The sequence below is a fragment of the Ranitomeya imitator genome, chromosome 1 (assembly GCF_032444005.1).
Source record: "Ranitomeya imitator isolate aRanImi1 chromosome 1, aRanImi1.pri, whole genome shotgun sequence".
NCBI classification, from domain to species: Eukaryota; Metazoa; Chordata; class Amphibia; order Anura; family Dendrobatidae; genus Ranitomeya; species Ranitomeya imitator.
In genome coordinates this window covers 1210045165-1210117253 of record NC_091282.1, presented here as the reverse complement: position 1 = coordinate 1210117253, position 72089 = coordinate 1210045165, and positions in this window count along the sequence as shown.

Genomic DNA, 72089 nt, shown 5'->3' with positions numbered 1-72089 from the left:
AACCTCCCGATATACAGGAGTCCCAGACCAGTTCTCTGGATCTGGATCTGGAACTGCTTTCACTCTTACAATCCGAGGAGCGACAGAGGACGATGCAGCAGATTATTACTGTCAGCAGTATCAGAGCTATCCTCTCACACAGTGATACAGAGCCGTACAAAAACCTCCTCCCCATCCCCCATTATGTCGCTGTATTACAATGTTGTGTAGATGAAGGTGCAGAGAATTAGCAGAGCGCTCAGTGATTATTTCTGTCTCCTCTTCCTCCTCTGGGAATAGATTATTTCTGTACAGATCATTGTATAAACCAGCGCTGACATAATGATTACTCTGAATGTGGCCGTACAGCGGAGCGAGCTGACGGATACACAGCTTCCCCTTCGATCCTCCTCCCACAGAGTAGTCATTGTATAAAAGTTATAAAATATGTATAAATGATATACTACTCCTTAGCTAATTCCCTTCTCTAAGTGACTGACATCTAGTGCTTGAACCACTGCACTTACACAAGCCGTCCTGCTGGAGTCGCTGTTCAGGATAACGACCTTTCATGCTCCATATTGCCATCTGGTGGGTGAGATAAGTAGTGCGTCACATGATATTGTGGATGGAAAATGCAGCCTGATATGTAACAGCAGATAATAACCATCATGGGGCGACAACGCTCTGCGCTTCACCTGCTCATCCACACAAATCATTTATATACTGTACATGTGGTATTTTACACAAATGAGAAATCGCTGGCCAGCTTTTAACTCTTTTAGCTTCCTAAGAAAAAATATGCTGTTTCTAAAAATTGTGCTGATGTAAAGCAGACATGTGGGAAATGTTATTTATTATCTATTTTGTGTGATATAACTCTCTGATTTAAAGGGAACCTGTCAGGAGGATTGTGCATAGTAACCTACACACAGTGTCAGGTCGGCGCCGTTATACTGAACAAAAGGATACCTTGTTAATGAAATCCGTCTTGTGGTTGTTCTTTAATCTTTATTTTTAGTTTTGAGTTAATGATCTGCTCGTGCCCTAAGGCGGGGCTGGGTATGATGTGCTCTGATAAATAAAATAATACTCTCAGTGTGAAACCGAGATAACCTTGTAGTTATGATACCTTTTAATGGCTAAGAAAAATAAATGATGTTAAAAACAAGGTTTCGGGACTTCTTAGGTCCTTTCCTCAGGCGTGGTATAGCAAAGTTTCTGAAGAAACACAAATCTACTATATAATTGTCTAAGGGTCACTACCGTCTTTCTGTCTGTCTTTCTGTCTCTCATGGAAATCCCAAGTCGCTGATTGGTCATGCCAAAACGGCCACGACCAATCAGCGACGGGCACAGTCCGGCAGAAAAATGGCCGCTCCTTACTCCCCGCAGTCAGTGCTCACAAAGGGTTAATGGCAGCGTTAACGGACCCCGTTATGCCGCGGTGTAATGCAATCCATTAACGCTGCTTTTAACCCTGTGTGACCAACTTTTTACTATTGATGCTGCCTATGCAGCATCAATAGTAAAAAGATCTAATGTTAAAAATAATGTAAAAAATAAAAAATCATTATATAGTCACCCTGCTTTGGCCCCCCCGGATCCAGCCCAGGCCTTTCCCACTCCTCGCGATGCTCCGGTGACATGCATTGCAGTCTCACAAGATGATGACGTACTAACCGGCAGACTTCCTTCCTTAGAATCAGCACGTGAAGGGCCTTAGATGACGTCGCGGCTTGTGAGTATATTCCTATTAGGTATATACTCACCCTCGGACGCGCCCTGCTTCTTTCCGGCAGCCTTCCTTCCTAAGATTCAGCGCTTGAAGGACCTTCGGTGACGTCGCGGCTTGTGATTGGTCGCATGAGCGGTCACATGGGCGGTCGTGCGACCAATCACAAGCCGCGACGTCAACTAAGGTCTTTCACGAGCTGATTCTAAGGAAGGAAGGCTGCCGGTTTGTACCAGGGCGCGTCAGAGGGTGAGTATAGCAATATTTTTTATTTTAATTCTTTATTTTACACTTAAATATGGATCCCAGGGCCTGAAGGAGAGTTTCCTCTCCTTCAGACCCTGGGAACCATTAGAAACCCAATGCACTGCATTGGGTTTCGTGTTTCGGCCGACCCCGACTTTTCTATAGGATCGGCCGATTTCACTCGACCCGACTTTTGAGAAAGTCGGGTTTCGTGAAACCCGACCCGATCCTATAAAAGTAAAAGTCGCTCAACCCTAGTGCCCACATTGCTATATACTACATGGGCTGTGTTAGATATTGCATGGGCTGTGGTATATACTACATCTCTGTGCTATATATTATGTTGGCTGTGCTATATACTACGTGGCCTGTGTTATATACTGCATGGGCTGTGTTATATACTACGTCTCTGCTATATACTGCGTGGCTGTGCTATATACTACATGGCTGTGCAATATACAGTATTACATGGCTGTGCAATATATTATGTGGCTGGGCAATCTACTACTTGTCTGTGCTATGTACTACGTGTCTGTGCTATGCACTACTTGGCTGGGCAATATACTACGTGGCCGGGCAATATACTATGTGGCAATTTGAAGCATGCTTCGCTAATTTGTTGCGGCCGGCCGGCCGAATCCTGTGTGTAAATTGCATTATTCTGAAAAATTCATAAATAAACTACATACATATTCTAGAATATCTGATGCATTAAAATCGGGCCACCATCTAGTCTACTATATAATTGTCTAAGTGTCACTTCCGTCTTTCTGTCTATCTGTCTGTTTGTCTGTCATGGAAATCCCAAGCCGCTGATTGGTCGCGGCAAAACGGCCACCACCAATCAGCGACGGGCACAGTCCGGCAGTGAAATGCCCCTACTGCCTAGGGCCACCAGGAATTTCGGGGCCCATACTGGAAACATATTTGGACCCCCTTGAAACTCTGCCCAGGCTCCACCCCAGCTCCGCCTCCAACCCTTGTCAGGTGACATCAAGCCCTGAGGTTAGTAATGGAGAAGCGTCAATAAGATGCCCCAATTACTAACCCCATAGTCACATTGTATGAAAACACAAACACCCAGAAAAAAGTCCTTTAATTGAATGAAAGACACAGATTCATTTAATAATCTTAATTAAACCAGCTAATGGGAGTGCATTATAATATACAGGCTACCTAATGGGGGTGCCCATTCCCCTTATGCCCTCATCATCTGCAAAACAGATAAAAAAACAAACAATATTCCTCACCTTTCTGCAGAGATGCTTTAAATCCATTAGTCCCACGACGGGTCTAGCTCTGCTACATCTAGATGACAGGCTGCATGGTTGGATGATGTGACCATGCAGCCTGTCATCCAGCAGACACTGAGCACCGTGTGCTCAGTATCTGCCTGTGAACTGCTATAGCCTATCTGAGGGCACCGCGAGCATGAGACGTTTTCCTGCTGGTGGTGCCGTCTGACAGGTCCTGCGAGTTCATGGCCAATTAACTCATTTCACATATGTTTGGTGATAATTTTCCAAACATACAGTTAGGGCCAGAAATATTTGGACAGTGACACAATTTTCGCGAGTTGGGCTATGCATGCCACCACATTGGATTTGAAATGAAACCTCTACAACAGAATTCAAGTGCAGATTGTAACGTTTAATTTGAAGGGTTGAACAAAAATATCTGATAGAAAATGTAGGAATTGTACACATTTCTTTACAAACACTCCACATTTTAGGAGGTCAAAAGTAATTGGACAAATAAACATAACCCATACAAAACATTTTTATTTTCAATATTTTGTTGCAAATCCTTTGGAGGCAATCACTGCCTTAAGTCTGGAACCCATGGACATCACCAAACGCTGGGTTTCCTCCTTCTTAATGCTTTGCCAGGCCTTTACAGCCGCAGCCTTCAGGTCTTGCTTGTTTGTGGGTCTTTCCGTCTTAAGTCTGGATTAGAGCAAGTGAAATGCATGCTCAATTGGGTTTAGATCTGGAGATTGACTTGGCCATTGCAGAATGTTCCACTTTTTGGCACTCATGAACTCCTGGGTAGCTTTGGCTGTATGCTTGGGGTCATTGTCCATCTGTACTATGAAGCGCCGTCCAATCAACTTTGCAGCATTTGGCTGAATCTGGGCTGAAAGTATATCCCGGTACACTTCAGAATTCATCCGGCTACTCTTGTCTGCTCTTATGTCATCAATAAACACAAGTGACCCAGTGCCATTGAAAGCCATGCATGCCCATGCCATCACGTTGCCTCCACCATGTTTTACAGATAATGTGGTGTGCCTTGGATCATGTGCCATTCCCTTTCTTCTCCAAACTTTTTTCTTCCCATCATTCTGGTACAGGTTGATCTTTGTCTCATCTGTCCATAGAATACTTTTCCAGAACTGAGCTGGCTTCTTGAGGTGTTTTTCTGCAAATTTAACTCTGGCCTGTCTATTTTTGGTATTGATGAATGGTTTGCATCTAGATGTGAACCCTTTGTATTTACTGTCATGGAGTCTTCTCTTTACTGTTGACTTAGAGACAGATACACCTACTTCACTGAGAGTGTTCTGGACTTCAGTTGATGTTGTGAATGGGTTCTTCTTCACCAAATTAAGAATGCGGCGATCATCCACCACTGTTGTCATCCGTGGACGCCCAGGCCTTTTTGAGTTCCCAAGCTCACCAGTCAATTCCTTTTTTCTCAGAATGTACCCAACTGTTGATTTTGCTACTCCAAGCATGTCTGCTATCTCTCTGATGGATTTTTTCTTTTTTTTCAGCCTCAGGATGTTCTGCTTCACCTCAATTGAGAGTTCCTTTGACCGCATGTTGTCTGCTCACAGCATCAGCTTCCAAATGCAAAACCACACACCTGGAATCCACCCCTGACCTTTTAACTACTTCATTGATTACAGGTTAACGAGGGAGACGCCTTCAGAGTTAATTGCAGCCCTTAGAGTCCATTGTCCAATTACTTTTGGTCCCTTGAAAAAGAGGACGCTATGCATTACAGAGCTATGATTCCTAAACCCTTTCTCCGATGTGGAAACTATCATATTGCAGCTGGGAGTGTGCACTTTCAGCCCATATTATATATATAATTGTATTTCTGAACATGTTTTTGTAAACAGCTAAAATAACAAAACTTGTGTCACTGTCCAAATATTTCTGGCCCTAACTGTATTCACTCATCTCTAGTCTTAATCACAGGCTTCATAAACAATACAGCCGCTTCTTACAGGCACATTGACTAACAGTCTCTGGTTCAGCACAGAACAAGACTCTTTACTAAGGCAGAGTAGTACACAGCATTCCTTTTAGCACAGTGAGATGGAGGAGGGGGGATTGCTGAGGGAGATGATCCATGTGACAAAATTCCTTCCAGCCCTTTTCTTTCTGCTCCTGATAGACTTTCTCAATTAGCAGTAAAGTCCTGATTCACCCTTTAATGGAAACCTGTGACAAGATGGTTCACTTGCCTGAACTTTTGTGCGAGATCACACACCATTCTGCTGCCAGAATAGTAAACAAGTTCCCCACAATCTCCTTGTGGTTCTGCTAACCTAACCACACCCTGTCTCCTGTCACTGTGTTAACCCCTTTAGTTGCTGGATGCTTTTGAAGCAACAGCACTCAGCACTACTTCTGCATGTCATAAAATTTTTTATATTTTCACAAATAAACGCAAGTCATATCAAAGAAATTTTACCACTATCATGAAGTACAATATGTTACGAAAAATAAAACTTTCAGAATCAGTCAGATTTGTTGAAGCTTTCCAGATTTATTAAATCATAAAATGACAATGGTCAGAATTGTAAAATTTGGCCTGGTCATGAAGGTGAAAACAGGCTTTGGGGTAAAGGGGTTAAAAATGTTTTTTACAGCAAACTGATTGTCTAACAAAACCTTTTAGGGATGAGAAAACATACTAATAGATTATCCAGAGGGTAATGGACCCAACTTAAGGGATATTGTGATTAAAACTTGACTTTTATTATATTTATTTATTATGGTCTAATAGATTAACAGGTGGTCTGGCTGTGCAGCATTTCTTTCGGACTCCTCTATGGAATCTCACTTTTCGTAAGCTAATATATCCCCTACATAGATTAATGGCTGCAGTCCACTATCCAGGATAGCTTTTCTGAGAAGTTTTCTCAGGACAGTTATAGTTGTCTGTTGCAAAACCATTGAACCTGATTAAAACTCACTCATAGCCTCCCCGGCATATTTTGCCATTACTAGCTTCATCAGTGTTATCAATGGTTTTCATCACTGTGTTCTCATTGTCCTTGTGTCATCACTGGTTGATCCTGACAATCCCACCCTTGTCTCCTCCCGACTCTCTATGGGAGTCTCTCCCGACTCTCTGGGGAGGCCTCCACCCCTCTTTTTTTGAGCTGTGCGCACAGGAGCCGTTCTGTCCATCGTGTCCACATGGACATTCCTTTTCTGAATCCTGCTTATACAGGTATTGTACATATGACCAGGTTTTAAATACATCAGATAGGGATTACATACATTAGTTAGGACTGCTCTGATATGGGTATACCTTGACGTTTGGTAGAGCGGCTTAATATACATTTCTTGCAAAAAAAACATATCAACCAAATACCCTGTTTTTTCCATCTTTTTACTAGCACTTGCTGTCCACTGTGATTTTTTTGCAACAGTGTGTTTTTGGTTTTACTGTGCTTTTTTGTGTTTTCAAGTCTCTTGGTGGTGTGAACATGTCTCTACGGGCTTGTTCACTGTGCGCGCAGCTCATGTGTTCTGGTTTCATATAATTGTTTTCTTGTGTCCACAAGACTGGGGAGGCCTCCACCCCTCTTTTTTTGAGCTGTGCGCACAGGAGTTGTTCTGTCCAGCGTGTCCACATGGACATTCCTTTTCTGAATCCTGCTCATACAGGTATTGTACATATGACCAGGTTTTAAATGCATCAGATAGGGATTACATACATTAGTTAGGACTGCTCTGATATGGGTATACCTTGACGTTTGGTGGAGCGGCTTAATATACATTTTTTGCAAAAAACGTATCAACCAAATACCCTGTTTTTTCCATCTTTTTACTAGCATTTGCTGTCCACTGTGATTTTTTTGCAACAGTGTGTTTTTGGTTTTACTGTGCTTTTTTGTGTTTTCAAGTCTCTTGGTGGTGTGAACATGTCTCTACGGGCTTGTTCACTGTGCGCGCAGCTCATGTGTTCTGGTTTCATATAATTGTTTTCTTGTGTCCACAAGACTGGGGAACCCTCCAACCCTGTTTTTTTGAGCTGTGCGCACAGGAGCCGTTCTGTCCAGCGTGTCCACATGGACATTCCTTTTCTGAATCCTGCTCATACAGGTATTGTACATATGACCAGGTTTTAAATACATCAGATAGGGATTACATACATTAGTTAGGACTGCTCTGATATGGGTATACCTTGACGTTTGGTAGAGCGGCTTAATATACATTTCTTGCAAAAAAAACGTATCAACCAAATACCCTGTTTTTTCCATCTTTTTACTAGCACTTGCTGTCCACTGTGATTTTTTTGCAACAGTGTGTTTTTGGTTTTACTGTGCTTTTTTGTGTTTTCAAGTCTCTTGGTGGTGTGAACATGTCTCTACGGGCTTGTTCACTGTGCGCGCAGCTCATGTGTTCTGGTTTCATATAATTGTTTTCTTGTGTCCACAAGACTGGGGAGGCCTCCACCCCTCTTTTTTTGAGCTGTGCGCACAGGAGTTGTTCTGTCCAGCGTGTCCACATGGACATTCCTTTTCTGAATCCTGCTCATACAGGTATTGTACATATGACCAGGTTTTAAATACATCAGATAGGGATTACATACATTAGTTAGGACTGCTCTGATATGGTTATACCTTGACGTTTGGTAGAGCGGCTTAATGTACATTTTTTGCAAAAAACGTATCAACCAAATACCCTGTTTTTTCCATCTTTTTACTAGCACTTGCTGTCCACTGTGATTTTTTTGCAACAGTGTGTTTTTGGTTTTACTGTGCTTTTTTGTGTTTTCAAGTCTCTTGGTGGTGTGAACATGTCTCTACGGGCTTGTTCACTGTGCGCGCAGCTCCTGTGTTCTGGTTTCATATAATTGTTTTCTTGTGTCCACAAGACTGGGGAGGCTGTCATGAATGGTGATTCAAAATCACAATGGATGTTAAAGTTCAGAGCACATATAGTGACCTGGCAATAACCCAAAAACATAGGACGAGCTCTGAGACGTGGGAATTCTGCTGACCGCAAACCCTAATACTATCGTACCACAACTAAAGGCAGCCGTGGATTGCGCCTAACACTCCCTATGCAACTCGGCACAGCCTGAGAAACTAGCTAGGCCTAAGAGGAAAATAAGCCTACCTTGCCTCAGAGATATTCCCCAAAGGAAAAGGCAGCCCCCCACATATAATGACTGTGAGTGAGATGAAAAGACAAACGTAGAGATGAAACAGATTTAGCAAAGTGAGGCCCGTCTTTCTGAATAAACACAAAACCCTACAAACAACCACGCAGAGGGGGCAAAAAGACCCCCCGTACCGAACTAACGGCACAGAGGTACACCCTCTGCGTCCCAGAGCTTCCAGCAAGCAACAAAAAAACAATAGAGCAGGCTGGACAGAAAAAACAGCAAACAAAAATAACACAAGCACAACTTAGCTTATGCAGAGCAGCAGGCCACAGGAACGATCCAGGAGGAAGCTAGACCCACACTAGAACATTGACAGGAGGCTAGGATCTCAGCACTAGGCGGAGTTAAATAGAGAACGTCTAACGACCTCCCCACTCACCTGAGGATGGAGACTCAGAAGCCGCAGTACCACTTTCCTCCACCAACGGAAGCTCACAGAGAGAACCAGCCGAAGTACCACTTGTGGCCACAGGAGGAAGCTCTGCCACAGAATTCACAACAGTACCCCCCCCCCTTGAGGAGGGGTCACCGAACCCTCACCAGAGCTCCCAGGATGACCAGGATGAGCCATATGAAAGGCACGAACCAGATCGGGAGCATGGACATCAGAGGCAAAGACCCAGGAATTATCTTCCTGAGCATAACCCTTCCACTTAACCAGATACTGGAGTTTCCGCCTTGAAACACGAGAATCCAAAATCTTCTCCACAATATACTCCAACTCCCCCTCCACCAAAACCGGGGCAGGAGGATCAACAGATGGAACCATAGGTGCCACGTATCTCCGCAACAATGACCTATGGAATACGTTATGTATGGAAAATGAATCTGGAAGGGTCAGACGAAAAGACACAGGATTAAGAACCTCAGAAATCCTATACGGACCAATAAAACGAGGTTTAAACTTACGAGAGGAAACCTTCATAGGAATATGACGAGAAGATAACCAAACCAAGTCCCCAACCCGAAGTCGGGGACCCACACGGCGTCTGCGATTAGCGAAATGTTGAGCCTTCTCCTGGGACAAAGTCAGATTGTCCATTACATGAGTCCAAATCCGCTGCAACCTGTCCACCACAGTATCCACACCAGGACAGTCCGAAGACTCAACCTGTCCTGAAGAGAAACGAGGATGGAACCCAGAGTTGCAGAAAAACGGTGAAACCAAGGTAGCCGAGCTGGCCCGATTATTAAGAGCGAACTCAGCCAAAGGCAAAAAGGACACCCAGTCATCCTGATCAGCAGAAACAAAGCATCTCAGATATGTTTCCAAGGTCTGATTGGTTCGTTCGGTCTGGCCATTAGTCTGAGGATGGAAAGCCGAGGAAAAAGACAAGTCAATGCCCATCCTACCACAAAAGGCTCGCCAAAACCTCGAAACAAACTGGGAACCTCTATCAGAAACGATATTCTCCGGAATGCCATGCAAATGAACAGCATGCTGGAAAAACAATGGCACCAAATCAGAGGAGGAAGGCAATTTAGACAAGGGTACCAAATGGACCATCTTAGAGAAGCGATCACAGACCACCCAAATGACTGACGTCTTTGGAGAGACGGGAAGATCTGAAATAAAATCCATAGAGATATGTGTCCAAGGCCTCTTCGGGACCGGCAAGGGCAAAAGCAACCCACTGGCACGAGAACAGTAGGGCTTAGCCCGAGCACAAATCCCACAGGACTGCACAAAAGCACGCACATCCCGCGACAGAGATGGCCACCAAAAGGATCTAGCCACCAACTCTCTGGTACCAAAGATTCCAGGATGACCAGCCAACACCGAACAATGAACCTCAGAGATAACTTTATTCGTCCACCTATCAGGGACAAACAGTTTCTCCGCTGGGCAACGATCAGATTTATTAGCCTGAAATTTTTGCAGCACCCGCCGCAAATCAGGGGAGATGGCAGACACAATTACTCCCTCTTTGAGGATCCCCGCCGGCTCAGATACACCCGGAGAGTCGGGCACAAAACTCCTAGACAGGGCATCCGCCTTCACATTTTTAGAGCCCGGAAGGTATGAAATCACAAAGTCAAAACGGGCAAAAAACCAACGACCAACGAGCTTGTCTAGGATTCAACCGCTTGGCGGACTCGAGATAAGTCAAGTTCTTGTGATTAGTCAAGACCACCACGCGATGCTTAGCTCCTTCAAGCCAATGACGCCACTGCTCGAATGCCCACTTCATGGCCAGCAATTCACGATTGCCCACATCATAATTACGCTCAGCAGGCAAAAACTTCCTGGAAAAGAAGGCGCATGGTTTCATCACCGAGCAATCAGAACTTCTCTGCGACAAAACAGCCCCTGCTCCAATCTCAGAAGCATCAACCTCGACCTGGAACGGAAGCGAAACATCTGGTTGACACAACACAGGGGCAGAAGAAAAACGACGCTTCAACTCCTGAAAAGCTTCTACAGCAGCAGAAGACCAATTGACCAAATCAGCACCTTTCTTGGTCAAATCGGTCAATGGTTTAGCAATACTAGAAAAATTGCAGATGAAGTGACGATAAAAATTAGCAAAGCCCAGGAACTTTTGCAGACTTTTCAGAGATGTCAGCTAAGTCCAATTATGGATGGCTTGGACCTTAACAGGATTCATCTCGATAGTAGAATGGGAAAAGATGAACCCCAAAAATGAAACCTTCTGAACACCAAAGAGACACTTAGATCCCTTCACAAACAAAGAATTAGCACGCAGGACCTGAAACACCGTTCTGACCTGGTTCACATGAGACTCCCAATCATCCGAGAAGATCAAAATGTCATCTAAGTACACAATCAGGAATTTATCCAGGTACTCTCGAAAGATATCATGCATAAAGGACTGAAACACTGATGGAGCATTGGCAAGTCCGAATGGCATTACTAGATACTCAAAATGGCCCTCGGGCGTATTAAATGCAGTTTTCCACTCATCGCCTCGCTTAATACGCACAAGATTATACGCACCACGAAGATCTATCTTGGTGAACCAACTAGCCCCCTTAATCCGAGCAAACAAATCAGATAACAATGGCAAGGGGTACTTAAATTTAACCGTGATCTTATTTAGAAGGCGGTAATCTATACAAGGTCTCAGTGAACCATCCTTCTTGGCTACAAAGAAGAACCCTGCTCCCAATGGCGACGACGACGGGCGAATATTCCCCTTCTCCAAAGACTCCTTCACATAACTCCGCATAGCGGCGTGCTCAGGCACAGATAAATTAAACAGTCGACCTTTTGGGAATTTACTACCAGGAATCAAGTTGATAGCACAATCACAATCCCTATGCGGAGGTAGGGCATCGGACTTGGGCTCATCAAATACATCCCGGTAATCAGACAAGAACTCAGGAACCTCAGAAGGGGTGGATGATGAAATATTCAGAAATGGGACATCACCATGTATCCCCTGACAACCCCAGCTGGACACAGACATGGATTTCCAATCCAAAACTGGATTATGGACTTGTAGCCATGGCAACCCCAAAACGACCACATCATGCAGATTATGCAACACCAGAAAGCGGATAACCTCCTGATGTGCAGGAGCCATGCACATGGTCAGCTGGGTCCAGTACTGAGGCTTATTCTTGGCCAAAGGCGTAGCATCAATTCCTCTCAATGGAATAGGACACTGCAAGGGCTCCAAGACAAACCCACAACGCCTAGCATACTCCAAGTCCATCAAATTCAGAGCAGCGCCTGAGTCCACAAATGCCATGACAGAATACGATGACAAAGAGCAGATCAAGGTAACAGACAGAAGAAATTTAGACTGTATCGTACCAATGGTGGCAGACCTAGTGAACCGCCTAGTGCGTTTAAAACAATCAGAGATAGCATGAGTGGAATCCCCACAGTAGAAACACAGCCCATTCTGACGTCTGTGTTCTTGCCGTTCAACTCTAGTCAAAGTCCTATCACACTGCATAGGCTCAGGTTTAAGCTCAGGTAATACCGCCAAAATGGTGCACAGATTTACGCTCGCGCAAGCGTCGACCGATCTGAATGGCCAAAGACATAGACTCATTCAGACCAGCAGGCATGGGAAATCCCACCATGACATCCTTAAGGGCTTCAGAGAATCCCTTTCTGAAAATAGCTGCGAGCGCACCTTCATTCCACTGAGTGAGTACCGACCACTTTCTAAATTTCTGACAATATACTTCTATTTCATCCTGACCCTGGCACAGAGCCAGCAAATTCTTCTCTGCCTGATCCACAGAATTAGGCTCATCGAACAGCAATCCGAGCGCCAGGAAAAACGCATCGATATTACTTAATGCAGGATCCCCTGGCGCAAGGGAAAATGCCCAGTCCTGAGGATCGCCACGCAAAAAAGAAATAACGATCCTAACTTGTTGAACTGGATCACCAGAAGAGCGAGGTTTCAAAGCCAGAAATAGTTTACAATTATTTTTGAAACTCAGAAATTTAGTTCTATCTCCAAAAAACAAATCAGGAATAGGGATTCTCGGTTCTAAGATAGATTTCTGATCAATAATGTCTTGAATCTTTTGAATACGTGCAGTGAGATTATCCACACATGAAGACAGACCTTTAATATCCATTGCTACACCTGTGTCCTGAACCAGCCAAATGTCTAGGGAAAAAAAAAGGCAGAACACAGTGCAGAGAAAAAAAAATGGTCTCAGAACTTCTTTTTTCCCTCTATTGAGAATCATTAGTACTTTGGGCCTCCTGTACTGTCATGAATGGTGATTCAAAACCACAATGGATGTTGAAGTTCAGAGCACATATAGTGACCTGGCAATAACCCAAAAACATAGGACGAGCTCTGAGACGTGGGAACTCTGCTGACCGCAAACCTTGATACTATCGCACCACAACTAAAGGCAGCCGTGGATTGCGCCTAACGCTCCCTATGCAACTCGGCACAGCCTGAGAAACTAGCTAGGCCTAAGAGGAAAATAAGCCTACCTTGCCTCAGAGATATTCCCCAAAGGAAAAGGCAGCCCCCCACATATAATGACTGTGAGTGAGATGAAAAGACAAACGTAGAGATGAAACAGATTTAGCAAAGTGAGGCCCGTCTTTCTGAATAGACCGAGGATAGGAAAGGTAACTTTGCGGTCAACACAAAACCCTACAAGCAACCACGCAGAGGGGGCAAAAAGACCCTCCGTACCGAACTAACGGCACAGAGGTACACCCTCTGCTTCCCAGAGCTTCCAGCAAGCAACAATAAACCAATAGAGCACGCTGGACAGAAAAAACAGCAAACAAAAATAACACAAGCACAACTTAGCTTATGCAGGGCAGCAGGCCACAGGAACGATCCAGGAGGAAGCTAGACCCACACTAGAACATTGACAGGAGGCCAGGATCCCAGCACTAGGCGGAGTTAAATAGAGAACGTCTAACGACCTCCCCACTCACCTGAGGAAGGAGACTCAGAAGCCGCAGTACCACTTTCCTCCACCAACGGAAGCTCACAGAGAGAACCAGCCGAAGTACCACTTGTGGCCACAGGAGGAAGCTCTGCCACAGAATTCACAACAGGAGGCCTCCACCCCTCTTTTTTTGAGCTGTGCGCACAGGAGCCGTTCTGTCCAGCGTGTCCACATGGACATTCCTTTTCTGAATCCTGCTCATACAGGTATTGTACATATGACCAGGTTTTAAATACATCAGATAGGGATTACATACATTAGTTAGGACTGCTCTGATATGGGTATACCTTGACGTTTGGTAGAGCGGCTTAATATACATTTTTTGCAAAAAACGTATCAACCAAATACCCTGTTTTTTCCATCTTTTTACTAGCACATGCTGTCCACTGTGATTTTTTTGCAACAATGTGTTTTTGGTTTTACTGTGCTTTTTTGTGTTTTCAAGTCTATTGGTGGTGTGAACATTGTTCTGTCCTCACTAGCTGAGGCAGGCTCATACGTAGCTATACAGTCAGCTAAACCGCTATACCGGGGTCCAATAAGGAGACTGTGGTTGAGTCTGTGCTTTATTAAACGTAGTGGTATATTGATGCGGTGAAACTGTGAACAATGATATAAATAGAATCAGTGCATGGTATAGAACAGATACATACTACACATGAGGTACATTATGCATAACATTTAGGAAGCTAGTAACTGAACTGGGAGTACAACTGGCTAGGCTAGGCTAATATGGAGCAGAAATATCTACAGGAAGCATAAAGACATACCGGCAATGCAATCGCAAGGGGGATGAAGTGAAGCGTCTTTCCTTGAAGGCAGACTGAGGAAAGTGAAAGGAAAAATGGAGGGAAATGGAGGCTGAGCTACCATAATGCATTGCAAAGGAGGAGGAGAATCAGACATGGATAATACAAAAACAAGATTGAACTGCCAACATAACTCTGGCCGCTAGAGGGAGCCAAAGCATCACAGATGAATAAAGGCATGAATATATCAATACTGCATACTGAGGAAACTGCAATTATGCAAGCAAATAATCAGGGCAACAATATTAGATGGCGGAGACAGAACACTCCCCGTCTGGCATCAACGGATGTCACTACTCCTTTCTTCCGAAGGCAACAATAGGACCAGTTCAGATACCGGTCTGGAAAATGTCTTAGGTTCATTCCCTTTGGTCATCCTTAGCTCAACTTTGCGGACGTTGCCGTCCTTGCTCGGGAACGTTGCGGTAACTAGACCAAGTGGCCACTGGTTCCGGTGAATCTGACAGTCTTTCACAAGAACAAGGTCACCTATGTTCAGATTAGGTTTAGTAGATTGCCACTTCGTACGTGGCTGTAGGGTAGACAAATATTGTTTGCGCCACCTGTCCCAGAAAGTATTTGCAAGACTTTGTACCTGTCTCCATTGGCGCTTGTAGAGGTCCTTCGCGTCGAATCCTCCTGGAGGGGCACTGGACAGTCCCGTTTTCTGGGTAAGTAAAGTAGATGGAGTCAATAACAAGGGCTCCTCAGGGTCGTTAGGAACTGGAACCAGGGGTCTTGCGTTGATTATAGCTGCAGCTTCAGCCATGAAGGTGATTAGGCTTTCGTGGGTAAGCCTCACTGCTCCTTTACATTTTTCCATGTCATGAGTTCTGGTGGTCCTGAATGAGCGAGCTATATGTGTCAGGCAGGTAATGGCTCGAGTAAGTGACTTCCAACTTGAGAATCTGTCGAACCTGCAAGATCCAAGCTGGATAACAGAGGTCATTGTATGTAGTGTAGACACCTGAGGGCGGATTTCAGCATCTGAGTCCTCCTACAAGTTCGAAGGTGTCTGGAAAACATTCCTCAATGTACAATAGTTTTGGTCCAGAGAGCCACGTTGTGCTTCCTAGTCGACTTGCGTCAACTGCTCTAGTTGCATGATCTGCGGGATTCTGGTCTGTGGGTATGTAATGCCACTGCTGTGGGTGAACTGATCTCCTGATTCGTAGCACTCTGTTATTGACATAAACGTAGAATCGCCTGGTTTCGTTGTGGATATATCCCAGGACTACTTTGCTGTCTGAGTAGAACTTGGCCTGTGTCAGGTCGATATCCATTTCGGATGCGATGAACTCTGCTAACTCAACGGCTAAGACTGCGGCACAAAGCTCTAACCTGGGTATAGTGTGCTCTGGTTGTGGTGCGAGTTTGGCCTTTCCCATGACGAAACCAATGTGGCACTGACATTTGGAGTCTACAGTTTTGAGGTAGGCAACAGCGGCAATTGCTTTGACAGAAGCATCTGCAAATACGTACAGTCTTTGGCTCTGTATCTCAGTAGATGGCACAGGGGTGTATGGTCTTGGCATATGCAAGTTGGAGAGTGCCGCTAACGAGTTCTTCCACTCTTCCCACTGGATCCTCTTATCAGGTGGCAGAGGTGCATCCCAGTCAGATGTTTCCCTAGTTAAGTCTCTTAGTAGGGCCTTGCCTTGTATAGTAACAGGAGCTGCGAAACCCAAGGGGTCGTACAGACTGTTGATGGTAGACAGGACGCCTCTACGTGTGAAAGGCCTTTCTTCCTGGCTGACCTGAAAGGTGAAAGTGTCTGATTGTAGATTCCAGAGAAGCCCGAGGCAGCGTTGCATTGGTGCGGGGTCTGACCCCAGGTCCAGGTCTCTGAGACCATTACATAGGTCTTGAGAAGGGAATGCTTCCATCAGTTCTTGGCTGTTTGAGGCTATTTTATGAAGCCTAAGGTTCGAGCAGGCAAGCATGTCCTGAGCTCTCCTGAGAAGACTGATGGCAGTCTCATTTGAAGGCATGGCTTTTAGACAGTCGTCGACATAAAAGTCCTTTTCTATGAATTGTCTGACATCTGCTCCGTATTCTGGTTCTCCTTCCTGAGCTGACCTTTTGAGTCCGTAAATGGCGACTGCAGGTGAAGGACTGTTGCCAAAGATGTGCACTCTCATGCGATACTCTGTGACTTCTTTAGTAGGATCATTGTCTCTGTACCAGAAGAATCTTAGGAAGTTCCTGTCTCTCTCTCTCACAAGGAAACAATGGAAAATTTGCTGGATGTCAGCGATGAAGGCAATGGAATCCTTACGGAAGCGCATAAGTACACCCAGTAGTTTGTTATTGAGGTCTGGTCCTGTCAGCAGAACATCATTCAGGGAGACATCATTAAACTTAGCACTGGAATCAAACACGACTCTGATCTGGCCTGGTTTTTTAGGGTGGTATACTCCGAACATGGGTAGGAACCAGCATTCTTCAGAGTCTTTGAGAGTGGGAGCTAGTTCTGCGTGACGGTTTTCAAAAATCTTTGACATGAAGGAGAAAAAGTGATCTTTCATCTCTGGTTTCTTTTGCAGATTACGAATGAGAGAGGAGAAACGTTGTAATGCCTGATTTCTGTTGTTCGGTAGACGTGGTCTGTGGGTTTTGAAGGGAAGAGGTGCGACCCAGCTGTTGGTCTCATCTTTAACGAGTCCCTTGTCCATTACCGCTAAGAACAACTTGTCCTCTACCGACTTTGCCACTTGGTTGTCCTGCTTAGTTCTCTGGAAGACTGTGCACCCTAACTGATCCTCATAGCTTCCCGACACTATACTGCTGTCGTGAGTAAAGTCTATTAGATGGTTGGGCAGTTGGATGCTGTGTGGCAGTTCCCTGACATGGAACTCATTGTTACAAGGTTGAAACAGAGATGGACGTCCTTTCTCCAATGTATTTGTCAGCATGCTTGTCACAGAAGATGGGGCGTGCATGCGTCCCAAGCATACGTTGCCAATTATGACCCATCCTAGGTCTAGCTTTTGGGCATAGGGAGCATTGTGGAGTCCGTTGATATGACGTCTCACTTTATGAACCTGTAGGATATCTCTCCCCAACAGCAGAATTATCTGGGCCTGATGGTCGAGTTCCGGTATGAGGTGTGCTATTTGTTTTAAGTGAGCGTGATGGATTGCTACATCTGGCATAGGGATTTCAGATCTGTTGTCTGGGATCTGGTTACATTCGATGATCGTAGGTAGTGGTAGGCAGAATTGTCCGTCTAAAGACTCGATCTGGTAGTCAGTAGCTTTCCTGCCTGCTGTTGTCACAGTACCTGCACACGTCTTTAAGGAGTAGGGAGTGCTTGGCCCTTTGATGTTGAATAGGTCAAAGAACGTTGATCTAGCCAAGGATCGATTACTTTGGTCATCTAAGATAGCATACAGTCTTACAGCTTGGTCTCTATGGCCCTTCGGGTATACTTTGACGAGGCATATTTTTGAACAGGACCTACTGTCTATTGTCCCTTTGCAGACCTCGGTGCATTGTGAAGTGATCTCTGGCGTAGCTGTATCAGTGTTCCTTTCCTCCCCGCCATGCTCACTGTCAGCTGGCGTGTTTTGTGTACTCCATGGAGCTGGGCCAGGGTGTAGAGCGGTGTTATGATCTGTGGTGCCACATTCTGTGCATTTTAAACTGACCTTGCAATCCTTGGCGAGATGAGCTGTGGACGAGCAGCACTTGTAGCAGATACCGTTTTCTTTCAGGAAGCTTCTGCGATCTGGCATAGATTTTCCTCTGAAGGCTCTGCATTTCAGGAGAGGATGAGGCTTCTGATGAAGTGGGCACTGCTTGTCAGGGTCCTGCACCTTTGTCTCTGATTGGGAGCAGCCAGCAGACCTGTAATTAGAACCTGGAGAAGAAACATAAGTCTTGTGTACTTCCACAGATGTTCTGCGTGGATTTGCAGGTGGTGATGGTGTGGCATATGGTATTGCAAAGTCAAAGCTGGGATCATTTCTAATTCTTGCTTGTTGGTGTATGAAGTCTACAAAAACGGAGAAGGGAGGGAATGGAACGCTGTGTTTGTATTTGTACGTGGAACCATGTGTGAGCCACCTCTCCTGTAGATTGTAGGGCAACTTCTGGACTATAGGGTTAACACCTCTGGCTGTGTCGAGAAATGCAAGTCCCTGTAGGTCGTCCTCGTATTTGGCAACTTGGACTTCCTTTAGCAAGTCGCTTAGCTCTCTAAGTTTCTGGAGACCTTTGTTAGATATTTTAGGAAAGTCATCGATTCTTTTGAACAAGGCTCTTTCTATTACTTCTGCTGAGCCGTAACACTCATCCAGCCTTTTCCAGATCTCTTTGAGGCCAGTCTCAGGGCGGTTTATATTAATGTCTCTGATCCTTACTGTGTGTTTGACTGACTCTTCTCCCAGGTATTTGACTAACAGGTCTATCTCTTCCCTGTGTTGTAGCCCCAAGTCTCTAATGACATTTTGGAAGGAAGCTTTCCAAGCTCTGTAACCTTCAGCTCGGTCAGTGAATTTCATGAGTCCCTTGGCAACCAGTTCACGTCGTGTGAAGAACTTGGCAAATTCTGTCGTGAACCGGTTGTCAGCAGAGTATACTGGTGATGGGTCGTCCTGATAGTGATGTGAGGTGCGTTCGTACCTGTTAGTGTCCTCATGGTGGCGCCAGCCGGTGTCGTATTGCTTCGGTCTGACGTAAGGTATGTCAGCAGGGTGATTCACGTTGGTTACCTGATGAGGGGCAGGGTAGTCATTAGCAGAGTTGTTTTGCCTCACATTTTCGAGTTTGTTTCTGTCCTGAGCCTCGTGACGACTCTCGCTCACTTCGCTGGAGGTGTCGTATTCTGGTTTTGGTACTGGTTCAGGGTTATAGTTTGGATCAGGAAGGTCACTAACATACTGAGATGTGCGTTGTGGTGAGTCTTGCAGTGGGAACTCCAGACTCGACGTACTGCTTTGGCTATGCAGCTTGGGATTTTGTGCGGCTTCTAGCGATTCTGCTTCGGCGAGGGCTGCGGCAGCTTCCCTTTTTGCTGCCAGGCTTTCTAAGGCGGCATCCACACGTGCCTTCTCTAACTGCGACCTTCTCTCTTCGTCATCTAGGCGTGCTTTTTCTAATTTAAGTTTCATCTCTTGGTCAGCAAAGCTCGCTCATATTTTGGCGGCTTCAGCATTTGCGCGGGCAATGGCGACCGCGCTGCTGATGGATGTTGTCTTTGAGGAGACGGAAGTAACAGATCTTGTCCTATGTGATTTGTGAGACATGGTGTCTTGGGAAAGTGCTTGGCTGTGCAGAGATTGCTGTAGCTGTATTTAGTCTCTGAGTAGCCGGTGACTTGGATCCCACTAGTTGGACGGCTGCCATTTCACTGTTGAATCCCACTAGTTGGATGATTGCCGTTTCACTGTTCTGTCCTCACTAGCTGAGGCAGGCTCATACGTAGCTATACAGTCAGCTAAACCGCTATACCGGGGTCCAATAAGGAGACTGTGGTTGAGTCTGTGCTTTATTAAACGTAGTGGTATATTGATGCGGTGAAACTGTGAACAATTATATAAATAGAATCAGTGCATGATATAGAACAGATACATACTACACATGAGGTACATTATGCATAACATTTAGGAAGCTAGTAACTGAACTGGGAGTACAACTGGCTAGGCTAGGCTAATATGGAGCAGAAATATCTACAGGAAGCATAAAGACATACCGGCAATGCAATCGCAAGGGGGATGAAGTGAAGCGTCTTTCCTTGAAGGCAGACTGAGGAAAGTGAAAGGAAAAATGGAGGGAAATGGAGGCTGAGCTACCATAATGCATTGCAAAGGAGGAGGAGAATCAGACATGGATAATACTAAAACAAGATTGAACTGCCAACATAACTCTGGCCGCTAGAGGGAGCCAAAGCATCACAGATGAATAAAGGCATGAATATATCAATACTGTATACTGAGGAAACTGCAATTATGCAAGCAAATAATCAGGGCAACAATATTAGATGGCGGAGACAGAACAAACATGTCTCTACGGGCTTGTTCACTGTGCGCGCAGCTCATGTGTTCTGGTTTCATATAATTGTTTTCTTGTGTCCACAAGACTGGGGAGGCCTCCACCCCTCTTTTTTTGAGCTGTGCGCACAGGAGCCGTTCTGTCCAGCGTGTCCACATGGACATTCCTTTTCTGAATCCTGCTCATACAGGTATTGTACATATGACCAGGTTTTAAATACATCAGATAGGGATTACATACATTAGTTAGGACTGCTCTGATATGGGTATACCTTGACGTTTGGTAGAGCGGCTTAATATACATTTTTTGCAAAAAACGTATCAACCAAATACCCTGTTTTTTCCATCTTTTTACTAGCACTTGCTGTCCACTGTGATTTTTTTGCAACAGTGTGTTTTGGTTTTACTGTGCTTTTTTGTGTTTTCAAGTCTCTTGGTGGTGTGAACATGTCTCTACGGGCTTGTTCACTGTGCACGCAGCTCATGTGTTCTGGTTTCATATAATTGTTTTCTTGTGTCCACAAGACTGGGGAGGCCTCCACCCCTCTTTTCTTGAGCTGTGCGCACAGGAGCCGTTCTGTCCAGCGTGTCCACATGGACATTCCTTTTCTGAATCCTGCTCATACAGGTATTGTACATATGACCAGGTTTTAAATACATCAGATAGGGATTACATACATTAGTTAGGACTGCTCTGATATGGGTATACCTTGACGTTTGGTAGAGCGGCTTAATATACATTTTTTGCAAAAATCGTATCAACCAAATACCCTGTTTTTTCCATCTTTTTACTAGCACTTGCTGTCCACTGTGATTTTTTTGCAACAGTGTGTTTTTGGTTTTACAGTGCTTTTTTGTGTTTTCAAGTCTCTTGGTGGTGTGAACATGTCTCTACGGGCTTGTTCACTGTGCGCGCAGCTCATGTGTTCTGGTTTCATATAATTGTTTTCTTGTGTCCACAAGAATGGGGAGGCCTCCACCCCTCTTTTTTTGAGCTGTGCGCACAGGAGCCGTTCTGTCCAGCGTGTCCACATGGACATTCCTTTTCTGAATCCTGCTCATACAGGTATTGAACATATGACCAGGTTTTAAATACATCAGATAGGGATTACATACATTAGTTAGGACTGCTCTGATATGGGTATACCTTGACGTTTTGTACAGCGGCTTAATATACATTTTTTGCAAAAAACGTATCAACCAAATACCCTGTTTTTTCCATCTTTTTACTAGCACTTGCTGTCCACTGTGATTTTTTTGCAACAGTGTGTTTTTGGTTTTACTGTGCTTTTTTGTGTTTTCAAGTCTCTTGGTGGTGTGAACATGTCTCTACGGGCTTGTTCACTGTGCGCGCAGCTCATGTGTTCTGGTTTCATATAATTGTTTTCTTGTGTCCACAAGACTGGGGAGGCCTCCACCCCTCTTTTTTTGAGCTGTGTGCACAGGAGCCGTTCTGTCCAGCATGTCCACATGGACATTCCTTTTCTGAATCCTGCTCATACAGGTATTGTACATATGACCAGGTTTTAAATACATCAGATAGGGATTACATACATTAGTTGGGACCTGTTCTCTTCAACATATTCATTAATAATCTGGTAGAAGGTTTACACAGTAAAATATCGATATTTGCAGATGATACAAAACTATGTAAAGCAGTTAATACAAGAGAAGATAGTATTCTGCTACAGATGGATCTGGATAAGTTGGAAACTTGGGCTGAAAGGTCGCAGATGAGGTTTAACAATGATAAATGTAAGGTTATACACATGGGAAGAAGGAATCAATATCACCATTACACACTGAATGGGAAACCACTGGGTAAATCTGACAGGGAGAAGGACTTGGGGATCCTAGTTAATGATAAACTTACCTGGAGCAGCCAGTGCCAGGCAGCAGCTGCCAAGGCAAACAGGATCATGGGGTGCATTAAAAGAGGTCTGGATACACATGATGAGAGCATTATACTGCCTCTGTACAAATTCCTAGTTAGACCGCACATGGAGTACTGTGTCCAGTTTTGGGCACCGGTGCTCAGGAAGGATATAATGGAACTAGAGAGAGAACAAAGGAGGGCAACAAAATTAATAAAGGGGATGGGAGAACTACAATACCCAGATAGATTAGTGAAATTAGGATTATTTAGTCTAGAAAAAAGACGACTGAGGGGCGATCTAATAACCATGTATAAGTATATAAGGGGACAATACAAATATCTCGCTGAGGATCTGTTTATACCAAGGAAGGTGACGGGCACAAGGGGGCATTCTTTGCGTCTGGAGGAGAGAAGGTTTTTCCACCAACATAGAAGAGGATTCTTTACTGTTAGGGCAGTGAGAATCTGGAATTGCTTGCCTGAGGAGGTGGTGATGGCGAACTCAGTCGAGGGGTTCAAGAGAGGCCTGGATGTCTTCCTGGAGCAGAACAATATTGTATCATACAATTATTAGGTTCTGTAGAAGGACGTAGATTTGGGGATTTATTATGATGGAATATAGGCTGAACTGGATGGACAAATGTCTTTTTTCGGCCTTACTAACTATGTTACTATGTTACTATGTTAGTTAGGACTGCTCTGATATGGGTATACCTTGACGTTTGGTAGAGCGGCTTAATATACATTTTTTGCAAAAAACGTATCAACCAAATACCCTGTTTTTTCCATCTTTTTACTAGCACTTGCTGTCCACTGTGATTTTTTTGCAACAGTGTGTTTTTGGTTTTACTGTGCTTTTTTGTGTTTTCAAGTATTCAGATGTGTCCGCTCTTCGCCAGTCATTACACTGGCTGCACATTCATTATAGAATCCAATTCAAAGTACTTGTTCTCACCCACAAAGCTCTCCGCAGTGCGGCACCCCCATACATCTCCTCCTTCATTTCGATCTATCGGCCTAACCGACCGCTGTACTCTGCAAACGAGTTTTAACTAACCTCGGCACTAATTCGTACCTCCCACTCCCAACTCCAAGACTTCTCCCATGCTGCGTCAATCCTCTGGAATGCTCTACCCCAAGATATTATGACCATCCACAATTTGCATAGTTTTAGGCGCTCCCTCAAAACACATTTGTTCAGAGTGGCCTGTCACATTCAGTAATCAAAGTCATGCTACGTTTGTGTGTGTGTGTAGCCCATTCACTATCTCCATCTATTCCCCACCCCCTGAAGATGGCTGGACCATCATTGTGAATACATCATTGTAAATACACACCTGTACTTTGTATCTCCCCCACCTCATTGTAGATTGTAAGCTCTCACGAGCAGGGTTGTCTAATTTCGCTTTAATTATTGTATTGTTAACGTTGTTACTTATGACTGTTGTGTTTGAAACTGTTAAACTGTAAAGTGCTGCGGAATATGTTGGCGCTATATAAATAAAGATTATTATTATTATATTATTATTATTAACTCTGTGAACCGGAAAAATAAATCTGCACTAGTCAACTGGACGAGCTCAATTATATCTTTTGGGTAAGTCAATGGCCAAAGGATAAATCGTGTCCCCACTCCAGGATGGGTTGGAGTATTGACAATATTCCCCAGATAATATCGGAAGAAAAAACTACTTTGTCGAGTGCAGAATGTGCATCATATTTAAAAATATTTAGAATTGAGAGTCCTCAGTGGTTCATATCTTTTAATGGCTAACTGAAAAGATGATAACAAATTGCAAGCTTTCGAGACTACGCAGGTCTCTTCATCAGGCAAAAACTAAAAGAAATTCTGAAGAATCACATATTTATGCACAACATAGCACAGAAAAAAAAAGGAAAAACCATGGATAAGACAGGTGACATGAAGGAATTGGTCCTCTATGCTATTCGTATCTTTTCACCGCCAGGATTCCAGGCTGTTCCGCGGCTCCACGTGATCAGTGACGTCACGTCAGGTCCTTCACCACATGGTGCACACTCTGTGAGGAAGCAAGTGACCACGTCCAGAAGCCGGGACTAACAACAGTACGCCAGAGATCTACAGCACCATAGAAGGAATACCGCTTCTTCTTTTCAAGACGTGAGCTCCAACCAAAGGTAACAGGCTGCGCGCACACAGCAGATTTCCGACCAGGTTTAATCTGTCTGTAGCACGCAGCTCTGTCTTTTTGCATTGAAGTATTGCCACCGGCCGGGGCTGCTTCTCTCTATAGAGTTCTTTCACAGTATTTTTTTTTTCTTACATGCATGTCCTATGAACTAGACTTGAAAGCTTCTCATCTTACCGTGGAAAGTCTTTGTCTGGTGGGAACTATATTTTTATTAATCAGACTCTGATCCCCGAGTGACTAAAACTTTTTTAAATCAGTTAATCTATTCCCTGTCCAGGCTGCCATTTATATAGACATTGGCTCATTTTATTGGTTTCAGCAAAAAACCCAGCTGTATGTTTGCCGCAACATATATGTTTTCTATTCATCCGCATACATCTGTTGGGTATTACCGTATATACTCGAGTATAAGCCGAGATTTTCAGCCCAAATTTTTGGGCTGAAAGTGCCCCTCTCGGCTTATACTCGAGTCACGGTCGGCGGTGGGATCGGCGGGTGAGGGGGAGAGAGGTCTGAGGCATACTTACCTGCTTCCGGGGCTCCTGGCGCTCCCCCTGCCTGTCCCACGGTCTTCGGGTGCCGCAGCTCTTCCCCTGTTCAGCGGTAACGTGGGGCCGCTCATTAAAGTTATGAATATGGACTCCACTACCATAGGGGTGGAGCCGCATATTCATTTCTCTAATGAGCAGTAACGGTGACCACTGAGAGAGGAAGAGGCTGCGGCACCCGGAGGCCAGCTGTCCGGGGGAAGGTGCCAGGGACGCCGGGAGCAGGTAAGTATAGCATATTCACCTGTCCACGTTCCACACGCCGGGCGCCGCTCTGTCTTCCCATCTTCTTGCTGTGACTGTTCAGGTCAGAGGGCGCGATGACGTACTATTGTGTGCGCTGCCCTCTGCCTGAACAGTCAATGCGGAGAGACCCGAGACAGGACGCTGAGGAGCTGCAAGCAAGAGAGGTGAGTATGTCATTTTTTTTTTATTGCAGCAGCAGCATTATATATGGCACAGTTTTATATGGAGCATCTATGGGGCAATAATGAACGGTGCAGAGCATTATATGTGGCACAGCTTCATATGGAGCATCTATGGGGCAATAATGAATGGTATGGAGCATCTATTTTTATTTTTGAAATTCACCGGTAGCTGCTGCATTTTCCACCCTAGGCTTATACTCGACTCAATAAGTTTTCCCATTTTTTTGTGGCAAAATTAGTGGGGTCGGCTTATACTCGAGTATATACGGTAATATCTGTTATGATCTGGTGATTCAAAACCACAATGGGTCTAGTAGTCAAGAGGTCAAGAGCACACGAAGTGACCTGACAGTTAGCAATAACATAGGACGAGCTCTGAGACGTGGGAACTCTGCTGACCGCAATCCCTAATCCTATCGTACCACACTAAAGGCAGCCGTGGAGCGCTCCTATCCAAGGCCTAGGCGCCTCGAGCACAGCCTGAGAAACTAACTAGCCCTAAGAGAGGAAAATAAGCCTACCTTGCCTCAGAGAAATTCCCCAAAGGAAAAGGCAGCCCCCCACATATAATGACTGTGAGTAGAGATTAAAATACAAACACAGTGATGAAATAGATATTAGCAAAGTGAAGCCCGACTGACTAAACAGACTGAAGATAGGAAAGATAGCTTTGCGGTCAACACAAAACCCTACAAACAACCACGCAGAGAACGCAAAAAGACCCTCCGTACCGACTAACGGTACGGAGGTACCCTCTCTGCGTCCCAGAGCTTCCAGCAAGCAAAAATGACAAAACACAAGCTGGACAGAAAAGAGAAAACAACAGTGAAACCAGCAAAACTTAAGTTATGCAGGTAAGACAGGCCACAGGAACAATCCAGGAGGGAACAAGACCAACACAGGAACATTGACTGGAGGCAATAAGCAAGGCACTAGGTGGAGTTAAATAGAGAAGCACCTAATGACCTCACCTCATCACCTGAGGCTGGAAACCCAGAAGCCGCATTACCACTTGTGACCACAGGAGGGAGCCTGACCACGGAATTCACAACAGTACCCCCCCTTGAGGAGGGGTCACCGAACCCTCACCAGAGCCCCCAGGCCGACCAGGATGAGCCATATGAAAGGCCCGAACCAGATCGGCCGCATGGACATCAGAGGCAAAGACCCAGGAATTATCTTCCTGACCATAACCCTTCCACTTAACCAGATACTGGAGTTTCCGTCTCGAAACACGAGAATCCAAAATCTTCTCTACAATATCCTCCAACTCCCCCTCAACCAAAACCGGGGCAGGAGGATCAACAGATGGAACCATAGGTGCCATGTATCTCCGCAACAATGACCTATGGAATACGTTATGGATGGAAAAAGAATCTGGAAGGGTCAAACGAAAAGACACAGGATTAAGAACCTCAGAAATCCTATACGGACCAATGAAACGAGGTTTGAACTTAGGAGAGGAAACCTTCATAGGAATATAACGAGATGACAACCAAACCAAATCCCCAACATGAAGTCGGGGACCCACACAGCGCCTGCGGTTAGCGAAACGTTGAGCCTTCTCCTGGGACAAAGTCAAATTGTCCACTACATGAGTCCAAATCTGCTGCAACCTATCCACCACAGTATCCACACCAGGACAGTCTGAAGACTCAACCTGCCCTGAAGAGAAATGAGGATGGAACCCGGAATTGCAGAAAAATGGCGAAACCAAAGTAGCTGAGCTGGCCCTATTATTAAGGGCGAACTCAGCCAAAGGCAAAAAGGACACCCAATCATCCTGATCAGCAGAAACAAAACATCTCAGATATGTTTCCAAGGTCTGATTGGTTCGTTCAGTCTGACAATTTGTCTGAGGATGGAAAGCCGAGGAGAAAGACAAATCAATGCCCATCCTAGCACAAAAGGCTCGCCAAAACCTCGAAACAAACTGGGTACCTCTGTCAGAAACGATGTTCTCCGGAATGCCATGCAAACGAACCACATGCTGGAAGAACAATGGCACCAAATCAGAGGAGGAAGGCAATTTAGACAAGGGTACCAAATGGACCATCTTAGAGAAGCAATCACAAACCACCCAAATGACCGACATTCTTTGAGAGACGGGGAGATCCAAAATAAAATCCATATAGATATATGTCCAAGGCCTCTTCGGGACCGGCAAGGGCAAAAGCAACCCACTGGCACGAGAACAGCAGGGCTTAGCCTGAGCACAAATCCCACAGGACTGCACAAAAGAGCGCACATCCCGCGACAGAGACGGCCACCAAAAGGATCTAGCCACCAACTCTCTGGTACCAAAGATTCCAGGATGACCAGCCAAGACCGAACCATGAACCTCAGATTTAACTCTATTCGTCCACCTATCAGGGACAAACAGTCTCTCCGCTGGACAACGGTAAGGTCTATTAGCCTGAACTTTTTGCAGCACCCGCCGCAAATCAGGGGAGATGGCAGATAAAATTACCCCCTCCTTGAGAATACCTGCCGGCTCAGGCAAACCCGGAGAGTCGGCCACAAAACTCCTAGACAGGGCATCTGCCTTCACATTTTTAGAGCCCGGAAGGTACGAAACCACAAAGTCAAAACGGGAGAAAAACAGCGACCAACAAGCCTGTCTAGGATTCAACCATTTGGCAGACTCGAGATAAGTCAAGTTCTTGTGATCAGTCAAGACCACCACGCGATGCTTAGCTCCTTCAAGCCAATGACGCCACTCCTCGAATGCCCACTTCATGGCCAGCAACTCTCGATTGCCAACATCATAATTACGCTCAGCAGGCGAAAACTTCCTGGAAAAGAAGGCGCATGGTTTCATCACCGAGCCACCAGAACTTCTTTGCGACAAAACTGCCCCTGCTCCAATTTCAGAAGCATCAACCTCGATCTGGAACGGAAGCGAAACATCTGGTTGGCACAACACAGGGGCAGAAGAAAAACGACGCTTCAACTCCTAAAAAGCTTCCACAGCAGCAGAAGACCAATTGACCACATCAGCACCCTTCTTGGTCAAATCTGTCAATGGTTTAGCAATACTGGAAAAATTACTGATGAAGCGACGATAAAAATTAGCAAAGCCCAGGAACTTTTGCAGACTCTTCAGAGATGTCGGCTGAGTCCAATCATAAATGGCCTGGACCTTAACAGGGTCCATCTCGATAGTAGAAGGGGAAAAAATGAACCCCAAAAATGAAACCTTCTGAACACCAAAAAGACACTTTGACCCCTTCACAAACAAAGAATTAGCACGCAGGACCTGGAACACCATTCTGACCTGCTTCACATGAGACTCCCAATCATCCGAGAAGACCAAAATATCATCCAAGTATACAATCAAAAATTTATCCAGGTACTCTCGGAAGATGTCATGCATAAAGGACTGAAATACAGATGGAGCATTAGCAAGCCCGAATGGCATGACCAGGTACTCAAAATGGCCCTCGGGCGTATTAAATGCAGTTTTCCATTCATCGCCCTGTTTAATACGCACAAGATTATACGCACCACGAAGGTCTATCTTGGTGAACCAACTAGCCCCCTTAATCCGAGCAAACAAATCAGATAGCAGCGGCAAGGGGTACTGAAATTTGACCGTGATTTTATTTAGAAGGCGGTAATCAATACAAGGTCTCAGTGAACCATCCTTCTTGGCCACAAAAAAGAACCCTGCTCCCAATGGCGATGATGACGGGCGAATATGACCCTTCTCCAAGGATTCCTTCACGTAACTCCTCATAGCGGCGTGCTCAGGCACAGACAAATTAAACAGACGGCCCTTAGGAAACTTACTACCAGGAATCAAATCGATAGCACAATCGCAATCCCTATGCGGAGGTAGGGCATTGGACTTGGGCTCATCAAATACATCCCGGTTATCCGACAAGAATTCTGGGACCTCAGAAGAGGTGGATGACGCAATAGACAGAAATGGAACATCAACATGTACCCCCTGACAACCCCAGCTGGACACAGACATAGATTTCCAATCCAATACTGGGTTATGGACTTGTAGCCATGGCAACCCCAACACGACCACATCATGCAGATTATGCAACACCAGAAAGCGAATATCCTCCTGATGGGCAGGAGCCATGCACATGGTCAGCTGGGTCCAGTATTGAGGCTTATTCTTGGCCAAAGGAGTAGCATCAATTCCTCTCAACGGAATACGACACTGCAAGGGCTCCAAGAAAAACCCACAACGCTTAGCATACTCCAAGTCCATCAAATTCAGGGCAGCGCCAGAATCCACAAATGCCATGACAGAATAAGATGACAAAGAGCAGATTAAAGTAACGGACAAAAGAAATTTCGACTGTACCGTACCAATGGTGGCAGACCTAGCGAACCGCTTAGTGCGCTTAGGACAATCTGAGATAGCATGAGAGGAATCACCACAATAGAAACACAGCCCATTCTGACGTCTGTGTTCCTGCCGTTCAGCTCTGGTCAAAGTCCTATCGCACTGCATAGGCTCAGGTTTATACTCAGATGATACCGCCAAATGGTGCACAGTTTTACGCTCACGCAAGCGTCGACCGATCTGAATGGCCAAAGACATAGACTCATTCAAACCAGTCGGCATAGGAAATCCCACCATGACATCTTTAAGGGCCTCAGAGAGACCCTTTCTGAAAATCGCTGCCAGCGCACATTCATTCCACTGAGTGAGCACTGACCACTTCCTGAACCTCTGACAATATACCTCTACCTCATCCTGACCCTGACACAGAGCCAGCAATTTTTTCTCTGCCTGATCAATAGAATTAGGTTCCTCATAGAGCAAACCGAGCGCCAGAAAAAACGCATCAATATTACATAATGCAGGATCTCCTGGCGCAAGAGAGAATGCCCAGTCCTGAGGGTCGCCACGTAATAGAGAAATAATGATCTTAACTTGTTGAGCTGGATCACCAGAGGAGCGAGGTTTCAAAGCCAGAAACAGTTTACAATTATTCTTGAAACTCAAAAACTTAGTTCTATCTCCAGAAAACAATTCAGGAATAGGAATTGTAGGTTCTAACATAGGTTTCTGAACCACTAAATTTTGAATGTCTTGTACATTTATAGCGAGATTATCCATCACAGAGGACAGACCCTGAATGTCCATTACCACACCTGTGTCCTGATCCACCCAAATGTCTAGGGGAAAAAAAGGCAAAACACAGTGCAAAGAAGAAAAAAATGGTCTCAGAACTTCTTTTTTCCCTCTATTGAGAAGCATTAGTACTTTGGACCTCCAGTACTGTTATGATCTGGTGATTCAAAACCACAATGGGTCTAGTGGTCAAGAGCACACGAAGTGACCTGACAGTTAGCAATAACATAGGACGAGCTCTGAGACGTGGGAACTCTGCTGACCGCAATCCCTAATCCTATCGTACCACACTAAAGGCAGCCGTGGAGCGCTCCTATCCAAGGCCTAGGCGCCTCGAGCACAGCCTGAGAAACTAACTAGCCCTAAGAGAGGAAAATAAGCCTACCTTGCCTCAGAGAAATTCCCCAAAGGAAAGGGCAGCCCCCCACATATAATGACTGTGAGTAGAGATGAAAATACAAACACAGTGATGAAATAGATTTTAGCAAAGTGAGGCCCGACTGACTAAACAGACTGAAGATAGGAAAGATAGCTTTGCGGTCAACACAAAACCCTACAAACAACCACGCAGAGAACGCAAAAAGACCCTCCGTACCGACTAACGGTACGGAGGTACCCTCTCTGCGTCCCAGAGCTTCCAGCAAGCAAAAATGACAAAACACAAGCTGGACAGAAAATAGAAAACAACAGTGAAACCAGCAAAACTTAACTTATGCAGGTAAGACAGGCCACAGGAACAATCCAGGAGGGAACAAGACCAACACAGGAACATTGACTGGAGGCAATAAGCAAGGCACTAGGTGGAGTTAAATAGAGAAGCACCTAACGACCTCACCTCATCACCTGAGGCAGGAAACCCAGAAGCCGCATTACCACTTGTGACCACAGGAGGGAGCCTGACCACGGAATTCACAACAAATATCTATTGGTACTAGTTTGGGCAATATAGTATAAGTTTAATTGGAACAAGTGCAATTTTTTCTTGGTATGCATATTTATATTATTGTACCACCACTTTATTGAATACATATTCTGTTTTTTTTCAAACTCTCGTCGTGTGCGCAAATTTATTTTATAAATATTACATTCTTTTAGTCTTTGCCTGATGAAGAGACCTGTGTAGCCTCGAAAGCTTGCAATTTGTTACCATCTTTTCAGTTAGCCATTAAAAGATATCAACCACTGAGGACTCTCAATTCTAAATATTTGGCTAACACGGTACTAAGATATATATCTTTCCCGCGTCATATTTAAAAAAAATAATCCTGGGGGCAGTGTCATAGATGCAGGAAGATACCATGACGAGGACCTCCCTTGACAAACATTATCTACGCTGGACTACTGTAGTAGTTGTGGGCCTCAATTTAAGTTTTCATAGGGCCAACACTCGGTCATCAACAGTCTATGCTATGTACATTTGTATTCTCCAATGACAATTATTAGGTTGGTAGGACCATTTTACATTCAAGATTTGTCCACTGCACAATGTGTATAGGGTTTGCAAAAATTAGCCTTATGGGCTGAGTCACGGTTGACGCAGGAAGCCACCATCCCTAGGGGCTCCAATCACAGATAGTAGTTAGGCTGGAGCAGGAATACTGTCCTAGTTTGTCCACTGCACAATGTGCATAGGTTTGTCCACTGCACAATGTGCATAGGTTTGACCACTGCACAATGTGCATAGGGTTTGTAAAAATTAGCTCCATGGGCTGAGTCATGGTTGACAAAGGAAGCCAACATCCCAAGGGCCTCCAATTACAAATAGTAGTTAGGCTAGAGTAGGAATACTGTCCTGGTTTGTCCACTGCACAATGTGCATAGGTTTGTAAAAATTAGCCCTATGGGCTGAGTCATGGTTGACGAAGGAAGGAAACAGGTTTTTGTGAGAAGGGGTTGACGTTAAAAGCAGTAGCATGAATCAGCATTTTTGGTGAATATAGGTTGGCTTGCTGTCATCTGGAGGGATTGCAAACTGTGGAGATATCCAGTCCTTGTTGAATTTAATCAGAGTAAGTGTTAGGGTTGGCGGATCGCACTAAAGACCTGAAGACCCTCCTCTTCCGACAAGCTTACAACCTGCAGTAACCACCGATCAACCAAACCACTGCACAACCATCTCTATCCTCACCTACTGTATCCTCACCCATCCATTGTAGATTGTGAGCCCTCGCGGGCAGGGTCCTCTCTCCTCCTATACCAGTTGTGACTTGTATTGTTTAAGATTATTGTACTTGTTTTTATGTATACCCCTCCTCACATGTAAAGCTCCATGGAATAAATGGTGCTACAATAATAAATAATAATAATAATTAAGATGAAGTACGATCGCAACCCGGGGTCCACTGTGCAGAGAAGGAAAACTGCAGCTAATATGAACAATAGCGGAACAAAACATAGAGCGATAGTTAGCTCGCACTGAGTTAAATGTCACTCAGTGTATAGCACACGAGGCTGTGTCACTCGCACACAGCAACAGAAAAGATGCTCTGCAGTAGAGCTGTGTCACTGGCGCAAAGTAACAGAGCAGGTATAGCGCTAAACACGAACCCTGTTAACTTCACAGGAGAACACTACTCTCACTGGGGAAAGGGAACAGGTAGTGGACACAAACACAGCATGTGTACGCACAAGAACTCCCCTCCGGAGGTGCCGGAATTCTAAAGGCTATACACCTGCCCTGAGCACATGCAGACAAGTCCCCACTACTGTTAAGTTCCACACATCCATAAAACATAAATGATCTTAACATGCCGATGATGTGCGCTCCAGGAAACCTTCTATACGTTCCTGTTCAAGTCCAGTCAGACAGAACCTTGCTCGTTTACCAATCCGGGACTGCCAGGTCACTCGAGCAGCTGAAGAACGACCACCAATGAGAGGTCTCTACCTCACAAGCATACTCAGTAGGGTGATTTCTGGACTTAGCCTCTGGAAAACCTGCTCGCCACTGCCTATTGCTAGTTACTATAGTTTTGGCTTGAGAGCTCGCAGTAACCAAGCCAACAGCACTAGTCTGGGCAAGATGCTGAGACCTGTTGTGAATTCTGCTCTTGGGTTCCCTCCGGTGGTTGAAGGTGGGAATGCAGTTGTCTCTGAGTCACAGTCCTGGCCAGGTGTATTTGATAATTACAATTCGGGATATTTAGGTTTGCAGGATCCTTTAGCCCTTGCCAGTTGTCTATGTTCCTTGTGAAGTGATGGATCACTTTCTGGCTTCTCCTGCCTGCTGCCAAATTCAGCAAAGATAAGTGTTTGGTTCTTTGCATTTGTGGCACACTGCTGTGTGCCTGTTTCAGTTTTATTCCTGCTCTGATTGTAGGATTCACTGGAGTTGCAGATTTACGCTCCTACATCTATTAGTTAGATGTAGGAAGTTTTTGTAATTTCTGCTGTGGATGTTTTGAAGGGCTTTATACAGACCGCACAGAACTCTGTCCTATTCTGTCCTATCTAGCTAGTGTGGCCTCCTGTGCTAAATTCTGTTTTCTGCCTGTGTATGTTTTTTCCTCTCCGACTCACCGCCAATATTTGTGGGGGGCTGTCTATCCTTTGGGGATTTTCTCTGAGGCAAGATAGTATTCCTCTTTCCATCTTTAGGGGTAATTAGTCCTCCAGCTGTGACGAGGTGTCTAGGTGTGTTAGGTACACTCCACGGCTACTTCTAGTTGCTGTGTTAAGTTCAGGACTGCGGTCAGTACAGTGGCCACCATCTCCAGTGAAAGTTCTCATGCAGCTCCAAAGTCACCGGATCATAACAGTACAACTGGCCAACAATGAGTTAAATGCATCTCAGAAGAAGGGAAGGAAGCTCTTGAGCCATTTTTTTTTTCTCCAGTCTATTTTGTGTTCTCCTCCCTCTTAATATCTGGGTGGCTGAGGAGCCTGGTGCAAGCATGAATGTTCAGGATTTAGCTTCTCGTGTAGACCAGATTGCTGCTAAGGTGCAAGGTATTTCTGAGTATATTTTTCGGACTCCTGTTTTAGAACCAAAGATTCCTACTCCTGATTTATTTTCTGGTGACAGGTCTAAATTTTTGAGTTTAAAAAACAACTGTAAACTTTTTTTTGCCTTGAGACCTCGATCCTCTGGTGATGATTCCAGTCAGCAAGTAAAAATCAATATTTCACTGCTGCGTGGCGACCCGCAGGAGTGGGCGTTTTCCCTGGAATCTGTAAATCTGGCTTTGCTTGATATTGACTCCTTTTTTCAGGCTTTAGGATTATTGCATGATGAGCCTAGTTCTGTGGATCAAGCTGAGAAGACCTTGTTGGCCCTGTCTCTGGGTCAAGAGGCGGCAGAATTGTATTGTCAGAAATTCAGAAAATGGTCTGTGTTGACTAAATGGAATAATGATGCTTTAGCTGCAATTTTCAGAAGGGGGCTTTCTGAATCCGTTAAAGATGTTATGGTGGGGTTTCCCATGCCTTCCAGTCTGAGTGAATCTATGTCTCTGGCCATTCAGATTGACCGACGCTTGCGGGAGCGTAGAGCTGTGCGCGCTGTGGCGTTATCCTCAGATCAAATTCCTGAGCCTACACAATGTGACAGAATTCTGTCTAGAACTGAACGACAAGGTTTCAGACGTCAAAATAGGTTGTGTTATTATTGTGGCGATGCTTCTCATGTCATTTCTGTCTGCCCTAAGCGGACAAAGAGGATCACCAGTTCAATTACCATCAGTACTGTACAACCTAAATTTTTGTTATCCGTGTCCTTGATCTGCTCATTTCAAAAACCTGACCGGCACATCCAAACATAGACTCAGTGTGAATAGGTGCTGAACCTAGAGTCGCCAACTCGTATATAGTTAAGTAAATAAGGCAGCACACTGCAGCGCTAGAACATACAAACTTGAAAAACGAAATTTGAACTGCATTACTGCACTAGAAATATGAAAAATGAGAGCTTTTAGCGCATAAAAATGGCCAATTTTATGTGTACCTGGTAGCCCCGTTACGGCATCTCTCTTATACCAGGTCCTAAACTTGCCTTACCTCTCTGAGAGTAAACGTCTCCATCTGAATGGGTACATGTGAAAACCTCTAACTAGACTAAAATTCTCTCTCTCTGTGGAGGGGTATTGGACCTGCTGTAATTAAAACACCTGAAGCTAGGAGGCGGAGTGCACGATCAGAAGGCTAGAGAATACATTTCAAAAACCTGACCGGCACATCCAAACATAGACTCAGTGTGAATAGGTGCTGAACCTAGAGTCGCCAACTCGTATATAGTTAAGTAAATAAGGCAGCACACTGCAGCGCTAGAACATACAAACTTGAAAAACGAAATTTGAACTGCATTACTGCACTAGAAATATGAAAAATGAGAGCTTTTAGCGCATAAAAATGGCCAATTTTATGTGTACCTGGTAGCCTCGTTACGGCATCTCTCTTATACCAGGTCCTAAACTTGCCTTACCTCGCTGAGAGTAAACATCTCCATCTGAATGGGTACATGTGAAAACCTCTTACTAGACTAAAATTCTCTCTCTCTGTGGAGGGGTATTGGACCTGCTGTAATTAAAACACCTGAAGCTAGGAGGCGGAGTGCACGATCAGAAGGCTAGAGAATACATTTCAAAAACCTGACCGGCACATCCAAACATAGACTCAGTGTGAATAGGTGCTGAACCTAGAGTCACCAACTCGTATATAGTTAAGTAAATAAGGCAGCACACTGCAGCGCTAGAACATACAAACTTGAAAAACGAAATTTGAACTGCATTACTGCACTAGAAATATGAAAAATGAGAGCTTTTAGCGCATAAAAATGGCCAATTTTATGTGTACCTGGTAGCCCCGTTACGGCATCTCTCTTATACCAGGTCCTAAACTTGCCTTACCTCGCTGAGAGTAAACGTCTCCATCTGAATGGGTACATGTGAAAACCTCTTACTAGACTAAAATTCTCTCTCTGTGGAGGGGTATTGGACCTGCTGTAATTAAAACACCTGAAGCTAGGAGGCGGAGTGCACGATCAGAAGGCTAGAGAATACATTTCAAAAACCTGACCGGCACATCCAAACATAGACTCAGTGTGAATAGGTGCTGAACCTAGAGTCGCCAACTCGTATATAGTTAAGTAAATAAGGCAGCACACTGCAGCGCTAGAACATACAAACTTGAAAAACGAAATTTGAACTGCATTACTGCACTAGAAATATGAAAAATGAGAGCTTTTAGCGCATAAAAATGGCCAATTTTATGTGTACCTGGTAGCCCCGTTACGGCATCTCTCTTATACCAGGTCCTAAACTTGCCTTACCTCGCTGAGAGTAAACATCTCCATCTGAATGGGTACATGTGAAAACCTCTTACTAGACTAAAATTCTCTCTCTCTGTGGAGGGGTATTGGACCTGCTGTAATTAAAACACCTGAAGCTAGGAGGCGGAGTGCACGATCAGAAGGCTAGAGAATACATTTCAAAAACCTGACCGGCACATCCAAACATAGACTCCTAGCTTCAGGTGTTTTAATTACAGCAGGTCCAATACCCCTCCACAGAGAGAGAGAATTTTAGTCTAGTAAGAGGTTTTCACATGTACCCATTCAGATGGAGACGTTTACTCTCAGCGAGGTAAGGCAAGTTTAGGACCTGGTATAAGAGAGATGCCGTAACGGGGCTACCAGGTACACATAAAATTGGCCATTTTTATGCGCTAAAAGCTCTCATTTTTCATATTTCTAGTGCAGTAATGCAGTTCAAATTTCGTTTTTCAAGTTTGTATGTTCTAGCGCTGCAGTGTGCTGCCTCATTTACTTAACTTGATCTGCTCATTGTCATCATTTTCTGTCATGGCGTTTGTGGATTCAGGCGCCGCCTTGAATTTAATGGACTTTGAGTTTGCCAAGCGTTGTGGTTTTCCCTTGCAGCCTTTGCATAACCCTATCCCTTTAAGGGGTATTGATGCTACACCCTTGGCTAAAAATAAGCCTCAGTTTTGGACACATGTAACCATGCGCATTGCGCCAGCCCATCAGGAAGATTGTCGATTTCTGGTGTTGCATAACTTGCATGATGCTATTGTGCTGGGTTTTCCGTGGTTGCAGGTACATAATCCTGTGTTGGACTGGAAGTCCATGTCTGTGACTAGTTGGGGTTGTCAGGGGGTTCATAATGATGTTCCTTTGATGTCAATCTCCTCTTCTTCACCTTCTGAGATTCCAGAGTTTTTGTCTGATCTTCAGGATGTATTCGATGAGCTGTAAGTTTCCTAAGGGTCGACTTTTCAACCTGTCTGTGCCTGAACATACCGCTATGCGGAGCTATATTAAGGAGTCTTTGGAGAAAGGGCATATTCGGCCATCTTCTTCACCGTTGGGAGCAGGGTTCTTTTTTGTTGCTAAAAAAGATGGTTCCTTGAGACCCTGTATAGATTATCGCCTCTTGGATAAAATCACGGTCAAGTTTCAATACCCTCTACCTTTGCTTTCCAATTTGTTTGCTAGGATTAAGGGAGCTAGTTGGTTTACTAAGATTGACCTTCGAGGGGCATATAATCTTGTTCATATCAAGCAGGATGATGAATGGAAAACTGCGTTTAACACGCCCGAAGGCCATTTTGAATACCTTGTGATGCCATTCGGACTCTCTAATGCTCCATCTGTTTTTCAGTCCTTTATGCATGATATTTTCCGGACTTATCTTGATAAATTCTTGATTGTATATTTGGACGATATTTTGATTTTTTTCCGATGATTGGGAGTCTCATGTGCAACAGGTCAGGATGGTATTTCAGATCCTTCGTGACAATGCCCTGTTTGTGAAAGGGTCTAAGTATCTCTTTGGGGTGCAGAAAGTCTCTTTTTTGGGCTTCATTTTTTTCTCCCTCGTCTATAGAGATGGATCCGGTTAAGGTTCAGGCCATTCATGATTGGATTCAGCCCACATCCGTGAAGAGCCTTCAGAAATTTTTGGGTTTTGCAAATTTTTATCGCTGTTTCATTGCTAATTTTTCTAGCGTGGTTAAACCCTTGACTGATTTGACGAAGAAGGGCGCTGATGTAGCTAATTGGTCCTCTGCAGCTGTCTCTGCCTTTCAGGAGCTTAAACGTCGATTTACTTCTGCTCCAGTGTTACGCCAACCGGATGTTTCTCTTCCGTTTCAGGTTGAGGTTGACGCTTCAGAGATTGGGGCAGGGGCCGTTTTGTCTCAGAGGGATCCTGTTGGTTCCTTAATGAAACCGTGTGCCTTCTTTTCCCGTAAATTTTCGCCTGCTGAACGCAATTATGATTTTGGCAATCGGGAGTTGTTGGCTATGAAGTGGGCATTTGAGGAGTGGCGACATTGGCTTGAGGGAGCTAAGCACCGTATTGTGGTCTTGACCGATCATAAGAATTTGATTTACCTCGAGTCTGCTAGATGGCTGAATTCTAGACAGGCTCGATGGTCTTTGTTTTTTTCCCGTTTTGATTTTGTGGTCTCGTACCTTGCGGGTTCTGAGAATATTAAGGCTGATGCCCTCTCTAGGAGTTTTTTGCCTGATTCTCCTGAGGTCTTGGAGCCGGTCGGTATTCTGAAAGAAGGGGTGGTCCTTTCTGCCATTTCCCCTGATTTACAACGGGCTCTTCAGGAATTTCAGGCTGACAGACCTGACCGCTGTCCTGTGGGGAAATTGTTTGTTCCTGACAGATGGACTAGTAGAGTGATTTCTGAGGTTCACTGTTCCGTGTTGGCTGGTCATCCTGGCATTTTTGGTACCAGAGATTTGGTTGGTAGGTCCTTTTGGTGGCCTTCATTGTCACGTGATGTGCGTTCTTTTGTGCAGTCCTGTGGGACTTGTGCGCGGGCTAAGCCTTGTTGTTCCCGTGCTAGTGGGTTGCTTTTGCTATTGCCAATCCCTGAGAGGCCCTGGACGCATATTTCGATGGATTTTATTTCTGATCTTCCGGTCTCCCAGAAGATGTCTGTTATCTGGGTTGTTTGTGACTGGTTCTCTAAGATGGTTCATTTGTTGCCCTTGCCTAAATTACCTTCCTCTTCAGACTTGGTTCCGTTGTTTTTTCAGCATGTGGTTCGTTTGCATGGTATTCCGGAGAATATTGTGTCCGACAGAGGTTCCCAGTTTGTTTCTAGGTTTTGGCGGGCCTTTTGTGCTAGGCTGGGCATTGATTTGTCTTTTTCTTCTGCATTTCATCCTCAGACAAATGGTCAGACCAAGCGCACTAATCAGACCTTGGAGACTTATTTGAGATGCTTTGTGTCTACTGATCAGGATGATTGGGTGGCTTTCTTGCCATTGGCCGAGTTTGCCCTTAATAATCGGTCTAGTTCTGCTACCTTGGTTTCGCCTTTCTTTTGTAATTTTGGTTTTCATCCTCATTTTTCATCTGGGCAGGTTGAGCCTTCTGACTGTCCTGGTGTGGATCCTGTGGTGGACAGGTTGCAGCAGATTTGGGCTCATGTGGTGGACAAGTTGGTGTTGTCTCAAGAGGAGGCTCAACGTTTTGCTAATCGTCGTCAGTGTGTTGGTTCCCGACTTCGGGTTGGAGATCTGGTCTGGTTGTCCTCCCGTCATGTTCCTATGAAGGTTTCGTCTCCTAAGTTTAAGCCTCGGTTTATTGGTCCTTATAGGATTTCTGAGATTATTAATCCGGTATCTTTTCGACTGGCACTTCCGGCCTCTTTTGCTATCCATAATGTCTTCCATAGATCTTTGCTGCGGAAATATGTGGAGCCTGTTGTTCCCTCTGTTGATCCTTCGGCCCCTGTGTTGGTTGATGGAGAGTTGGAATATGTTGTTGAGAAGATTTTGGATTCCTGTTTTTCGAGGCGGAAGCTTCAGTACCTGGTCAAATGGAAGGGTTATGGCCAGGAGGATAATTCTTGGGTTTTTGCCTCTAATGTCCATGCTGCTGATTTGGTCCGTGCATTTCATCTGGCTCGTCCTGATCGTCCTGGGGGCCCTGGTGAGGGTTCGGTGACCCCTCCTCAAGGGGGGGTACTGTTGTGAATTCTGCTCTTGGGTTCCCTCTGGTGGTTGAAGGTGGGAATGCAGTTGTCTCTGAGTCACAGTCCTGGCCAGGTGTATTTGATAATTACAATTCGGACTGGGATATTTAGGTGTGCAGGATCCTTAACCCTTGCCAGTTGTCTATGTTCCTTGTGAAGTGATGGATCACTTTCTGGCTTCTCCGGCCCGCTGCCAAATTCAGCAAAGATAAGTGTTTGGTTCTTTGTATTTGTGGCACACTGCTGTGTGCCTGTTTCAGTTTTATTCCTGCTCTGATTGTAGGATTCACTGGAGTTGCAGATTTACGCTCCTACATCTATTAGTTAGATGTAGGAAGTTTTCGTAATTTCTGCTGTGGATGTTTTGAAGGGTTTTATACTGACCGCACAGAACTCTGTCCTATTCTGTCCTATCTAGCTAGTGTGGCCTCCTGTGCTAAATTCTGTTTTCTGCCTGTGTATGTTTTTTCCTCTCCGACTCACCGCCAATATTTGTGAGGGGCTGTCTATCCTTTGGGGATTTTCTCTGAGGCAAGATAGTATTCCTCTTTCCATCTTTAGGGGTAATTAGTCCTCCGGCTGTGACGAGGTGTCTAGGTGTGTTAGGTACACTCCACGACTACTTCTAGTTGCGGTGTTAAGTTCAGGACTGCGGTCAGTACAGTGGCCACCATCTCCAGTGAAAGTTCTCATGCAGCTCCAAAGTCACTGGATCATAACAGAGACCTACGTCTTTGCTGAGCAGCTCCCACTGTGGATGAAGCAGAATGCGAGACCGTAGAGGCAGACAAGGCTTGGGATCTATCCCGTGCAGTGCGAGAAACCCAGCGGCTAACAGTAAGTCTGTCTGCATTTTCAATGGAGAGGTGTGTGCGCCTATCAGTAATGATTGACCCAGCAAAACTGAAAACATGCTCTGACATCACACTAACATCCGTGACATCTCTAGTTGAAGTCCTTCATTTTCTCAGACAAGTCCCCACTACCGTTAAGTTCCACACACTCATAAAACATAAATGATCTTAGCACACCGACGCACTCTCCAGGAAACCTTTTATATGTTCCTGTTCAAGTCCAGTCAGACAGGACCTTGCTCGTGGACCAATCCGGAACTGCCAGGTCACCCGAGCAGCTGACGACCGACCACCAATGAGAGGTCGCCACCTCACGAGCATACTCAGTAGGGCAACTTCTGGGGACTTAGCCTCTGGAATGCCTGCTCACCACTGCCTGTTGCTGGTTACTATATCTTTGGCTGGAGAGCCCACAGTAACCTAAAGAACAGCATGAGTCTGGGCAAGACACTGAGACCTACGTCTTTGCTGAGCAGCTCCCAATGTGGCCAAAGCAGAATGGGAGACCGCAGAGGCAGACAAGGCTTTGGATCTACCCCATGCAGTGGGAGAATCCCGGCGCCTAAGTTTACCCCCCTGCTAGGCCCACCACCTGGTGACATTCATCATGCTCGAAAGCTGCAATGAGCTGAGGAGCACGAATGTGCTCAAATGGCTCCCAGGTCCTATCCTCCAGCCGATGACCCATCCAGGGCACCAAAAAGATTTATTTGCCATGCACCACCTTCGATCCAACAATGCCATTGACTTCAAAATCATCTGAGGACGTATCCGAGCTACAGACAGGAGTCCCGGACATTGGGTCATGTATATGGGTTTCGATAGAGAAACAAGGAAGGTGTCAGCGATGTTCAGATGTGGAGGAAGGCTGAGATGACATACCATAGAGTTCACCTGTTCCAGAACATTGAAAGGACCTAGATTTAATTGACTCTACATGCAGCCTGATGTTGCGAACAGAGTGCCACATTAAATCGCCAGGGGCAAAAACCGGAGCAGGAATACGATGCGCATCAGTGGAGACCCTCATCCTCTCCTAAGAAGCCTTAATGGCATCTTGTGTGCGATCCCAGATGTCACATGCCTCCACTGCCCAATCCACCACCCTAGTATCGGAGGAAAAAATGCGCATAGGCACAGGTACGCGAGGATGCTGACCATAATTAAGGGGGAACGGCATCTGTCCAGTGGAGACAGAGATGGAGTTACTTAACACAAACTCCACCCATGGCAGCAAAGATGCCCAGTCATCATGCCTGGCAGAAACAAAATGCCGTAGGTACGTGATGAGAATCTGGTTAGCCCTCCTCACCAGCCCATTTGTCTCGGGATGGTATGCCGAAGAGAGATTGAGCTCTATACTAAGCAGCTGACAAAGCTCTCTCCAGAACCAAGACATAAATTGAGGACCCCGATCATTGATAATCTTGTCAGGCATCCCATGAAGGCAGAAAATGTGTTTTACAAACAGTACTGCCAAGGCCTGTGCCGAAGCACATGTGGAATAGGCACCAAATGTACTATTTTGGAGAAATGGTCGGTGACAACCCAAATTACTCTGTTGCTACATGATTTGGGCAAATCCACAATAAAATGCATCCTGAACATCTCCCAAGGCCTATCTGCCATCGGCAAAAGATGTAACAAGCCCCGCGGGTCTCTGCCGGGAAGACCGATTCCTACCACATGAAATGCAAGCCTGAACGTAATCCCTTATATCCCGCGCCATCCGAGGCCACCAATAAGTTCTCGCCAACAGCTCAGTGGTCGTCTTGATGCCGAAATGCCCTCTTACCTTGGAGGAGTGAGCCCAAGATAGGATCTCCAGGCACAGGTTAGGTGGTACATATGATTTTCCTATGGGCACCTGCTCCAGAGACACCAGAGACACCATTTGAAGACTCTCCGATGGGACAATAAGCCGTGGCTCGTCTTCCTCCTCGGAAGAGACAACGGAATGGGATAGGGCATCGATATGTAAATTCTTCCGTTGGAGAGAAAGTGAAGGGTGAAGTTAAAGCGGGAGAAGAAAAAGGACCATTTGGCCTGGTGAGAATTCAGCCACTGGGCCATCTGCAAATAAAGCAGATTCTTGTTGTTGGTAAAAACCTGAAAGGGAAACCGGGCTCCCTCTAGGAAATGTCTCCACTCAGAGAAGGCTACCTTCATGGCCAGTAACTCGCTGTCCCCAATGGAATTGTTTTTCTCGGCTGGTAAGAAGGTCTTAGAGATGAAGACTCATGGGTGATTCCGACCTTGAGTATCCTTCTGATATAGGACTGCTCCCGCACCGATGGAAGAGGCATCCACCTTCATTATTAAGAGCTTATCCACATCGTGCCGATGTAGCACAGGAACCGTAGTGAAGTGGGACTTCACTGAAGTTAAAGCCTTGGAGACCTCCTCAAACCACTGCTTGGGGTTAGCTCCCTTCTTTGTGAGGGCTACCAGAGGAGCTACTAGGGTAGAGAAGTGTGGAATGAACTGGTGATAATAGATGATAAAACCCATAAAGCGCTGCACCGTTTAAGGGAATGCGGCTCTTGCCAGTTCATCACAGAGACCAGGTTGGCAGGTCCATGGCCAACCCCTTGGCTGAGATAAGTTAGCGAAAAGGGAATTAGCGCGTAAGAGTTCGAAGACTTCACAGACATCTCTTTGGTGAGTATCAATATCTGGAGAGTAAATAAGTATATCACCCAGATATAATACTACTGAGGTGGATAATAACTCCCAAAAGATGTCACTAACATAGTCTTGGAAGATCGCAGGAGCGTTACAGTGACCGAACGGCATTACCAGATACTCATAATGACCGTGCCGAGTGTTAAACGCGGTCTTCCATTCATTCCCTTCTCGAATACAAATTAAGTTGTACGCACCACGTAGATCTAACTTGAAAAATACCCTAGACTCTCGCAGTCTCTCAAAGAGCTCCAAGATGAGAGGCAGAGGGTATTTATTTTTTATGGTAATAGCATTTAACCCTCTATACACTGTGCAGAATCATTAGGCAAGTTGTTTTTTGTATCACATGATACTTTTATACATGTTGTCCTACTCCAGGCTGTTCAGGATTGAGAGACAACTACCAATTAAGTAAATCAGGTGATGTGCATCTCTGTAATGAGGAGGGGTGTTGTCTAATGACCTCAAAATCCTATATATGGTGTGCTTAATTATTAGGCAACTTCCTTTCCTTTGGCAAAATGGGTCAGAAAAGAAGAGAGATTTGATGGGCTCTGAAAAGTCCAAAATTGTGAGATATCTTGCAGAGGGATGCAGCAGTCTTGAAATTGCCAAACTTTTGAAGTGTGATCACTGAATAATCAAGCGTTTCATGGCAAATAGCCAACAGGGTCGCAAAGAAGCGTGTTGGGCAAAAAAGGCATAAAATATCTGCCCATGAATTGAGGAAAATCAAGCGTGAAGCTGCCAAGATGCCATTTGCCACCAGTTTTGCCATATTTTAGAGCTGCAACATTACTGGAGTAACAGAAAGCACAAGGTGTGCGATACTCAGGGACATGGCCAAGCTAAGGAAGGCTGAAAAACGACCACCTTTGAACAAGAAACAAAAGATAAAATGTCAAGACTGGGCCAAGAAATATCTTAAGACTGACTTTTCAAAGGTTTTATGGACTGATGAAACGAGAGTGACTCTTGATGGGCCCGATGGATGGGCCAGAGGCTGGATCAGTAAAGGGCAGAGAGCTCCACTCCAACTCAAATGCCAGCAAGGTGGAGGTGGGGTACTGGTATGGGCTGGTATCATCAAAGATGAACTTGTGGGACCTTTTCGGGTTGAGGATGGAGTGAAGCTCAAATCCCAGATCTACTGCCAGTTTCTGGAAGACAACTTCTTCAAGCAGTAGTACAGGAGGAAGTCAGTATCGTTCAAGAAAAACATGATTTTCATGCAGGACAATGCTCCATCACATTCCTCCAACTACTCCACAGTGTGACTGGCTAGTAAAGGTCCCAAAGAAGAAAAAATAATGACATGGCCCCCTTCCTCACCTGATCTGAACCCTATAGAAAACCTGTGGTCCCCCATAAACTGTGAGATCTAAAGGGAGGGAAAACAGTGCACCTCTCGGAACAGTGTTTGGGAGGCTGTGGTGGCTGATGCACGCAATGGTTTTTTTTTTATCAATTAGTGTTTATTGAAGATTTCGAAAACAATACAGTGCAATCAAACAGTAATAACAGTAACAGAGGTCAACTAAAAATGACCAGAAATAAGTAAGGAGAAAAACCAAACCAATCAGAAACGAAGAAGTAGGGGAGAAAGGCAGGGGGAGGGATAGGTACAGTAGGGGGAACAGGGGGGGGGATGAAAGGAGTATAGGCATTCACAAGACATTATCTAGCAATTCAGTTATAGACAAGGGGTTCTGGCAAACTATGGCAGAATAAGAATATTACAAACACAAAAACAGACATGTCAATTATGCTTACTTATTCCCACTCAAGTAAACGATCAAACAAAGTGGTGCGGGTCAATAGAGGAATGACCACTATGTAACCAAGGGTGCCAAATATTTTGTCTTTTGGTTTTGGCAGTCATGGAGTGAGCCAAAGCGAGTTCATATTGGCAGTGGACATTCAGTTTATTAATTAATTCACTAATATTGGGAGGATTAGTGTCTTTCCATCTTGAGGCGACTAATAACCTGGCAGCTATTAGAATATGTGATAGTGTACCTCGAAGTATGTGTGGAATGTCCTCCAGGCCGATGTGAAGAATGGCCTGCCTAGGTGACATAGTCAGCTGGATCCCCAAGACCTGTGCAATTAAAAGGTCCATATCTCTCCACCAGGGCTGAAGAATTGGACACGACCACCAGGTGTGTTCCAGAGTTCCCCTGTGACCGCACCCCCTCCAGCATTTGTCCGACCCGGCAGGGTCATAGTGAGCCACCTGAACCGGATATTGATACCATCTAAGGTGTACTTTTTTCAATTGTTCTTCACCCAGTCCCTCCTCCCAATCTATCGGGTCCGATAGGAAGTCCAGATCCTGTTCCCACTTGATCATATATGGCAGTTTAACATCTTCTGCTGGGTCGTTTAAGGCTTTATATAATATTGAAATTCCCTTCGGGCCAGAGTCAGGCAACAAGAAACAACCAATAACCCTGTTATTTAAATGAGAGTTGAAGAAAGGCGAGTTTGGGGAATTATGAAGTAGATGACGTATCTGAAAATATTGATAGAAATATCTCCGGACATTCGGGAAGCTGGAGGCCAAGCGGTCAAAGGGGACAAGGCCAGCAGCATCCAATATCTGCCATAATGTTACGATTCCAGCATCAACCCAAGGCTGGAGATTAATAAATGGGATGTGTGTCTCAAGGGCTTTTAAGGATAGGGAGTCATGAGATAATTTAATCAAGGAAGGGACCAGTGTCCTCCAATAGTGGAGCGCGATTTTCATGGTTGGTAAAGGAGGGGAATAATCAGTGATTGCAATAGATTCAGCCTCAAGAATTGTGCGGGTATATCTAGTTTTGGCATAATAGTTTTCTATTTGGAGCCATCTGTGGTCTTTGTCTGCCTGCCACCAGTCTCTAAGTCCAGTTAGTACGGCCGCTCTATGGTACAGCATGAGGTTCGGCATTCCCAGCCCTCCCCGTTTGTACGGATAGTACATCAAGGTCCTAGAGATTCTGGATTTTTTGTGTGACCAAATATAATCGTATATCATAGTTTGTAATTTCAAAATCAAACGTTTGGGGATTTTTAATGGGATACACCTAAGGAGATAGAGTATTTTAGGCAGGATCATCATTTTGAAAACATTAATCCTGGCAATCCAGGATGTCATAACTTTGTGAAAATGGTCAAGTTGTGCCCTAACATGTGTGATCAATTTAGAGAAATTCTTCTCGACAATCTGTTCAGAACCCGTCAATATAACTCCCAAGTACGGGATATCCTCTGTCATCCATTTAAATGGAAACTCAGCCTCCATTTTCGACTTGGCCGCGCACAGACCGCCACCGAAAACAACAAGGACTTCGTGGGATTCAACCTGTAGTATGACACATTACTGAATACCCCGAGTTCCAAGGTAATAGCTGTCAAGGATGTCTCCAAGTTGACACAGGATAGAATAACATCATCAGCATACAAGCCAATTCTGTGCTCCATCTGTCCAACTCTGATGCCGGTGATATTAATAGACATTCTTATGCGTTCAGCGAGCGGCTCCATGCACAGTGTGAAAATAATAGGAGAGAGTGGGCAACCTTGATGAGTGCCATTCGTGATCTGAAACGGACCAGATAAAAAACCGGACGTCAAGACCCTGGCACAAGGAGTCGAGTACATAGCACAGATTGCTGAGAATATTGGGCCCGACAGTCCAAACCTTTCCAATACTGCCCGAAGATACCCCCAGTGCACCCTGTCAAAAGCCTTCTCAGCATCAAGCGACAGGAATGCACTGGGTAGGCCAGACAGCTCGGCTATTTTAATCAGATTCAGCATGCGCCGCACCCCATCTTTCGTCTCACGTCCGGCCACAAAACCCACTTGGTCCAGTGAAATTATAGTTGGGATAATAAGCTTTAGTCTGGACGCTATAATTTTAGTGAATATTTTGACATCCGAATTGAGCAGAGCAATGGGTCTAAAGTCACCAGGGTGTGTGAGGGGTTTCCCGGGCTTGGGTATGGTAGATATGGTAGCTTCCAAACCAGGAGCCATCACAGTACCCGAGTCTCTCCACACCGAGAATAATCTCTGCAAATATGGAGTCAGCAACAGATAAAAAGATTTATAATAGTCATTCGTCAACCCGTCTGGGCCTGGGGCCTTATGAGATTTAGTTTGTTTAATCGTCGAGTTAATTTCTACATCTGTGAAGGGAGAATTAAGGTAGTTTAGCTGCTCAGATGTAATACGGGGTAATTTTATAGAGTCTAGATATTTATAAATAGATTGGTGATCTGGTTGGGGAGTAGAAGGGTCATCTTTTAAATTATACAAGCTGGTATAATATTCTGCAAAAGCTTGGACTATGTCCTGAGGGTTCCTGAGGGTCTTCCCATTTTTATCTAAGATATGGTCCACTCTTGATTTAGCTTCCCTCTTACGTACTCTGCACGCCAGGAGTGCACCTGCCCTATCACCTTCGGCATATAGATTAGTCTTGAATTTCTTCATGTTATGTGCATATCTGGCCAAGAGATTTTCTCTCAATTTAAACCTAATCTGATAGATCTCCTCAGAGATAGAAGGCGTGGGAGCAGACTTGTTGATATTGTCTAAATATTGCAGGTGGGAAAGTAATACCTCTCTGCCACTCTCCCTCTTCAGGTAGGAAGCTTGTTGGAGAAGCACACCTCTAATCATTACTTTATGCGCCAACCATAAGGACTCATCAGAAACCTCTCCATTATCATTTATCTGAAAGTAGTGTTCCAACTCTGAAGAGATTCTATCTAACACCTCCCCATTCAACAGCAATGCGTCGTTTAATCCCCACCTAAAAGCTGGGTTAGCTTGGTGTGCTAAAGTAAGAGTTAGAGTGATGGGAGCGTGATCAGACCACGTTATTAAGCCTATAGTTGCGGATCTACATCTGGACAAGGTTGCACTGTCTGTTAGAAAATAATCAATACGGGAGTATGTGGAATGCCTGGAAGAGTAAAAGGTATAATCTCTCTCAGATGCATGTGAATATCTCCAATAATCATGCAGGTGAAACTCGCCTGTGAGGAGAGTCAAGTCCCCTCTAGGTCACCTGCTACCAGAAGAGCAATCAAGGTCCACATGCATGGGGAGATTAAAGTCACACCACATATTATATTGCTGCCCTTCACATTCTCAGAGACCTCATGAAGGGTTGTTCTCAGGAATTTATGTTGTCCCTCATTGGGAGCATAAAGATTTGTCAACGTGTGTAACTCACCATTCAATAAGCACGTGATAGTTAAGCACCTACCCGTGGGGTCATTATTTTGCGCTATCAATTTAAAATCGATTGTATTTTTCACCATGATGCACACACCAGCCTTTTTGGTTAGGCCATTAGCAAATAGAATGTGTGGGAAGAGGGGAGGACGAAGCCTAAAATTATCCTCGACCAACAAATGGGTCTCCTGCAAGCAGATAATATCTGCCCTTGACCGCTTCACCTCCCTCCACATCATAGATCTCTTCTCAGGGGAGTTTAAACCCCTGACATTCAAAGAAAGAATTTGTAAAGTCATGGTACCATTATACTAAAGTCTATACTGCTGGTATCACCCAGTGACCCCACTGGTGGTGTACCGAAGCTTATATACAAATAACTGCCAGTTCCATAATAACAATCAAAAATCAATATAGACAGAGAATGCCCGGGGATTTGGAGAGAAAAAACCTGGAGGGAAGAAAGGGGAAGGGCAAGTATGTAGTAAAAAGAACCAAAAAATAAAAAGAAGTAAAAAAAAGGCAAAAAAAACCCAACATAACAAAACATAGGTCAATATACGAGGAATCCTCGTAGGAACGTCCGGAACAGTCCAGACAGTCCGCAGAACAGAATCTGCGTGGAGGGGTGGAAGTGAGAGGTTCACAATCCAAAGGCCCACTGAGGGGTGCAGTAGGAGAGCTCAGCAATCCAGACACCATCCGTGTGGCACTGTCAAACCGTAGACCAGTCTGAGGCTATTTTCTTTCCTGTATCCGCAGGTCTGGGAGCAAAGGGTATTTTCCAGGCCGTAAGCCTCTCCTCTGCCTGTTTAGACGAGGGGCAGGCGACCGTGCGTCCTTCATAAGTGCTAATCAAACGCACAGGATTAAACCCCCATCGGTAACGTATGTTGATGTCCCTCAATGCTTTACAGACATGGGCGTATTCTCTCCTTTTGGCCAGGGTAGCAGTTGACAAATCCGGGAAGACCTGGAGATCCCGGGATTCAGGGGGAAGGTGAGGGGGGCTCCTTATCTGCCGCAGGAATGTCTCTTTAGTAGTGTACAAATGAATCCGTGCAAGGATGTCTCTAGGAAGAGATGGGTCTAGATGCTTGGGCTTGGGTGTTCTATGTACCCTGTACGCCAGTAGATCTCTCGAGGAAAGTGAGGGCAGGACAGCCTGCATAAAATTCTGGAGGAAAGCAGCTAAATCTTTATCTGCAACATTCTCAGGGATTCCTCTCACACGAATATTGTTCCTCCTGGATCTGTACTCTAAGTCATGCAATTTATCAAATGCTCCTGCTAACTTGCCTTTTATAGCTTGGTTTTCATCCACCAGAGCGTTAATCACAGAGACATATTTGGACATTTTGTTTTCCAAATGATCTGTGCGGGCCCCTAAGGAGTTAATGTCTCCTCTTATCTCCTTCAACATGACCTGCATATCCTCTTTTAATGAGGCGCATATAGATGTGAGGAATTCTTTCATATCCCCCCTGGTCATAGGTGCAGAGCTGCTATATTGTGCTCTCGCTGAGGTCTCACCTCTTTCTGAATCCGTTGAGCTGCGGGAGGAGTGTGATGATCTGGAGGGAGAAGCCGCCGCCATTTTCCCTGCGGCATGTGCGGTTTGAGACCGCGGAAAGAAGTCTGGCAGGCGAGGAGGAGAGGCCTTCTTATTAGATCTGCCTCGGGTCATCATGTGCCCAGTCGTGCTGCGGTGCTAGCGATAAGCGCCTCAGCGGTCAGGAGAGTCAGTGAAAGCCGGTATGAGCCGCGTTATGTCTGGTGATGCCAAAGCTCGTCACCTCATTTTAGGTCCAGCATGACAAGGTTAGGTGTGGGACAAGCCCAGGACAGTGTACTTGAGGGTACAACTCAGTGATGATGTTGTAGAAGCAGAGAAAAAACATACAGGAAGCACACTGTCTCTGATATATTTCTTATTTTTCTCCTGGGTGCTGCTGCTGGAAAAGGGATCGGATTCCAAAGAAATAGTTTATCTTCTCCTATGGAGGAGAGTGACAGTGGTAGACGATCAGCTTCTGTTGACTAGAAGGGATATTGTCAGCCTCCCTTATCTCTCACACTGGAGTCCTGTTTGCTCAGCAGAGGAGGATCCGTCCTGGCCCCCCCACTATGAGAACAGGGCTATTGCAAGCATGTGCAGGCTGTAATCACTGCTCTGCTCAGGGGGAATCTCCTCATAGATCTGACTGTGGGCAGAGAAGGATTAAGGAAACCTCTGAAAGATGATAAAAGTGCTGGTGTTTCTGCTGTTAGATGTTTGGGAAGCGAGAGGTGCAGAGAGCAAATCACAGGCCCTCCTCCACAGGAGAAGCACTGGCCTGTTACACTCACCAGGCCTCGAGGCTCAGGCTCCAGAGATCCCTTCACACTCTGTAAAAGCTATTTTCTTGTGGTCCACCAGATGCAGCACACTCTCATGGAGGCTTAGATGGTAAGACAAGATGATTTACAGCAGCAGTGTGGCCGATGGATGTTGATTTCCAGGCTTATGCCCCAGCCTCTTAGGGGTGCCACTGTGCCTCCTGGGTGTAGGGGCGGACAGGTACCGTGAAATTAGCTGTCCTGCCAGTCTCTGGAGCAAAGCTAAAGGTCCTTAGTCCCTCTGTGTTCTGGCTACCGGGATCCTGCACCTCAGAAGGAGGCAGTCCCCTTCTGGTATCCTCTCCTTTGCTTCCTCTCCTTACACGCTCGCTGCAATACAATTCTGCCTTCAATGTCTTTTTCTGGGAGCTGCAGCTCTGAGGGCATGCACAGCTCCTTTAACCTTCCATCTGTTGTGAATTCTGCTCTTGGGTTCCCTCCGGTGGTCGAAGGTGGGAATGCAGTTGTCTCTGAGTCACAGTCCTGGCCAGGTGTATCTGATAATTACAATTTGGACTGGGATATTTAGGTGTGCAGGATCCTTTAGCCCTTGCCAGTTGTCAATGTTTCTTGTGAAGTGATGGATCACTTTCTGGCTTCTCCTGCCTGCTGCCAAATTCAGCAAAGATAAGTTTTTGGTTCTTTGTATCTGTGGTACACTGCTGTGTGCTTATTTCAGTTTTATTCCTGCTCTGTTTGTAGGATTCACTGGAGTTGCAGATTTACGCTCCTACATCTATTAGTTAGATGTAGGACGTTTTTGTAATTTCTGCTGTGGATGTTTTGGAAGGGTTTTTCACTGACCACACAGAACTCTGTTCTATACTGTCTTATCTAGCTAGTGTGGCCTCCTGTGCTAAATTCTGTTTTCAGCCTGTGTATGTTTTTTCCTCTCCGACTCACCGCCAATATTTGTGGGGGGCTGTCTATCCTTTGGGGATTTTCTCTGAGGCAAGATAGTATTCCTCTTTCCATCTTTAGGGGTAATTAGTCCTCCGGCTGTGACGAGTAGGGTTGAGCGACCTTGACTTTTATAGGATCGGGTCGGGTTTCACGAAACCCGACTTTTTCAAAAGTCGGGTCGAGTGAAATCGGCCGATCCTATAAAAAAGTCGGGGTCGGCGTCGGCCGAAACTCGAAACCCAATGCAGTGCATTGGGTTTCCATGGTTCCCAGGATCTGAAGGAGCGGAAACTCTCCTTCAGGCCCTGCGATCTATATTTTAGTGTAAAATAAAGAATTAAAATAAAAAATATCGCAATACTTTCCCTCTGACGTGCCCTGGTACTAATCGGGAACCTTCCTTCCTTAGAATCAGCCTTCCAGGACCTTGCGGTTGAATGTTTATTTGTAATGTGGTTTTGACTTACTCTATTTTATTTGGTAAATAATGATTTCATTATTTTCACTGTTTAGCAGCTTCTTGGCAATAATATAAAGAAGACGCGACAGGACAACACTCGGTGGATGCCATATCTGTGTTTTCAATTGAAAAAAACCTTTCAGTTAACTACTTGCAGGAGAAAGTTATTGTAGCTGGTGGCCAATTTTTGTACTGTACCAGATTTTTGTTGTATGTGTTTGTTTTTAATGTTAAAATGTCTGCATTTGATATCTCTCCAGTATTTTCTTTTTTATAAGCAAAATACTTATTTTTATATTTTCTGATGTTTTATACCGGAGTGTTCCTCGGGGCACGCTTATAAAGTGTCTTATATATGTGTTTCTAATGAGTCACATTATATATTTTTTCGAATTGTTGCTCTAAGAGATCTCAAAGATTTCATGGTTTGGAAATGATTGTTATGCCTTTACTGTCTTATATAAAAAAAACTGAATGGACAGTTGTCAGCTCTTCTCAGGTGAAATGTTAGCAAGTTCCGTCTGCTGAAAACCAGACTATTGACGCTCTGCTTTTTTCAAAGGACGATAGCTGTATTGAGTGGCGCAGACAGACACAGGTAGTAGGCCTCAAACCAAAAATGTGACTCAATGCAGTTTAAAAAAGGTTACAGGGTTACACAGGCAGCATTGGTCTGGTCAGTGGAAGTCTAGTGGAAGGAGTGACCGCAGACAGGCATCAAAGGCCTAACATAAAAAAATTGGGCTGGCTGTAGGCAATGTTAAATTGGTTCCAGGGGTACACGGGCAGCAGTGGTATGGTCAGTGGAAGTCTAGTGAAAGGAGTGACCGCAGACAGGCTTCGAAGGCCTAACATAACAAAATTGGGCTGGCTGTAGGCAATTTTTAATTGGTTCCAGGGGTACACGGGCAGCAGTGGTATGGTCAGTGGAAGTCTAGTGGAAGGAGTGACCGCAGACAGGCATCAAAGGCCTAACATAAAAAAATTGGCCTTGCTGTAGGCAATAGTGTTGAGCATTCCGATACCGCAAGTATCGGGTATCGGACGATATTTGCGGTATCGGAATTCCGATACCGAATTCCGATACTTCCCGCGTATCGGATACTGGAATCGGAAGTTCCCAGAATTCAAACTGAACGCAGCAGCCAATGAGGAATGATTGGAAGTGTGGGCACATCCTGTTTAGCATGGTGGGCATGTAAGTACTGGCAAGGCTGTGATTGGCTGCTGAAATGATGTCACTCTGCACTATAAAAAACGCTGCCGCCATTTTGCGCTCACTCTGCTGTGATTTCAGTTAGGGACAGGACGCTGTGTTCTAACTGAGGGCCAGTTGAGATAGCTAATTGCTTTATTTTCCTTTCCAAAGGCTAATTTAGCAAAACGCTGTGTGTTCTTCACTGTTCACCTTGCTCTTGCCTTGCAGCGCTGTTTTAACAGCGTTCTGCAAGGTCTCTGTGTGTGTGTGTGTGTGTGTGTGTGCAGCTCACTCTGTAGTCTGTGTGCAGCCATATACTCGGTTGTATTCAGCTCAGGGGGGGTTCACACTGCCTCACACAGTTGTCCTTTTTTGCTCTTAGTGCAGCCTGCTGCACATTTTTTCTCAAATTTCCTATTAGTGTTTTTCCACCAGTCTCCAGCTCAATTGTGGAAAAACACTACATAGGATAACCTAGAGGGGGGTTTTTGGGCCTTGCAGCGCCGTTTACGGCTGTCTGCACGGTCTCCGTGTGAGCCCAGCTCGCCCTGTAGTCTGTGTGCAGCCATAGCCGGTTGGATTCAGCTCAGGGTTCGTTACTGGCTCATACCTTGAGAAAAATTTTCCTTTTTTTCAAATAGTGCAGCCTGTTTAAAATTTAAAAATAAATTCCCTATTAGTGTTTTTCCACTCGTATCCAGCTAAATAGTGGAAAAACACTATATAGGATAACTTAGAGGAGGGTTTTTTGGCCTTGCAGCGCCGTTTACGGCTGTCTGCACGGTCTCTGTGTGAGCGCAGCTCGCCCTGTAGTCTGTGTGCAGCCATAGCCGGTTGGATTCAGCTCAGGGTGCGTTACTGCCTCATACCTTGAAAAACAATTTCCTTTTTTTCAAATAGTGCAGCCTGTTTAAAATTTAAAAAAAAAATTCCCTATTAGTGTTTTTCCACTCGTATCCAGCTAAATAGTGGAAAAACACTATATAGGATAACCTAGAGGAGGGTTTTTTGGCCTTGCAGCGCCGTTTACGGCTGTCTGCACGGTCTCTGTGTGAGCGCAGCTCGCCCTGTAGTCTGTGTGCAGCCATAGCCGGTTGGATTCAGCTCAGGGTGCGTTACTGCCTCATACCTTGAAAAACAATTTCCTTTTTTTCAAATAGTGCAGCCTGTTTAAAATTTGAAAAAAAAAATTCCTATTAGTGTCTTTCCACTCGTATCCAGCTAAATAGTGGAAAAACACTATATAGGATAACCTAGAGGAGGGTTTTTTGGCCTTGCAGCGCCGTTTACGGCTGTCTGCACGGTCTCCGTGTGAGCCCAGCTCGCCATGTAGTCTGTGTGCAGCCATAGCCGGTTGGATTCAGCTCAGGGTTCGTTACTGGCTCATACCTTGAGAAAAATTTTCCTTTTTTTCAAATAGTGCAGCCTGTTTAAAATTAAAAAAAAAATTCCTATTAGTGTTTTTCCACCCGTCTCCAGCTAAATTGTGGAAAAACACTACATAGGATAACCTAGAGGGGGGTTTTGGGGCCTTGCAGCGCCGTTTACGGCTGTCTGCACGGTCTCTGTGTGAGCGCAGCTCGCCCTGTAGTCTGTGTGCAGCCATAGCCGGTTGGATTCAGCTCAGGGTGCGTTACTGCCTCATACCTTGAAAAACAATTTCCTTTTTTTCAAATAGTGCAGCCTGTTTAAAATTTTTTTAAAAAAATTCCTATTAGTGTCTTTCCACCCGTCTCCAGCTAAATAGTGGAAAAACACTACATAGGATAACCTAGAGGAGGGTTTTTTGGCCTTGCAGCGCCGTTTACGGCTGTCTGCACGGTCTCCGTGTGATTTAAACTAGCTCTGTAGCCCGATCTGCACAACAAAAAAAAGTAAATTTCACCAAACACAACTTAACACTTGTGTAGGCCACATTTGAAAAATAATAAAGTTTAGTCCACACTTTACAACATTAGTGTTTCTTACACCTGTTAGGAGGAGCATTTCAGGAATAAGCACACTAAGGCCTTAGTACTTTTCTGCTTATCTTTATCTGTCAACCAAGATGAAGAGGGCAGGGAGTAAGGCACGTGGGCGTGGGCGTGGGCGCGGAGCAGGGAGAGGAGCAGGGAGAGGAACGTGGTGATTCTGTGCCTGCTGCGGGCGCCGGTGACTCGTCGTCACTCAGTTTCAGCAGGGAACAGTCCTTCATGCGCAGCTTTGTCGGAGAGCGCCGTTCACCGCTGCTGCGTGAAGACCAAATTGAAGCCGTTGTCGGGTGGATGGCAGCTAACGCCTCGGCATCGACTTCAGTTAGTGCCACATCCTCTCAGGCACAGAGCACTGGAGAGCAGCCATCTGTCTCTTCACCACCTGCCAAATTGGCCAGGCAGTCAGAGAGCCCAGGACAGGAGCCGTCTCTACTTCTGTTCTCTGAATCTCTTGGCTTGGAAACAGGGGGCCAGCCAAGCAGCATTGGAGAAATGGAAGAAGAGGCAGTGTGCAGTGATGCCCAACAGCTTTGTCTCTCTGACTCTGAAGAGGCGGGTGGGCCAGTGCCTCCGGTGACCACAGCGCAGTACGCATCTGATGATGAAACTCAGGTGCCGCTTTCTGGTGCGTACTGTGCTGCTGAGACTACCCAGGAGGAGCAGTTGGTGGCAGAGGGTAGTGGAGATGATGAGGTCGTTGACCCATCGTGGCGTGAGGAACAGGAAGGTGGTGGGAGCAGCTCTGAGGAAGAGCTTCCCCTTACGGGCCAAAGAGGGAGAGGGAGGGGGAAGACTGCGGAGCCTGTAGCCTCCACTTTGGCACCCGTTAGGAGCCTGTCTCTTTCCCAAGCCAAAAAGGGCACTCCCAAGACTTGCAGTGCCTGGTCCTTTTTTGACACAGTTGCAGATGACATTTGTTTTGTCAAATGCAAGCTGTGTCATCAGAAAGTAAAAAGAGGGAAAAATGTCAGCAACCTCAATACCACAAATATGTGGAAACATGTGCGGATCAGGCACGCGGTGGAGTTACAGAAACAGACTGAAGATGTAGGCCAACCAACAGCGGCAGCTACCACCTCTTCAGCTCGTGTTGCCTCTTCCTCCAGCTCACGCACAGCTGGTTTGGCTTCCTCCCAGGATCGCTATGGAAGAACCTCTGGCACTGTTGTCCAGAGACCTTGTGTAATTCCACCCACAGCACCACCTTCCCAGTCATCCTCACACTCCCAGTCTACTCTACAGCCATCGGTAGTACAGGCATGGGAGAAAAGGCGGGCATTCTCGGCCAACCACCCCCGAGCACAGGCTCTGAATGCAGGCATTGCCAAACTGTTGTCCCTGGAAATGCTCTCGTTCAGGCTGGTGGAGACTGACAGCTTCCGTGACTTGATGGCATTGGCAGTCCCACAGTACAAGGTGCCCAGCCGCTTTTACTTCAGCAGGCAAGCTGTCCCTGCCCTGCACAGGCATGTTGAGGCAAACATAAAACATGCGCTACTGAACACCGTCAGTAGCAAGGTCCACCTCACCACCGATGCGTGGACTAGTCAGCATGGACAGGGGCGATATGTTTCCCTCACTGCCCATTGGGTTAATGTGGTTGAGCCAGGTACAGATCGTGCGAGTGGCGCAGGACGTGTCCTGCCCACTCCAAGGATTGCAGGAATCCAGTCTGTACGCATCGACTCCTCCTCTTACACCAGTTCCTCCGATTCCTCGCTGCAGGATCCGTCACAGTCCACCTCCACATGAACCCGTGACCGTTTACCTATGACCGACATGAGCACAGCCGTGGCCAAACGTCAGCAGGCCGTCTTGAAACTAGTTTCATTGGGGAATCGAAGCCACACAGCGCAGGAGCTCTGGAATGCCATCAAGCAGGAGAGCGATATGTGGTTACTGCCAGCGAATCTCCAGCCAGGCATGGTAGTGTGTGACAATGGCCGAAATCTGGTGGCAGCTTTGGCCCTTGGCAACCTCACTCACATCCCATGTCTGGCACATGTGCTCAATTTGGTTGTGCAGAGTTTTCTGAGGGACTATCCGGATCTTGATGCCCTGCTGCACAAGGTCCGCCTAGAGTGTGCTCACTTGCGGCGTTCCAGCTTGGCCAGATCTCGCATTGCTGCTCTGCAGCGCCGATTCCACCTTCCGGAACACCGCATCATATGTGACCTACCTACCCGGTGGAATTCCACGTTACATATGTTGGAGCGGTTGTGTGAGCAGCAGCAAGCAGTTATGGAGTACCAGCTGCATCAGGCGCAAAGAAGTCGCAGTCAGCGCCGATCAGACTTCACAACCACAGAGTGGGCCACTATGAAGGACGTCTGCCAGGTTTTGCGTCCTTTTGATTATTCCACGCGAATGGCAAGTGCAGATGATGCACTAGTCAGCATGACTGTCCCCCTTATCTGCCTGCTTCAGCAAACTTTGCAAGGGTTAAGGGATGATGTTGTGGAAGAGGTGGAGGATGAGGAGTCACCTTTTCCATCAGCTTCTGGAGAGTCAGCGCCACGTGGTTCCTCACAAAGGGGTACGCAGGGGCCAATTTGTGAGGAGGATGAGGAGGAGTCAAAGGAGGAGGAAGAGGTCCGTCCAGAGGAGGGAGCGACACAATTGTCCAGTGGTCATTGTGTCCAGCGAGGGTGGGGTGATGACGAGCGGGCAGAGATCATGTCTCAAGCAGGGGACAGCGTTTCTGGGCCAGTTGGCACTCTGCAGCACATGGTGGATTTCATGCTGCAGTGCCTGAGAAACGACCGCCGCATCGACCACATTCTCAACATGCCTGATTATTGGGTATTCACCCTCCTCGATCCTCGCTACCGGGACAACGTCCAAAACCTCATCCCAGCGTTGACCCGGGAGCGTAAATTGAGGGAGTACCACGACACACTGGTGAATTCCATCATCTTCTCCTGTCCAACTGAGAGGAGTGCTGCTAGTGCTTTACAAAGCAGCTCAGTGCGTCGAGGCAGTGGGGGAGGCTCTGCCCAAAGAGGGAGCAGAAGCAGTGCCTCTGCCCAAGGCAAGCCCAGTATGGCACAACTCTGGCACACTTTTGTGTGCTCGCCCCAAATGTCTACACCATCACCGGCGGCTCCAGTCAGCAGGAGGCAACGGTTCCGTCAGATGGTGACAGACTACATGGCTTGCCCTCTTACTGTACTTCCAGACGGCTCTTCCCCGTTCAAGTTTTGGGTCTCTAAGCTGCATACATGGCCAGAGCTAAGCCAGTATGCATTGGAGGTGCTGGCTTGCCCTGCGGCTAGTGTCTTATCGGAACGTGTCTTTAGTGCCGCAGGTGGTGTACTAACAGACCGTCGCATGCGACTATCCTCCGATAACGTTGACCGGCTTACTTTCCTGAAAATGAACCAGGCCTGGATCTCGCAGGAATTTGCCACTCCTCTGCCTGATTAAGTAATTGGGTGTCATCCAGGTCTCCTGATGTGTTCATCTTTCTACCACCTGAACTGCTATTCCTGGGCTCCAACACCGCCAGTTGCGGCTCAGAAGTGCAGGCTGCACAGTAAAAACATACGACCCAGTGTTATTGGGTTTCAGTAACGTCAGCTGATCCCCAGCTGTGTAGCCGGCAATGTGTCCTGCGACCGCCACGCTGGCACAACAACCTAAATGGAAGTGAACCTGTCCCCACCCCCCTCGTCGTTTGTTACTGAAAGAGCCATCTTGTGCAGCAGTAATGCTGCACAAGGAAAAGGTAGCTCTTTTACTTTAGCTCCTTGCACACGCAGAACTTAACACTTATAAAATGTGTTCACTGATACCGTTATACCGTCCCGGAGCTGGGACTTTCCTTCGTAATGTGACGCAGCACAGCCGTCATTCCTACCCCCTTGGTGCCATGCGCTGCCTCCTCAGCGTTGTTTTAAGCTGTCACGGAGCCTGCGCTGTTCTGTTATCCCTTGGGCATGCCCTATTTGCGCTGCCTGTCTTCTGACATAATTTGGTGGCAGGCTGGCTGCGCCAGTGCGGCCGCGCTGCCCGAGATCCCGCCTCGCAGTGTCTTCTGATTGAGTCACACTGCGGGCCTGGGATCCATGGGCATGCGCAGTGCATACCTTCCCATCGGGCTCTCGCTCATTTCCCTCCGCCTTCTTTAGACTGTGCGCTGTCAGCTGATCCCTAATAGCATGCCACGGCCGTGACACCGCACAGTCTGAAGAAGAGGGAAGGAGGGGAGTGAGAGTCGAGGATATGCACTGTGCATTCCCATGGATTCAAGGCCCGCAGTGGGATTACGTTAGACGAGACTGCGAGGTGGGATCTGGAGCAGCGTGGACACACAGGCACTGACAGCCTGACACCAAATTATGTCAGAAGACAGGCAGCGCTAATTGGGCATGGCCAAGGGCTAACAGAACAGCGCAGGCTCCGTGACAGCTTAAAACAACGCTGAGGAGGCAGCGCACGGCACCAAGGGGATAGGAATGACAGCTGTGCTGTGTCCCATTACGAAGGAAATTCGCACCTCCGGGAGGGTTTGACGGTATAAGGGGACACATTTTTTGTGTTTACTTCTGTGTTTGCAAGGAGCATAATTAAAAGAGCAACCTTTTCCTTTTGCATCCTTAGTGCTGCACAAGATGGCTCTTTCAACTACAAACGTCTTGGGGGGGGGGGTTAAAGGGTCCCTTTCAACTTTCTCCAATCAGGCTTCGGCCTACACTCTGTTCCTCTGCTCCTCCTGCTGTCCCTGGGCTCTAACACCGCCAGTTGGTGCCTGGAAGTGCTGTCTGCACAGTCAACAGTCGCTCCTCTGTTATTGGGGTTCAGTAACGTCAGCTGATCCCCAGCTGTGTGTGCGGCAATACCTCCAATCTGCTCCTCCTGCTGTCCCTGGGCTCTAACACCACCAGTTGGTGCCTGGAAGTGCTGTCTGCACAGTCAACAGTCGCTCCTCTGTTATTGGGGTTCAGTAACGTCAGCTGCTCCCCAGCTGTGTATCCGGCAACGTGTCATGCGACCGCCACGCTGGCACAACTAAAATGTAAGGGGACCTGTCCCCCCCCCCCCTAGGCGTTTGTTACTGAAAGAGCCACCATGTGCAGCACTAATACTGCACAAGGGAAAGGTCGCTCTTGAAATTATGCTCCTTGCAAACGCTGAACTACACACTTATGTAATGTGTCCCCTCACACCGTCCAACCGTCCCGGAGGTGGGACTTTCCTTTGTAATGTGACACAGCACAGCCGTCATTGCTACCCCCTTGGCACCGTGCGCTGCCTCCTTAGCGTTGTTTGATTCCGTCATGGACCCTGCGCTGTTATGTTATCCCTTGGCCATGCACAGTTTGCGCTGCACGTCCTCTGACATCATTTGTTGTCGTCCTGGCTGCGCCTGTGCGTCCACGCTGCCCGAAATACCACCTCGCAGTGTCGTCTAATGTGATCCCACAGTGGGCCTGGTATCCATGGCCATGCGTAGTGCATATACTAGCCTCTCACTCCCCTTCTTCACGCTTCTTCAGACTAGGCGGCGTCAGCTGATCCCTAATAGCATGCCACGGCCATGACGCCGCACAGTCTGAAGAAGCAGGAAGGAGGTGAGTGAGAGGCGATGATATGCACTGCGCATGGCCATGGATCCCTGGCCCGCAGTGGGATTACATTAGATGACACTGCAAGGTTGGATCTCGGGCAGCTTGGACGCACAGGCACAGCCAGCATGACACCTAAATGATGTCAGAAGACGGGCACCGCTAACTGTGCATGGCCAAGGGATAACATTACAGCGCGGGCTCCGTGACAGAACCAAACAACGTTGAGGAGGTGGCGCACGGCACCAAGGGGGTTGGAATGACAGCTGTGATGTGTCACATTACAAAGGAAAGTCCCACTTCCGGGATGGTTTGACGGTGTGAGGGGACACATTATATGAGTGCGTACTTCAGCGTTTGCAAGGAGCATAATTTTCGGAGCCACCATTTTCCATGTGCAGTATTACTGCTGTACAAGATGGCTCTTTCAGCAACAAATGCCTGGGGGGGGGGGGTGTTAAAGGTTCCCTTTTCACTTGCTCCACTGCAGGCTTCGGCCTACACTCTGCTCCTCTTTGATTCCCTGGGTTTCAACTCTGTCAGTTGGCACCTGGAAGTGTTGTCTACACAGAAAAAAAAACTCGCCAATGTGTTAGTGGGGTTCAGCACCGCCAGCTGTTCCCCTGCTGTGTAGTCGGCAACGTGTCCAGCACAAGCCACGCTGGCACAACAGAACAAAAGCTGCCACCAGTGCAGGCTTCGGCCTACACTCTGCTCCTCTCCTCCTCCTGCTGACCCTGGGCTCAAACACCGCTAGTTTTTGCCCGGAAGTGCTAGCTGCACTGAGAAAAACACCAGTCAATGTGTCAGTGGGGTTCAGCAACGCCAGCTGTTCCCCTGCTGTGTAGCCAGCAACGTGTCCTGCAAACGCCACACAGGCACATGAACTGAAATTGAAGTGAGCCTGCCCCCCACCCCCTGGTGTTTCTATGTATAACAGCCACCTTGTACAGCAGTACTGCTGCATTTGTACAAGGTGGCAGACTTTTTCTCCTTGCCCACGTTTAATTCAACACGTACAAAATGTGTCTCATTAGAGACCATTACAATGTCCCTGAGGTGTGACTTTCCTTTTTAATGACACGCAGCACCCTCATTGTTAGCGCTGAACGTCTTCTGACATCATTGGTTGGCTGCCTGTGCCTGTGCGTCCGCCCTGCACAACACAACACCCATCGTTGTCTCATATATTTTGGCTGCGAGGGTGTTATTGATGGGCATGTGCAGTGCATATGTTCGCCTGTCTTAACTCATCTCCTTCCGCCTTATTCAGACTGTGCGGCCTCCTGGCCGTGGTAGGCGAAAGGGATCAGCTGAGCCCGCCCAGTCTGAAGCAGGTGTAAGGACATGTGTGAGCGTTAAGCATATTTACTGCACAAGGCCACGAATCCCAGCCACGCAGTGTGATTTTTTGAAAACACACTGTGGGTCTGGGATTCATGTCCATCGCTAACCGCAACGGCCGACATGAAATGAGGTCAGAAGACAGGCATCGCTCACAGCGCATGGCCAAGGGATCACAAGAGCGCAGACTCATGTACAGCAAATAACAACGCTCAGGAATCTGCGTCAAGCACTTAGGTGTAAATTTTGACACCTGTGCTGCGTCTCCTTAAAAAGACAAGTCACGCCTCAAATACAGAACTGAAGTACTGTTAAATGGGCTAAATTGTGTACGTCTTTCATTCTGCGTGTGCAATGAGCAAAACTTAAAGAGCAACCTTTAACTTGTGGAGCTTTACTGCTGACCAAGGTGTGGCTCTTCAACATTGTAACACCTGAGGGTGGGTTAAAGGTTACCTTTGAAATTGGTTCACGTAGTCTTCGGCCTACACTCTGCTCCCCCTGCAGACCCTGGGCTCTAACTACGCCAGTTGGGGCCCGGAAGTGCTGGCTGCACAGAGAAAAACACCCACCATTGTGTCAGTGGGGTTCAGCGCCGCCAGATGCTCCCCTGCTGTGTAGCAGGCATCGTGTCCAGCACGAGCCACGCTGGCACAACCGACAAAAAGCTGCCACCAGTGCAGGCTTCGGCCTACACTCTGCTCCTCTCCTCCTCCTGCTGACCCTGGGCTCTAACACCGCTAGTTTTTGCCCGGAAATGCGAGGTGCACAGATAAAAACACCTGACTATGTGTTAGTGGGGTTCAGCTCCGCCAGCTGTTCCCCTGCTGTGTAGCCGGCATCGTGTCCAGCACAAGCCACGCTGGCACAACCGACAAAAAGCTGCCACCAGTGCAGGCTTCGGCCTACACTCTGCTCCTCTCCTCCTCCTGCTGACCCTGGGCTCTAACACCGCTAGTTTTTGCCCGGAAATGCGAGCTGCACAGAGAAAAACAACAGCCAATGTGTTAGTGGGGTTCAGCAGCGCCAGCTGTTCCCCTGCTGTGTACCTTGCAACGTGACCTGCAAACGCCACGCAGGCACATGAACTGAAATTGAAGGGAGCCTGCCCCCCACCCCCAGGTGTTTCTCTGTATAATAGCCACCTTGTACAGCAGTACTGCTGCATTTGTACAAGGTGGCTGACTTTGTCTACTTGACCACGTTTAATTAAACACGTACAAAATGTGTCTCATTGAGACCATTCCACAGTCCCTGAGGTGTGACTTTCCTTTCTAATGATACGCAGCACCACCCTTGTTAGCGCTGCCCGTCTTTTGACATCATTGGTTAGCTGGCTGCGCCTGTGCGTCTGCCCTGCGCGAAACAATGCCCCTCGGTGTCTTATTTTTTTGGACACCGAGGGTGTGATTGATGGGCATGTGCAGTGCATCTGTTTGCCTGTGTTCACTCATCTCCTTCCGCCTTCTTCAGACTGGGTGGCCTCATGGCCGCGGCATGCGATAAGGGATCAGATGAGGCCGCCCAGTGTGAAGCAGGTGTAAGGACATGTGTGAGCGGAAAACATATTTACTGCACAAGGCCATGAATCCCAGCCACGCAGTGTGATTTTTTGAAAAACACTGTGGGTCTGTGATTCATGTCCATCGCTAACCGCAACGGCCGACATGAAATGAGGTGACAAGACAGGCAGCGCTCACAGCGCATGGCCAAGAGATCACAATAGCGCAGATTCCTGTACAGCAAATAACAACGCTCAGGAATCTGCGTCAAGCACCTAGGTGTAAATGTTGACACCTGTGCTGCATCTCCTTAAAAATACAAGTCACGCCTCCACTACTGTTTGACAGTATAATGGGCTAAATAGTGTACGTGTTTTATTCAGCGTGTGCAAGGAGCAAACTAAATAGAGCAACCTTTTACTTGTGCAGCATTCATGCTGCAGAAGGTGTGGCTCTTGTACCTTGCAACACCTGAGGGGGGGTTAAAGGTAACCTTTGAAATTGGTTCAACTAGGCTTCGGCCTACACTCTGCTCCTCTCCTCCTCCTGCTGACCCTGGGCTGTAACACCGCCAGTTTTAGCCCGGACATGCGAGCTGCACAGATAAAAACACCAGCCAATGTGTCAGTGGGGTTCAGCACCGCCAGCTGTTCCCCTGCTGTGTAGCCGGCATCGTGTCCAGCACAAGCCACGCTGGCACAACCGACCAAAAGCTGCCACCAGTGCAGGCTTCGGCCTACACTCTGCTCCTCTCCTCCTCCTGCTGACCCTGGGCTCTAACACCGCTAGTTTTTGCCCGGAAATGCAAGCTGCACAGATAAAAACACCAGCCAATGTGTTAGTGGGGTTCAGCACCGCCAGCTGTTCCCCTGCTGTGTAGCCGGCAACGTGACCTGCAAACGCCACGCAGGCACATGAACTGAAATTGAAGGGAGCCTGCCCCCCACCCCCAGGTGTTTCTATGTCTAATATCCACCTTGTACAGCAGTAATGCTGCATTTGTACAAGGTGGCTGACGTTTTCTCATTGCCAACGTGGAACTCAACACGTACAAAATGTGTCTCATTGAGACCATTCCACTGCCCCTGAGGTGTGACTTACCTTTTTAATGACACGCAGCACCCCCCTTGGTAGCGCTGTCCGTCTTCTGACCTCATTGTGTGGCTGCCTGTGCCTGTGCGTCCGCCCTGCTCGACCCACCCCCCCTCGTTGTCTCATATATTTTGGCTGCGAGGGTGTGATTGATGGGCATGTGCAGTGCATATGTTCGCCTGTCTTAACTCATCTCCTTCCTCCTTCTTCAGACTGTGCGGCCTCATGGCCGTGGTAGGCGATAAGGGATCAGCTGAGGCCGCCCAGTCTGAAGCAGGTGTAAGGACATGTGTGAGCGGCAAACATATTTACTGCACAAGGCCATGTATCCCAGCCACGCAGTGTGATTATTTGAAAACACACTGCGGGGCTGGAATTCATGGCCATTGCTAACCGCACCGGCCAACATGAAATGAGGTGAGAAGACAGGCAGCGCTCACAGCGCATGGCCAAGGGATCACAATAGTGCGGACTCCTGTACAGCAAATAACAACGCTCAGGAGGCTGCGCCCAGCACCAAGGCGTTATTTATGTCCACCTGTGCTGCGTCTCCTTAAAAAGACAATTCACGTCTACAATACAGAACTGAACTTCTGTTCAATGGGCTAAATTGTGTACGTCTTTCATTCTGCGTGTGCAATGACCAAAACTTAAAGAGCAACCTTTAACTTGTGGAGCTTTACTGCTGACCAAGGTGTGGCTCTTCAACATTGTAACACCTGAGGGTGGGTTAAAGGTTACCTTTGAAATTGGTTCAAGTAGGCTTCAGCCTACACTCTGCTCCTCTCCTCCTCCTGCTGACCCTGGGCTCTAACACCGCCAGTTTTAGCCCGGACATGCGAGCTGCACAGAGAAAAACACCAGTCAAAGTGTCAGTGGGGTTTAGCACCGCCAGCTGTTCCCCTGCTGTGTAGCCGGCATCGTGTCCAGCACAAGCCACGCTGGCACAACCGACCAAAAGCTGCCACCAGTGCAGGCTTCGGCCTGCACTCTGCTCCTCTCCTCCTCCTGCTGACCCTGGGCTCTAACACCGCTAGTTTTTGCCCGGAAATGCAAGCTGCACAGATAAAAACACCAGCCAATGTGTTAGTGGGGTTCAGCACCGCCAGCTGTTCCCCTGCTGTGTAGCCGGCATCGTGTCCAGCACAAGCCACGCTGGCACAAGTGACCAAAAGCTGCCACCAGTGCAGGCTTCGGCCTACACTCTGCTCCTCTCCTCCTCCTGCTGACCCTGGGCTCTAACACCGCTAGTTTTTGCCCGGAAATGCAAGCTGCACAGATAAAAACACCAGCCAATGTGTTAGTGGGGTTCAGCACCGCCAGCTGTTCCCCTGCTGTGTAGCCGGCAACGTGACCTGCAAACGCCACGCAGGCACATGAACTGAAATTGAAGGGAGCCTGCCCCCCACCCCCCGGTGTTTCTATGTATAATATCCACCTTGTACAGCAGTACTGCTGCATTTGTACAAGGTGGCTGACTTTGTCTACTTGCCCACGTTGAATTAAACACGTACAAAATGTGTCTCATTAGAGACCATTACAATGTCCCAGAGGTGTGACTTTCCTTTGTAATGACACGCAGCACCCCCCTTGTTAGCGCTGCCTGTCTTCTGACATCTTTGGTTGGCTGGCTGCGGCTGTGCTTTTGCCCTGCCTGAAACCGTTGTCTTACTTATTTTGACTGCGAGGGTGTGATTTATGGGCACGAGCAGTGGATATCTTCACCTGTCTTTACTCATCTCCTTCCGCCTTCTTCAGAATGTGCGGCCTCGTGGCCGCGGCATGCGAGAAGGGATCAGATGAGGCCGCCCAGTCTGATGCAGGTGTAAGGACATGTGGGACAGGCGAAAAAATTTACTGCTCAAGGTCACTAATCCCAGCTCTGCAGTGTGACTTTATTAAAAGACACTGCGGGTCTGGGTTTCATGGCCATCGCTAACCGCACCGGCCAACATGAAATAAGGTGAAAAGACAGGCATCGCTCACAGCGCATGGCCAAGGGATAACAAGAGCGCAGATTCCTGTACAGCAAATAACAATGCTCAGGAATCTGCGTCAAGCACCTAGGTGTAAATTTTGACACCTGTGCTGCCTCTCCTTAAAAAGACAAGTCACGCCTCCACTACTGTTTGAAAGTATAATGGGTTAAATAGTGTACGTGTTTTATTCAGCGTGTGCAAGGAGCTAACTAAATAGAGCAACCTTTTACTTGTGCAGCATTAATGCTGCAGAAGGTGTGGCTCTTGAACCTTGCAACACCTGAGGGGGGTTAAAGGTAACCTTTGAAATTGGTTCAACTAGGCTTCGGCCTACACTCTGCTCCTCTCCTCCTCCTGCTGACCCTGGGCTCCAACACCGCTAGTTTTTGCCCGGAAGTGCTAGCTGCACAGAGAAAAACACCAGCCAATGTGTTAGTGGGGTTCAGCAACGCCTGCTGTTCCCCCACTGTGTAGCCGGCAAAGTGTCCTGCAAACGCAATGCAGCCACAAAGCTGACTCCAGTGCAGGCTTCGGCCTACACTCTGCTCCCCCTGCTTACCCTTTGCTCCAACACCGCTAGATGGGGCTGTAGGTAGACAATCTTTGATAGGCAAAGCATCTGGGTTCCAGCACCGCCAGCTGGTTCTCGGCAGTGTTTTTGTCACAGGTACTCCCTCGTGCCAAGCCTGGTTTCAGCACCGTCAGCTGTTTCTGGGTTGTGTCAAGTTCACTGAGACGCCTATGCTTGCCCCGTCGTGGTGCGGTCGGGTTAGCCAACTCCAGGGTGCCTCCAGTTTAGGAGCTTCCTATGTGGGCTGCGTGAACTGGTATTCAAGGCTGGTTCTGTAGTGCCAGTAGGCCCAGCTCCCCCTGTAGGACTGTTGGGGTTCGGTAACTGCGGCTGCCTCGCGGCCAAGCTGTTCTCTCCTCTCCTGTGGGCCTTCGGGTCCACCGCCTGGTTCCAGCACCGTCAGCTGGTTCTCGGCAGTGTCTTTTGCTCTTGTACCTTCTGCTCCCCATCCTGGTTCCAGTACCGTCAGCTGGTTCCGGGCAGAGCCTTTGGCTTAGGTGCCTCCTTCTGGGTATCCAAGTTCCACCAACGTCAGGTGGTCCTTGGTAGTGCTTTCAAGCACGGGTACCTCCTGCTTAGTAACCGGGTTCCAGTAACGTCAGCTGGTCCTCGGTCGTGCCATTGGCTCTTGGACCTTCGGCTACCCATCCGGGTTCCAGTACCGTCAGCTGGTTCTCGGCAGTGTCTTTTGCTCTTGTACCTTCTGCTCCCCATCCTGGTTCCAGTAACATCAGCTGGTTCCGGGCAGAGCCTTTGGCTTAGGTGCCTCCTTCTGGGTATCCGAGTTCCGCCAACGTCAGGCGGTCCTTGGTAGTGCTTTTAAGCTCCTGCTTAGTAACCGGGTTCCAGTAACGTCAGCTGGTCCTCGGTAGTTCCATAGGCTCTTGAACCTTCGGGTAGCCATCCGAGTTCCAGTTCCATCATCTGGTTCTTGGCATTTTCTCAGCCTTCTTGTACCTTCTGCTACATTTCCAAGTTGAAGACCCTAAAGTCGACGACCCGGAAGACCACCCCGATGACGACGACGCCGACCCGGAAGACCACCCCGATGACGACGATGGCGGAGACGACGACGGCGGAGACGACGACGGCGGAGACGACGACATGGAAGACCGAGAAGCAGAAGAACAAGAGGCTGCAGAACAAAGAGCAGAAGAACATTAAGCATAAGACTTAATATCAGAGCAAAAGATATTATCTAAATTATATGCAGAAGAAGACTAAGCAGTGTATGGGGGTGAGTCCGTTCCTCCTCGTGGTGCCCCTGGATAAAGCCTGATGCTGCAGGCCAAACTGAACGCGGACAAATGTAACTTTTGTGACTGGCAGAACGGAAGGTGTAATCTTCAAACTTTTATAGATAACAACTACGGGAATGCCGGTCACAAATGAGAATATGATGAAGAAGTAGAATAGGAAGAATAATAACAGTTGAATAAAAATAATATATAGAATAGGAAGAATAATAATAGTTGAATAAAATGAATATGAAGAATGTAATAAAAAAAAAAAATAGGTAGGAGATGAAGAAGAAGATGAATAAGGTGAAGAAGTTGATGTCAAAGATGATGATGAAGATGAAAGTGTGGGAAAAGGAAAAAAAAAATGAAGGGGAAGGGCGTGGAATAGTGAAACATCAATATCTGACAAAATAAAAAAAACATTAACTTAGTCAATATCTTTGTCACTCCAAACGTCTTTAAAAAAAACAAAACATGGTATTCTATTTGATTGGGCTAAACCTCATTGCATTTAATGTCTCCGCCACCTCCCCCAATACATCCTACATTATTCTTAGTTGTTTTCCTTCATGTAGAATGAACCTACAAGGAAACAAAGGGTTTATTTTAATTCCGATATTTTGGTCCCATTGACTTGCATTGGGATCGGGTATCGGTATCGGCGATATCCGATATTTTTTGAATATCGGCCGATCCTATCCGATACCGATACTTTCCGATATCGGAAGGTATCGCTCAACACTAGTAGGCAATGTTAAATTAGTTCCAGGGGTACACGGGCAGCAGTGGTATGGTCAGTGGAAGTCTAGTGGAAGGAGTGACCGCAGACAGGCATCAAAGGCCTAACATAAAAAAATTGGCCTTGCTGTAGGCAATGTTAAATTGGTTCCAGGGGTACACGGGCAGCAGTGGTATGGTCAGTGGAAGTCTAGTGGAAGGAGTGACTGCAGACAGGCATCAAAGGCCTAACATAAAAAAATTGGCCTTGCTGTAGGCAATGTTAAATTGGTTCCAGGGGTACACGGGCAGCAGTGGTATGGTCATTGGAAGTCTAGTGGAAGGAGTGACCGCAGACAGGCATCAAAGGCCTAACATAAAAAAATTGGCCTTGCTGTAGGCAATGTTAAATTGGTTCCAGGGGTACACGGGCAGCAGTGGTATGGTCAGTGGAAGTCTAGTGGGAGGAGTGACCGCAGACAGGCTTCGAAGGTCTAACATAACAAAATTGGGCTGGCTGTAGGCAATTTTTAATTGGTCCATGGGTACACGGGCAGCAGTGGTGTGGTCAGTGGAAGTGTAGTGGAAGAAGTGACCGCAGACAGGCATCAAAGGCCTAACATAAAAAAATTGGCCTTGCTGTAGGCAATGTTAAATTGGTTCCAGGGGTACACGGGCAGCAGTGGTATGGTCAGTGGAAGTCTAGTGGAAGGAGTGACCGCAGACAGGCATCAATGGCCTAACATAACAAAATTGGGCTGGCTGTAAGCAATGTTAAATTGGTTCCAGGGGTACACGGGCAGCAGTGGTATGGTCAGTGGAAGTCTAGTGGAAGGAGTGACCGCAGACAGGCATCAAAGGCCTAACATAAAAAAATTGGCCTTGCTGTAGGCAATGTTAAATTGGTTCCAGGGGTACACGGGCAGCAGTGGTATGGTCAGTGGAAGTCTAGTGGAAGGAGTGACCGCAGACAGGCATCAAAGGTCTAACATAAAAAAATTGGCCTTGCTGTAGGCAATGTTAAATTGGTTCCAGGGGTACACGGGCAGCAGTGGTATGGTCAGTGGAAGTCTAGTGGGAGGAGTGACCGCAGACAGGCTTCGAAGGTCTAACATAACAAAATTGGGCTGGCTGTAGGCAATTTTTAATTGGTCCATGGGTACACGGGCAGCAGTGGTGTGGTCAGTGGAAGTGTAGTGGAAGAAGTGACCGCAGACAGGCATCAAAGGCCTAACATAAAAAAATTGGCCTTGCTGTAGGCAATGTTAAATTGGTTCCAGGGGTACACGGGCAGCAGTGGTATGGTCAGTGGAAGTCTAGTGGAAGGAGTGACCGCAGACAGGCATCAATGGCCTAACATAACAAAATTGGGCTGGCTGTAGGCAATGTTAAATTGGTTCCAGGGGTACACGGGCAGCAGTGGTATGGTCAGTGGAAGTCTAGTGGAAGGAGTGACCGCAGACAGGCATCAAAGGCCTAACATAAAAAAATTGGCCTTGCTGTAGGCAATGTTAAATTGGTTCCAGGGGTACACGGGCAGCAGTGGTATGGTCAGTGGAAGTCTAGTGGAAGGAGTGACCGCAGACAGGCATCAAAGGTCTAACATAAAAAAATTGGCCTTGCTGTAGGCAATGTTAAATTGGTTCCAGGGGTACACGGGCAGCAGTGGTATGGTCATTGGAAGTCTAGTGGAAGGAGTGACCGCAGACAGGCATCAAAG